Source organism: Somniosus microcephalus, chromosome 2 (assembly GCF_052327205.1).
Source record: "Somniosus microcephalus isolate GS21.2 chromosome 2, FLI_Smic_1.0, whole genome shotgun sequence".
In the NCBI taxonomy this organism is placed as follows: domain Eukaryota; kingdom Metazoa; phylum Chordata; class Chondrichthyes; order Squaliformes; family Somniosidae; genus Somniosus; species Somniosus microcephalus.
The window spans coordinates 332,312,101-332,384,189 of NC_140988.1; the positions used below are offsets into that span (position 1 = coordinate 332,312,101).

General features: G+C 46.0%; 1 protein-coding gene across 1 annotated transcript; it reads left to right on the top strand.

Moving 5' to 3' along the window:
* The first annotated feature begins 2,791 nt into the window (after positions 1-2,791).
* Positions 2,792-60,017, top strand: LOC147123596 (uncharacterized). The gene is made up of 6 exons (XM_085966555.1): positions 2,792-2,900; positions 11,609-12,562; positions 13,566-13,690; positions 19,679-19,888; positions 46,255-47,238; positions 59,655-60,017. The coding sequence occupies exons 1-6, from the start codon at positions 2,882-2,884 to the stop codon at positions 60,015-60,017; spliced, it is 2,655 nt and encodes an 884-aa protein (XP_085822681.1). The 5' UTR covers positions 2,792-2,881.
* Positions 60,018-72,089: the final 12,072 nt, after the last annotated feature.

The window sequence follows — 72,089 nt, forward strand, 5'->3', positions numbered from 1 at the left end:
AAATACACCACATCCACTGGTTCTCCCTTATCTATTTTACCAGTTACCTCCTCAAAAAATTCCAATAGATTAGTCAAGCACGATTTACCTTTTGTAAATCCATGTTGACTTTGTCCAATCCTGTCGCTGCTTTCCAAGTGCTCTGCTATTACATCTTTTATAATGGACTCTAGCATTTTCCCCACTACTGATGTCAGGCTTACCGGTCTGTAATTCCCCACTTTTTCTCTACCACCTTTTTTGAATAGTGGGGTAACATTAGCTACCCTCCAATCCATGGGTACTGATCCAGAGTCTATTGAGTTCTGGAAGATGACCAGCAATGCATCTACTATTTCTAGGGCCACTTCCTTAAGTACCCTAGGATGTAGATTATCAGGCCCTGGGGATTTATCGGCCTTCAGTCCCATCAATTTCCCTAACACCATTCCCTACAAATACTGATTTCTTTCAGTTCCACCCTTTCATCAGACCCTATGTTCCCCAGCATCTCTGGGAGGTTATTTGTGTCCTCCTTTGTGAAGACAGAACCAAAATATGTATTTAGTTGTTCTTCCATTTCTTTGTTCCCCATTATAAATTCCCCTGATTCTGACTGCAAGGGACCTACGCTTGACTTCACCAATCTTTTTCTCTTCACATATCTATAAAAGCTTTTACAGTCAGTTTTTATGTTCCCTGCTAGCTTACTCTCATATTCTATTTTCCCCTTCTTAATTACTCCCTTTGTCCTCCTTTGTTGAATCCTAAACTGCTCCCAATCCTCAGGACTATTGCTTTTTCTGGCCAATTTATATGTCCTCTCCTTGGATCTTATGCTATCCCTAATTTCCCTTGTTAGCCACGGTTGAGTCACCTTTTTTGTTTTATTTTTATGCCAAACTGGGATGAACAAATTCTGTAGTTCATCCATTCGGTCTTTGAATGTTTGCCATTGCCTATCCACTGTCAACCCTTTGAGTGACATTCCCCAATCAATCCTACCCAACTCGCTCCTCAGACCATCGTAGTTTCCTTTATTTAAATTTAGGACCCTAGTCTCCGAGTCAACTACTTCATTCTCCATCTTAATGAAGAATTCGATCATATTATGATCGCTCCGACCCAAGGGGCCTTGTACAAGAAGATTGCTAATTAATCCTTTCTCGTTACATAATATCTAGTCTAAGATGGCCTGATCTCTGGTTGGTTCCTCGACCTGGGGCTGTGATGATTGACTTTCAACAACCACAACCATCTTCCTTTCTAGGTACGACTCCAGTCAGTGGAGAGTTTTCCCCCTGATTCCCATTGACTTCAGTTTTACTAGGGCTCCTTGATGCCACGCTCGGTGGAATGCTGCCTTGATGTCAAGGGCAGTCACTCTCACCTCACCTCTGGAATTCAGCTTATATATAAATAAAAAAACGATAGATAACAGGAACTCAATGTTACTTCAAAATAGGATCAGAAGACATAAATTGTGATGAAAAGAAAATGTAAAACAATTTGTAATTGTCTTTTCTCACACTATAGTGTTTGGGTTAATCTTCCAGGCTGGGCAACGGAGATGAAAACAGCCAAAGTGAGGGAAGCAGAAACAGAGAATGCTGGAAACACCCAGCAGAATCTGTGAAGAAAAGCGACAGGTTGAGGTTTCAGGTGTGTGGACCCTTTGTCTAGACTCACTCACCTCGACCGTTCTCTGTACAGATGCTACCTGGTGGGGAGTGTTTCCAGCATTTTCTATTTCCAGCACCCGCAGGGGATTTTTCGCTTTTTTGCTCAAACATAATATGGCGGAACCAAATAAAGCGAAGAACCCTCCTTCCTCAACTGGAAATTAAAACTTCCTTCCGTCAGCCGTCCCTATTTCAATCATCCCCCCAATCCCATAGTAACACTGCCGCCCGCCCAGCTCCACTCACCGATAGACTTCCATCCCTCTCGCGATATCCGCACCGACCCGCGGCCGCAATACAGCCTTGTGCGCATGCTCAGGCACTGTGCGCTTTTGGCGATAGAGGACCTTCAGCAGCGTAATGCATTCTGGGTCAGATTAGCCGCCATTGCCAACATAGCATGGCGCTGTGGCAAATGCTGCAGGAAGATAAAAGAAAAAAATAAAGACTTGCATTTATATTGCGCTTTTCACGACCACCGGACGTCCCAAAGCGCTTTACAACCAATGAAGTACTTTTTTGGCGTGTAGTCACTGTTGTAATGTAGGAAACGCGGCAGCCAATTTGCGCACAGCAAGCTCCCACAAACAGCAACGTGATAATGACCAGATAATCTGAGTTAGTGATGTTGGTTGAGAGATAAATATTGGTCAGAACACCGGGGAGAACTCCCCTGCTCCTCTTCGAAATAGTGCCATGGGATCTTTTACGTCCACCTGAGAGGGCAGACGGGGCCTCGGTTTAAAGATTGTGCACATAGACAAAACTAATTTAGATTTTGTTAAAATGTCAGACCGCGTCACACACAGAGTTTTCCATTGTGAATGCTCCCGACGCTCTGCGCTGACTAGTTTATACACTACTTGTCTTGTCAATCAAACTACCAATCAGCGCGCGCGTTGTCACACTCGCTGCGACTGGGAAATTAAATAAAATTTTAATTTTATTATATTAATTTTCTCACCTAAGATAAAAATCAGTTCGCTAGAATGTATTATATATATTAAATAATCAACTACAAAGCAGTATTGAAATGGCTGTATACGTTACCCAGAGTTCAATGCTCAGTAGAAAGTTCTCTATGTTGCCGTGTGACAGAGAGCAAGAAGTGCGCATATGCGGAAGTAGTTAGGATGCGCTGGAGGGGTGTGGTGCATTGTGAATAGATACTGCAGTAGGGAACAGGGTCAAACTAAAGGAAATACTTAAAATTTCTGGAGATGCTGCAAGCAACGGCAGGTAACCTTCTCATTTAGTACGGGTATTCTAAATTACAAAAGGCAGGATTGACGATTTCTAGGAAATTATTTTTATCCGACAAGGTATTGTTTGTCCCCTTCTGCTTGAACCTGCAGAATGTAGTTTTCACTGTGGTTATATCATCATCATTGATTTGAAAGGTATTTGTTCCTATGCCCTTTGCTGCTTTTCCTTCAGGTTTTTCTCAGCAATCTAAGACATTTTGCTTGGCACTTGCTGTGTTCGTCAGGATGATGGTGGCAATACATTCACATTTTATGGTAAATTCTGCTGCTCGTCATACTACTTGTGACAAGTGCATGGTATCTGAAAATCTGCACTTTTAAACTGTTCAGTAACAAACGGGACTATCCTACTTTGGGGGTGGAGGGCTGTGGGGCTGAAGGTGATGGTAGGAGTCTCTTTAGGGTTGAGTTAGTTCAACTCTGTGGTGGGCTCCATAGTCTGATACCTGAGCCAAGCGAGTCCACAGTATTTCACAATTGATGATTGGCCAGCCAGCTTGGAAGGGTAGACATGGCATTGGGGGCTGGAATTTTTCTACTCCGCTCCAGACAACTCTGCAAACCAATGAACTAATTGGACAAGGTCGTAAGCAATAGAAAGCTGTGTGGTTTCAGTTATTATACCCAGCAGTATTCCTACGCACACCTGCTGGTCTCTTAGCCTTGGTTCTGCCAACTGCACCAAAGTTCTCTGAACGTAAGTGGGAATGTGTCCAATAGGAAGAGCATATGCGCTCCATATCCAGCAAAAAAAAAACCTCTACTCGGGTACATTTATTGGTAGTTTTGTTTAGAGTCTACTATGCATGCCTTATACAGACACCTTGATGGGCCTTCAATAACCACAAAACTAGAAGTTATAGACTTAAACAAGTTGGCTTTTAATCACTAAGATCAGAGCTAACATCTCAACACGCCGACTGGTTCACAGGAATGAGTCATACAGATCCTGGGATCTTTATGTAAGAGAAGTCAGGGGCGGAGCCAAGAGCCAAGACCTGGAACCTCCCAGGTTAGTCGGGAAAGAGGAAGTGAAACTATACACAGTGGGGGAGGGTAATATACATGAGTGCAAAACGAATACAGGATCGAGACAAACAGATTTCATTACACACTTCTTTTAAAGTCCAATATTCTTGCATCACCCTTGGTTCTAACCATATTATAATGACTGGATCCAAAGAGCTCACCTACTTCTATCTTATGTGCTACCTTGGCTTCACCCAACATCTATAGATGCATAGGTTAGAGTCATAACGGCACAGAAGGAGGCCATTCGGCCCACTGAATCTGTGCCAGCTCTCTACAGCAATCCAGTCAGTCCCATTCCCCTGCTCTATTCCTGTAGCCCTGCAAGTTTATTTTCCTCAAGTGCCTATCCAGTCTTCCCTTGAAAACATTGAATGTCTCCGCTTCCACCACTTCCATCGGCAGCAAATTCCAGGTCATCACCACTCGCTGCGTAAAGAAAGTTTTTCCCCCCTGTATCTCTTGCCCAAAACCTTAAATCTGTGTCCTAGTCCTTGTACCATCAATTAGTGGGAACAGCCTTTCCCTGTCTAGCCTATCCAAACCAGTCATAATCTTGTACACCTCTATCAAATCACCCCTCAACCTCCTTTGCTCTAATGAAAACAAATCCAGCTTCTCCAACCTGTCCGTGTAGCTAAGATCCCCCCAATCCCCGGTGTAGCTAAAATCCCCCACCCCCGGGGGATCTACTGGGTAGTGATCAGGAGGCGGAGCCCTGGCAAAGTGTTTCCCTTTGCTAACCTGGGGACACTAAGATCAATGATAGCACTCCAACTGAGATCAACTTTCAGCACTGATAAAGTTTGATGCTGTAAATACTCTGGTCTGCATGATTCAATACCAGTTGCTGTATTTAACCATTAAGCCATCAGTGGTGCCTACTGTACATCCTTCAATATTTAATATTTACCATTCATGCCCAGTTGCTCACTGATTGCAGGTCTCTTTTAGTGATATGCTTCCTAAAATCTCAGTAATTCCTGACAGTGAATTTTTCTTATGGCAAAGAAGGTCCCATATTAAGAATGTTTGATGCTATTTTGTAATAAGTATATTTCCTTTATATAAGCAGTTAAAGTGCTATTTAAAGGAGTCAGCTGGCTTAACCTTTGAAAACCTCAATTATATTTTATAATGAAGTGCCAATGTACTGTTATTTCTGTAAAATATACTTTTAAATAATAGGTGCACAAGTAACTCTTGAATTTAAGGTATTGTTAACCCTGCTCCCAGATCAGTTTGATTGACATTTCTCCTATTTGTACACTGACTAGAAGCCTTCAGTCCCTCAGAACATAAGACGTAAGAGCAGGAGTCGGTCATTTGGCCTCTCGAGCCTGCTCTGCCATTCAATAAGATCATGGCTGATCTGATCTTGGCCTCAACTCCACTTCCCTGCCCACTCCCCATAACCCTTGACTCCCTTACCATTCAAAAATTCTGTCTATCTCCACCTTAAATATATTCAATGACCCAGCCTCCACAGCTCTCTGGGGGGAAAGAATTCCAAAGATTCACGACCCTCTGAAAGAAGAAATTCCTCCTCATTTCCATTTTAAATGGCTGCCCCCTTATTCTGAAATGATTCCCCCACGAGGGAAAACATCCTTTCTGCATCTACCCTGTCAAGCCCCTTCAGAATCTTATATGTTTCAATAAGATCCCCTTCATTCTTCTAAACTCCAGTGAGTATAGGACCAACCTTTCTTCATAAGACAACCCTTTCATCTCCGGAATCAACCTCGTGAACCTTCTCTGAACAGCCTCCAATGCAAGTATATCCTTCCTTAAATAAGGAGACCAAAACTGTACGCAGTACTCGGGTATGGTCTCACCAACGCCCTGTACAGTTGTAACAGGACTTCCCTACTTTTATACTCCATTCCCTTTGCAATAAAGGCCAACATTCCATTTGCCTTCCTAATTACTTGCTGTACCTGCATGCTAACTTTTTGTGATTTTTGTACAAGAACCCCCAGATCCCTCTGAACCTCAGCATTTTGTAATCTCTCCCATTTAAATAATTTGCTTTTTTATTTTTCCTACCAAAGTGGATAACCTCTCAATTTCCCACATTATACTCCCTCTAGCAGATTCCTGCCCACTCACTTAGCCTATCTATATCCCTTTGGAGATTCTTTGCGTCCTCTACACAATTTGCTTTCCCACCTATCTTTGTATCATCAGCAAATTTGGCTACATTACACTCGGTTCCTGCATCCAAGTCATTAATATAGATTGTAAATAGTTGAGGCCCCAGCACTGATCCCTGCGGCACCCAACTAGTTACAGTTTGACAACCTGAAAATGACCCATTTATCCCGACTCTCTGTTTTCTGTTAGTTAGCCAATCCTCTATCCGTGCTAATATATAACCCCCAACCCTGTGAGCTCTTATCTTGTGTAGTAACCTTTTATGTGGCACCTTATCGAGTGCCTTCTGGAAATCCAAATACACGACATCTACTGGTTCCCCTTTATCCACCCTGCTCGTTACATCCTCAAAGAACTCCAGCAAATTTGTCAAACATGATTTCTCTTTTATAAAACCATGCTGATTCTGACTATATTATGATTTTCAAAATGTCCTGCTACTGCTTCCTTAATGATGGACTCCAGCATTTTCCCAATGACAGATTTTAGGCTAACTGGTCGATAGTTGCCTGGTTTCTGTCTCCTTCCTTTCTTAAATAGGGGCATTACATTTGCGGTTTTCGAATCCGCTGGGACATAGAAACGTAGAAACAGGAGTAGGCCATTCGGCCCCTCGAGCCTGCTCTGCCATTCAACGAGATCATGGCTGATCATCCAAACTCAGTACCCTGTCCCTGCCCTCTCCCCATATCCCTTGATCCCTTTAGCCTCAAGAAATATATCTAACTCCTTCTTGAATATATTTAATGAATTGGCCTCAACTGCCTTCTGTGGTAGAGAATTCCACAGGTTCACCACTCTCTGGGTGAAGAAATTCCTCCTCATCTCTGTCCTAAATGGCTTACCCCTTATCCTTAGACTGTGACCCCTGGTTCTGGACTCCCCCGCCATCGGGAACATCCTTCCTGCATCTAGTCTGTCTAGTCCTGTTAGAATTTTATAAGTTTCAATGAGATCCCCTCTCATTCTTCTAAACTCTAGTGAATATAAGCCTAATTGACCCAATCTCTCCTCATTCGTCATTCCTGCCATCCCAAGTATCAGTCTGGTGAATCTTCGCTGCACTCCCTCCATGGCAAGAACATCTTTCCTCAGATAAGGCGATCAAAACTGCACAGAATACTCAAGGTGTGGTCTCACCAAGGCCCTGTACAACTGCAGCAAGACATCCTTGTTCCTGTACTCGAACCCTCTTGCTACGAAGGCCAACATACCATTTGCCTTCTTAACCGCCTGCAGCACCTGCATGCTTACTTTCAGCGACTGGCGCACAAGGACTCCCAGGTCTCATTGCACTTCCCCTTCTCCCAATCTATTGCCGTTCAGATAATAATCTGCCTTCCTGTTTTTGCCACCAAAGTGGATAACTTTGCATTTATCCACATTATACTGCATCTGCCATGCATCTGCCCAATCACCCAACCTGTCCAAATCATACTGGAGTTTCTCGGCATCCTCCTCACAGCACACACGCCCACCCAGCTTTGTGTCGTCTGCAAACTTGGAGATATTACATCTAGTTCCCTCGTCTAGATCATTAATATATATTGTGAATAGCTGGGGTCCTAGGACCGATCCCTGTGGTACCCCACTAGTCACTACCTGCCACTTGGAAAAAGACCCGTTTATTCCAACTCTTTGCTTCCTGTCTGCCAACCAGTTCTCTATCCAAGTCAGTACCTTACCCCCAATCCCATGTGCCTTAACTTTACACGCTAATCTCTTATGCGGGACCTTATCAGAAGCCTTCTGAAAGTCCAAATACACCACATCCACTGGTTCTCCCTTGTCTATTCTACCAGTTACATCCTCAAAAAACTCCAGTAGATTAGTCAAGCACGATTTACCTTTTGTAAATCCATGTTGACTTTGTCTGATCCTGTCACTGTTTTCCAAGTGCTCTGCTTCCAAGACCTCGCCAGAATCCAGGGAATTTTGGTAGATTACAACCAATGCATCCGCTATCTCTGCAGCCACCTCTTAAGACTCTAGGATGCAAGCCATTGGGTCCAGGGGACTTGTCCACCTTTAGTCCCATTAGTTTGCCTAGTACTTTCTCTCTAGTGATGGTGATTGTTTTAAGCCCCCCCACCCCAATTGCCCCTTGATTATCCATTATTGGGATGCTTTTAGTGTCTTCTACCGGGAAGACCGATACAAAATATTTGTTCAAAGTCTCTGCCGTTTCCCTGTTTCCCATTATTCATTCCCCAGACTCTTCCTCTAGGGGACCAATGTTTACTTTAGCTATTCTCTTCCTTTTTATATACTCTTACTGTCTGTTTTTATATTTCTTGCAAACTTACTCTCATAAGCTATCTTCTCTATCATTTTTTTAGTCATCCTTTGCTGGTTTTTAAAAATTTCCCAATCCTCTGGCCTTTCACTATTCTTTGCAAAATGGTATGCTTTTGTTTTCAATTTGATACCATCCTTTACTTCCTTAGTTAGCCACAGATGGTTCATCCTTCTCTTAGAGTCTTTCTTTCTCTCTGGAATATATCTTTGCTGAGAGTTATGAAATATCTTCTTAAATGTTTGCCATTGCTTTTCTATAGTCTTACCCTGTAATATAATTTCCCAGTCCGCTTTAACCAAGCCTGCCTTCATACCTTTATTTAAGTTCAGGACACTAGTTTGAGACCTAGCTTTCTCACCCTCGGACTGAATTTAAAATTCTACCATGCTATGATCACTCTTCCCAAGAGAATCCTTCACTTCGAGATCATTAATTAATCCAGCCTCGTTACACATTACCAGATTTAAAATAGTCTTTTCCCTGGTTGGTTCCACAACATATTGTTCCAAAAAAGCATCCCTTATACACTCTATGAACTCTTCCTCAAGTCTACCTTTGCCAATTTGCTTTGTCCAATCAATATGAAGATTAAAATCTCCCATCATTATAGCCGTATCTTTCTTACAAGCCTCTATTATTTCTTGATTTATACTCTGTCTTACTGTTTGGGGACCTGTAGACCACTCCCACCAGTGACTTCTTACCCTTATTATTTCTTATCTCCACCCAAATTGATTCTACATCTTGATCTTCTAGGCCAATATCATTTCTCATTAGTGCACTGATCTCATCCCTTATTAAGAGCTACACCACCTCCTTTTCCTTTCTGCCTATCCTTACAAAATGTCAAATACCCCTGAATATTCAGTTCCCAGCCTTGGTCACCTTGCAATCATGTCTCTGTAATGGCTATCAGATCATACCCATTTATTTCTATTTGTGCTATCTACTCATCTCTCTTGTTACGAATGCTGTGTGCATTCAGATGTAGAGCTTTTAATTTTGTCTTTTTACCATTTTTCCCTACTCTGACCCCTCTTTCTGATGCACTCTTATGTGTATACACTCTGTCCCTTCCTGTCACACTGGTTATCATTACCCCTATCGCTACCCTGCACTTTTGCCTTCTCATTTTTCTTTGCCTTTTTAAATTTCCACTCAACGTATCCCTCCTCCCCACTAGTTTAAAGCCCTAGAGAGATGTCTGCCCACTGACTAGTGTCTCCATCCCCTCCCTCGAGGAAATCTCTACATATACCCTTCCTGTGTGAGGTATAAATACACTGGCTGAGGCTACTCATTCCCTTCCCCAAGACACATTTCATCCAGTTAATTGACAGAGGACACGAGTTGCCACAGTCAGTGAAGATGATGATTGTAAATGTTCCCTTCGTAGCAACTGGCCAACCATCAGTATGAGTACATACACAGCTTAGACAAGCTCCTCCTCTCTTTCTTTCCCCCCCCCCCCCCCCCCCCCCTTCTCCCAACCCCCGGAAGAACTTTGTTCAATTGAGTACAAGAAGATATGCAGTGGTGGGAAGCTGTACAAGTGCAAAAACTTCAACAACCTATTCAGTTTTGTGGTATACTGGTCTGTGCGCTGCAGCTGGTGAAATGCATGACCTGTGACAAGGCCTTCGGCCAGTCCTCTACACTCGTGCCTCTATACCAAGGAGGAATCATTCCAGTAACCATCTGTAGAAAAGCTTTCACCCAATCCAGCACTCGAGTGTCACTCACCCACTTATCAATCACTAATGTATTCATGTGGGGCAAGAAACAGTGTGGTGTGCATTGTCTGCAGGAGGAGTTCACGCACTTCTTAAATTTATTAGCTCATCAGAAGGCACAGTATCCCTTCCTGAAGAGGGGTCAATTAAAGCTGTTCCAGCACACTCTGTATACTAGAGGATTTTTAAAATCAGTGTTACAAATATATTTGGCAAGATAAAGGAACTAACCCTAAAAAATCCTTTGAACCAGTTGACATGTGTCTTAGGTTTTTGAAGGAGACAAGGGAGGAAATTTGTGGGCCACTGGGAATCACCACTTCAGGATCAGAAACCGTGTTTGTGTATATAGAACTCCTCTACTTTTCTTTGAATAGTGGCCACAGGATCTTTTACCTCCACTGATTGAATGAATAAGTAAAATTGTGTTTTTATTGCAAAATATTGAGTGTTAGGAGCACTTTCAGGTTCAAATTTTGTTAGTAAGTCCATATTTTCATGCAAATTGTAAATAAGTAGCCTTGATTATTATGTTTGTCTACCTGGGTACACATTTTTATGTCTTACTTTTATTAAAAAAAAAAAAAAATGGAAGTCCAGGATTGATAGGAAGATGGTAGGGAAGCGTTTGCAGCTTGATAGACTTGTAGATGTGTTGAGAAGGAGATGTGATGTTGTTTTGAGAGGACAGTGTAAGGGTGTGAGAGTTCATCAGCTGGAGGAACCTGGAGGGGGGAGAAATTCTGCGAATGGTGAGTTGGGAGCATGGAAGTGGTGAGAATGGGATGCTGGGGCTTGTGAGCATGATGGTACTGGGCTGTGGGAGCATTGGGCAAGAGGATGCTGCTGGGTGTGCTAGTACTATAAAGGGGAATCCGAGGGCGTGAGATGCCATTAATAAAAGTGGTATAGCCACGTTCAGAGGTACATGTCACGCATTGGCTATAAACACTTTACTATCTTTATATAAGTGACGCAAATACTTTAGAGAACTAAAAAATGGCTCCTGTGTCATGGCTGGGAACACAATATTAGGGGTTTTCCTTGGGGAGGGGAAGGGCACAGTGCTCAGGCCAGGAGCAGTGAGAGGCAGTAAGAAAAGGGAAATGCGGCAGCCAGTTTGCGCACAGCACAGTCCCACAAGCGACAATGTGATAATGACCAGATTATCTGTTTTAGTGGTTGGTGTTGGTTGAGCGATATATATTGTCCAGGACACCCCTGCTCTTTTTCAAAATAGTGCCATGGGATTTCTAACCCCTCATCCGAAAGACGGCACCTCTGACAGTGCAGCACTGCCTCAATACTGCACTGAAGTGTTGGCTTGAACCCTCAACCTCTGACTCAGAGGTGAGAGTGCTACCCACTGAGCCATGGCTGACACGACTTCAGGAGGGAAGGGGAGAAAATTGGATTTTAAAAAAACATTGAAAAATGAAATTGAAGTGACTTTATCTGTTGCAGGAGCACTCGACAGCTCAGTGGAGGAGACGCGGCAAGTGGAGGCTGAACTTTCATCGAGGGAGCCAGAGCAAGGTGGGTCAAAACCGTGCAACTGGCAGCATTTTCAAGACAAGCAAAAGCTCTTCATCTGCTCTGAATGTGGCAAGAGCTTCGACAAGTACTCGCACCTGAAACTGCATCGACTGGCCCACACTGGGGAGAAGCCCTTCAAGTGCTCTGAATGCCAAAAGGAGTTCAATCACCCTGCCAAGCTGCGAAACCATGAGGTCACGCACACGGGTGAGAAACCGTTCAAGTGCCTCGACTGTGGCAAGAGTTTCAATGACTCCTCCAACCTGTCGCGCCACAAGCGCATCCACAAAGGAGACAAACCCTTCAAATGTGATGTGTGCGGGAAGGAGTTCATTTACTCTCATCACCTGGTGACGCACCAACGCACACACACAGGCGAGAAGCCATACCAGTGTCCAATTTGCAGGAAGAATTTCAGCCAGTCGTCCACCATGCTGGTCCACCAACGCACCCATGCGGAGGACAGACCCTACCGGTGTTTGGTCTGCGGGAAGGGCTTTAAACTCTCTCATTTGCTGGTGAGACACCAGCGCACGCATACAGGAGAGCGGCCGTTCCAGTGCGTCGAGTGTGGGAAGGACTTTAAACAGTACTCCTCGCTGGCAAAGCACAAGCTCCTCCACACCGGAGAGACACCCTACAAATGCACGGTCTGCGGCAAGGCATTCCGGCTGTCGCACAACCTGGTGACCCACGAGCGCATCCACACGGGGGAGAAGCCATACAAATGCACTGTGTGCGGGAAGGATTTCAACCAGCATTCGTCCCTGGTAAAGCACCAACGTGCGCACACTGGCGAGAGACCCTATCCATGCCTTAACTGTGGGAAGGGCTTCAAAAGTTCATCCAATCTGATAAGTCATCAGCGCACACACAACAGATAAACATTTCACAGGGAAGAGAGATCGGGTCTACTGTCTCCCCTCAGCAGAGTGTCTGTATTGGACGAGTTTTCGAATGCACTGTGCTGGGCTCTCTCCGATAAGACAATGAGTAGCTGAGCCATACACACCCAGAAGGTTCAAACTGCTGGGATGTTGCATCCCTGGTCTGTGCTGAGTTGATGAAGGGGTAAATTCTGTGGCTTTTGTTGGAAATGTGTGTATGGACATTGGTTGGGGACTTGACTGAGCTCAGCTATGATGTCCACGCAGCCCGATAGCCCACTGGCACTCACTGTCTGGGCATATACAAGAAGGATGGCCCCTTGGGAGGGAACCTGGAGCCCATGGAATCATGGGTCAGTGTCATCAGGAGACGAGGAATGTAAGTTAGTGAAGAGAAAGGATGAGCACCACATCCACAGCGCAGATTTGATTACCTGTATTTGTGAAGGGGAGGAGCAGTGAATGCAGCCTTGCCAACACCGCCCACACCCTAAGAACAAATAATAAAACACACACGTGAAGTAACCCCTTCAAATGGAGAACAGCGGACACAATTTTATTTTCTTCTACACTAGTGGATGAAACATGATGTGAAACTGCGATATCCCTCGCGGGAGATGTTCCATTCTGTGCTGCGAGCTGGCTGGGCAGCTGCGTGCTGCCTTGTTTGTTTTCAAGTTTCTCCATATACTGACCCCCAACGTACCTTTGTAACGCCCTCTTGCCAAAGGTCCTGGCATACATTCTCACTCCATGAACTCTCCCCGTCCCGCCCCAACTGCTTTGCTTCCTCTGCTCCACTGTTGTCAGCTGTTCATTCATCTACTACAATCCTGACCTCTGGAATCCTCTACTCGTTCCCTCCACCTCAACATACCCTTTCCCTGCTTTCAAAAACCTCGTATTAAACCATGCCTTTGGTTCCCCGGCTTACCCTTTCCATTTTCTTTCGTCTTTCCTCATGCTTAGTGCCTATTGCATTTTTTCTTATTGTAAAGTGCTCTGTGATGTCTTCCACATGCATAGGAAGTGTTTTATAATGCAAGATGTTATTACTTCCTTGCACTGTGCCACCTTCAGGAAATGTGATCAGACAGAGACCAGGGCTGTAAACCACTGCAGAGTAAGTAAATGTAATTAAACCCAGACAGCTTCAATTTAAATAATCTCTGCTTTTAAATAGTATTTCCTTGTGGGCTCTTAAAAGTAAAAGCTACTAAACTTGTTTCTTTTTACAGTAATTTTTTTTAATTTTCTGCTACAAAGTAGTACAAACCATACGCTCCAAGGTTGGAAGTTTTCCTCTTGGATTTTGTCTCCTTTCCCCTTCCTGGCCTCTGCGCTGATCACACCATCCCGTGTGAAGAGGACATGTTGTAAATTTAGTCCTATAACGTTGCTGTGAAACTGGTCACGAGATTATTTCAGAAGCAGGGTAGCATTCGTGGCACTTCCAGTGACCTCAAGGCCTCTGGGTGAAGGAGGAGAAAATATGAGAGAGAGGACTCTTGATTCTGATCATTTAGTGACCACCACCCCCCCCACCCACCTGTAAAATGGATCTCTCTGGGCATTGGATGAGAACAAGATTGGGCTCCATTGTGACACTCCACAGGGTTTAAATAGCCTGCTGAATCTTACTCTATAGATTTGCATATGAAGAATCATCATTTTGGTTGCATTTTTAAGGCATTGCCAGCAACCATGGAACTTTAGAAAGTTGCAGCACAGAAACGGGCCAATTCCTCGCCACATGAGCCACCTAATCTAATCCCAATCTACTGCTCATTCCCCACACCCTTTAACATTACTCTTTTACAAGCTACTATCCAATTCCTTTTTAAAAGAATTTATGGACACTGCTTCAGTAACAATTTATTGGAGCAGGAGTAGGCCATTCAGCCCCTCGAGCCTCTGTACCTATCTCTGTTCCATATCCCTTGATACCCTTACCCAACAAAAATCTATTGATCGGTTTTGAAAATTTCAATTGACCCAACAGCCACAGACTTTTGGGGGAGTGAGTTCCAGATTTCCACTACTCTTTGTGTGAAAAAGTGCTTCCTGATTTCACTCCTACACGGCCTAATAAGATTATGCCCTCTTGTTCTGGATTTCCCCACTGGATGAAATACTTTCTCTGTATCTACCTTATCGAATCCCTTTATCATTTTAAATACCTCAATTACATCACCCTTCACTATCTAAACTTGAGGTAATACTGTGATGAAATATTCCATTCATCACTGCCTGTGACTGTGGTCGGTTTCAGGTTTCTCCTCACCATTGTATTGTATATCACTGCCTGTGACTGTGGTTGGTTTCAGGTTTCTCCTCACCATTGTATTGTATATTGGAATGTATGGAATGCATTGTGTGTAGGGCTCCGCCCATACCTGGCCCCTATGTAAGCAAGCAGTCTGGCCTCATATCCAGTACTGCAGACCTCCAGATGGAAGATACCTCTCTCCACTGCGTGTTATCTTCTAAGTTAATAAAAGCCTTGTTTTGTTTCGCTAACATCGAGTCTCGGAATTATTGAGGCACATCAATTTTATTAACTTATTTTTCAACACAATGGATCAACTCCTGAAACCCGAACGTTTGGATTTGGATCAGCATGCTCCGGACGCATCAGCACGCTTCGGACACTGGTTTATGTGTATGGAATTCTTCCTGGACAATTCCGCAGCCGTCAAAGACGCTACGGACGCTGCGAGGATGAAACTCGGAATTCTGCGGAATTGGGTAAGCCACCGGGTTTACCCCCTCATCCAAGACGCCGACACGTACCTGGCCGCCTGCGACATCTTAAAGGCGCGTTACCAGCAGCCTACGAATGAGGTGTATGCTAGGCATCTGCTTGCCACTCGCGCACAGCGACCTGGGGAATCGGTGGAGGAGTTCCTAGGCACCCTGAAAATGCTTGGCAAAGACTGCAAGTGCCGAGAAGTAAAAGCCGCTGTGTACACCGACGAGCTTGTTCGCGATGCCTTTATCACAGGCCTCAGCTCCACTTACATCCGGCAAAGACTGCTGGAAAAAACGGGATTGGACCTGAAACAGGCTGCGGACACCGCGCGATCCCTGGATGTGGCCCAGAGAAACTCGGACGCCTACTCTTCAGCCCGCGCCGTCCACGCCGCCACGTGTGCACCAAGGGCGCCGCCATCTTGGAAGGCATCTTCCCCGCCCGGCAGCCCGACACCGTCGGGGCCCCGCTCTCCCCCCAGAAGCCCTACGACAGCCGTGACGCGTCGGGGACCCAACTGCTACTTCTGCGGGCAGCCGAAGCACACCAGAAACCTGTGCCCGGCGAAAGGCACCACCTGCTTTAAGTGCGGTAAGAAGGGGCACTTCGGGAAGGTGTGCAGAGGGAACCCCGCCGGAAAACCAACCGCCGGAAAACCCGCCGCGTGCGCGCCGTGGGAGCGGCCATCTTGGACGCCATCTTGCCCGACCTCGTGGGGTCCGCCATCTTATGAGCAGACAGCGTGGACGCCATCTTGTCTCGATCAGGGCCCTACAGTGGCATCGGTCACAGTGGACCAGACCAGGCCGCACCCGCTATCCAAATCAATGGTGGACATCGAGGTAAACGGGTGCAGGGTTAAATGTTTAGTTGACAGTGGAAGCACGGAGAGTTTTATCCACCCTGAACTGGCACAACAACTCTCCCTAAAGGTGGTCCCTACTCAGGGTACCATCTCTATGGCTGATAAAACCCAAACATCGACCATTCTGGGTTACTGCACGGTACAATTGTCCGTTAACGGAACTGTTTATGATAATTTTAAAGTATTAATCATGAAGAATCTATGTGCGAGCGTGATCTTGGGCCTGGATTTCCAGTGCAACCACCAAAGCATCACGCTCAAGTACGGTGGGTCCCAGCCGCCCCTCACAGTGTGCGGTCTGGCTACCCTGAAGGTAAAGCCGCCTTCGCAATTCGCGAACCTTACCCCTAACTGCCGGCCAATAGCGACCAAAAGCAGGAGGTACAGCTGGGCGGACAGGCGGTTTATCGCGACCGAGGTAGACAGGCTCCTGAAAGAGCGCATTATTGAACGCAGCAACAGCCCGTGGCGCGCCCAAGTGGTAGTGGTAAGGGGTAGCGAGAAGAAACGGATGGTGATCGACTATAGCCAAACGATCAACAGGTACACCCAACTAGACGCCTACCCGCTACCCTGCATATCAGAAATGGTGAACCAAATCGCCCAATACCGGGTGTTCTCCACCATCGACCTTAAGTCAGCGTACCACCAACTCCCTATCAGACCAGAGGACCGCCCGTACACCGCCTTCGAGGCGAACGGACGCCTCTACCAATTCCTCAGAGTCCCCTTTGGGGTGACGAATGGGGTCTCGGTCTTCCAGAGGGAGATGGACCGCATGGTCGATGACCACCACTTGCAGGCAACCTTCCCCTACCTCGACAACGTCACCATCTGCGGTCACAACCAGCAGGATCACGACTCGAACCTCGAGAGGTTCCTGGAAACCGCACAAAAACTCAACCTCACCTACAACGAGGACAAGTGCGTTTTCAACACCACGCGCCTCTGCATACTAGGCAGCGTGGTGGAGAATGGGGAAATCGGACCAGACCCCGACCGATTGCGCCCCCTACGGGAGCTGCCCCTGCCCAACACTCCCAAAGCCCTGAAAAGGTGCCTGGGGTTATTTTCTTATTATTCCCAATGGGTCCCCAACTACTCCGACAAAGCCCGCCCCCTCTTGAAAGCATCCTCTTTTCCGCTCTCTGCTGAGGCCCACGCCGCCTTCAAAAGCATTAAGCAGGATATTGAGCAGGCCACGCTACAGGCAGTGGACGAGAACACTCCATTTCAAGTGGAAAGTGATGCGTCTGACTTCGCCTTGGCGGCCACCCTCAACCAGGCGGGGCGGCCCGTAGCTTTCTTCTCGAGGACCCTCCAAGGGCCCGAGATCAGACACTCCTCCGTGGAAAAGGAGGCCCAAGCCATCGTGGAGGCAGTGCGCCACTGGCGCCACTACCTAGCCGGCAAACGCTTCACCCTACTTACCGACCAGCGGTCGGTAGCGTTTATGTTCAATAATAAACAGAGGGGGAAGATTAAAAATGATAAGATTCTTAGGTGGCGGATCGAGCTCTCCACCTTCGAGTATGACATCATTTACCGGCCAGGGGCCCTTAACGAATCCCCTGACGCCCTCTCACGAGGGATGTGTGCCAGCGCCACCGGGGATCGGCTACAGACCCTCCACAACAACCTCTGCCACCCAGGGGTCACGCGGCTGTTCCACTTCATAAAGTCCCGTAACTTACCCTACTCGATTGAGGAAGTTCGGTCTCTGACCAGGAACTGCCGCACTTGCGCTGAGTGCAAGCCTCGGTTCTACCGCCCAGATAGAGCCCACTTAATCAAAGCTACACGGCCCTTCGAGCGGCTCAGCTTAGATTTCAAGGGCCCCCTCCCGTCCGTCGACCGCAATGTTTACTTCCTGAACATTGTGGACGAATACTCCCGGTTCCCATTCGCCTTCCCCTGCCCAGACATGACCAGCGCCACGGTCATTAAATGCCTCAACAGCCTGTTCTGCCTGTTCGGTATGCCGAGCTACATCCATACGGATAGGGGGGCGTCCTTCATGAGTGAAGAGCTACGCCAGTACATGCTGTCCAGGGGGATCGCCACGAGCCGTACCACCAGCTACAACCCCCGGGGTAACGGCCAAGTGGAGCGAGAGAACGGGACAGTATGGAAAGCAGTCACTCTAGCTCTAAGGACCAAGGGCCTCCCTATCTCCCGCTGGCAGGAAGTCCTCTCGGATGTGCTCCATTCGATACGGTCGCTATTGTGTACTGCCACTAATGCCACGCCTCATGAACGAATGTTTGTCTTTCCCCGGAAATCCACCTCGGGCGTATCCATGCCGTCATGGCTCTCCACCCCAGGTCCGGTATTCGTGCGAAGGCATGTGAGGGGCCACAAGACGGACCCTCTCGTGGAGCCAGCGTACCTACTCCATGCCAACCCCCAATACGCATATGTCCGGCACGCCGACGGAAGGGAGGACACCGTGTCCATAAAAGACGTCGCCCCAGCCAGTAACGACAACAACCACGGCGATAGCAGCGACAACGATCGCAGCAACTCTTACCCCACCCACTACTCTCTCATCACCCCCGGAAGAACATCGACCAACGGCACCCCCACCAACTACCCCTTCAACAACCCTGGCGGCACCCCCGGCAGAGACCCAGGAGGCCCCCGGGGGCACCCAGCCGACACCCGCGATACCACATCAGCCACGTCGGTCGCAGAGGACTACCAAACCCCCGGACAGACTAAATCTATAGAAGGGGTGAATGTGATGAAATATTCCATTCATCACTGCCTGTGACTGTGGTCGGTTTCAGGTTTCTCCTCACCATTGTATTGTATATCACTGCCTGTGACTGTGGTTGGTTTCAGGTTTCTCCTCACCATTGTATTGTATATTGGAATGTATGGAATGCATTCTGTGTAGGGCTCCGCCCATACCTGGCCCCTATGTAAGCAAGCAGTCTGGCCTCCTATCCAGTACTGCAGGCCTCCAGATGGAAGATACCTCTCTCCACTGCGTGTCATCTTCTAAGTTAATAAAAGCCTTGTTTTGTTTCGCTAACATCGAGTCTCGGAATTATTGAGGCACATCAAATACAAGCCAAGTTTATGCTACCTGTCCTCATATTTTAACCCTTTAAGTCATGGTATAATTCTGGTGAATTTGCACTGTAGCCCTTCCAAGGCCAATATATCTTTCCAGCATCTGCAGTATTTTGCTTTTGTGTATCTTTCCTGAGGTTTGGTGCACAAAACTGAATGCTCCCGAAGGGATCTGACAAGGTTCTGTACAACTGAAGCATCACTTCCTTACTTTTGAATTCATGTGGAGTTACCCACTGAGTAAACTCTGGAGTCAACATGCAGACTTGGCACATTAAAAACTACAACTCCCACAGGCTAATGTAACTGCATGGTTATTGTGGACAGTTATAACTTGACACCGGTGCAAATATGGTTGCAATATTCCTGCTCACTCAGCTCCAGTGTGTTTCCAGTTCAATTCTCCACTGTTACAGAACAGAATCATAAGCGAAACATTAGATGGATCTATTGGAAACAGGACAGGACAAAACGTGGGCATTTTCAGCTCAGTTGACCCTGCAAAATCCTCCTCTAACAGTTGTGGGCCGGTGTCCAAGTTGGAAGTATTGTCCCAGAGAACAGTCAACCAACAGTCAGACAGAGTCGTAACAGACACTATCCTAGACAACTTCATCATTTTTTGGGTATGTGCTGTCCCATTAGCAGTATTAACCCACCAGAGGTGGGTGTAAAGTGGCATACACTTGGGTGGGCATAGCCCTGGAAATCCTCAACATTGCATTCTAAACCCCATGAAGTATGGCTTTAAGGCAAACAAGGCCCAAGACACCTACTGATTAACATCTACTGCACCAACTGATTAATTATTACTCCTCCATGTTGAACACCACTTGGAGGAAATACTGAGAGAAACATGGGCACAACGGGGGGAAGGGGCTTCAATGGCCCCTATCAGGATGCTTCGTAGTACCACTACTGAACAAGCAGGCTATCTCCAGAAGAAGATAGCTGCATCAAGTGGTGAGTGAACCAACATAATGAGTGAATCCAAAACTGGGCATCCATGAGATTCTGTGGACCATCAGCAGCAACACATTTTTTATTTCTTCTCGGGGTGTGAGTGGCACTGGCAAGGCCGGCATTTTATTGTTCATCCATAGTGGTTCTGAGAAGGAGGTGGTGGGCCTTCCTGAACTGCTGCAGTCTGTATTCTTTGTAGTAGTCTGATAGAACAGAGTGGCTTGCTAGAAGGTAGTTAAGAGTCAACCACATTGATGTGGGACTGGAGTCTTGTATAGGCCAGACTGGGTAAGAACGTCAGTTTTCCTTCCCTGAAGAACATTAGTGTACCAGCTGGTTTTTCACAACAATCCAACAGCTTCATGGGTACTTTTGATGATACCAGCTTTTATTTCCTTTTTTTTAAATAAATTTAAATTCTCAAACTGCCATGGTGGGATTTGAATTCATGTTCTCTGGATTATTAGCCCAGCCCACTCAATTACATCCCTCCATCGTCCTCATCCAGCCAGGAGACCAACCCTGGTTCAGTAGGGAGTATAGACGGGTGTTTCACCAAGTATACCTTAGAATGAGACTAACCTCGTGAAACTACTACACAGGGCTACCTGCATACTAAACAACAAAAGCAGCAGGCTATTGGCCGAACAAAGTGATCTCACACAAACAGATCAGAGCAAAGCTCTGGAGCCCAGTCAAGAATGGGAAGTGAAGGCTTCATGCACATCCCCAACCTCAACAGAGTTCAGCAAATGAGAGAGAGAGAGGAAGCTGAAGCATTTGCAAGCAAGGACAATCCCTCTTGGCCTCCTTCTGAGGTCCCCAACATCACAGATGCCAGTCTTCACCCAATTTGATTCACTCCACGTAACATTAAGTAACAGCTGGAAATAGCAAAGCTATGGGTACTGACAGTATCCCAATTGTAATGCTGAAGACCTGCGCACCAGAACTAGCTAAGCTGTTCCAGTGCAGCTATGACATAGGCATTTTTTTTTATTCATTGGATATGGGCGTCACTGTAATCGACCAGCATTTATTGCCCATCCCTAGTTGCTCTCAAGAAGGTGGTGCTGAGCTGCCTTCTTGAATTGCTGCAGTTTTTCGCAGCAGACAATTGAGTGGCTTGCTAAGCCATTTCCGAGGGCAGGTAAGAGTCAACCACATTGCTGTGGGTCTGGAGTCACATGCAGGCCAAACTGGGTCAGGATGGTTGATTTCCTTCCCTAAATGACATTAGTGAACCAGATGGGTTTTTACGACAATCCGGTAGTTTCATGGTCACTATTACTAACACTAGCTTTTTAAATCCAGATATATTTAATTAACTGAATTTAATGGGATTTGAACTCCTGCCTCTGGATTACTAGTCCAGGCCTCTGGATTACTAGTCCAGTAACATAACCACTACGCCCCTGTACTGGAAAATTGCAGTTACGTCCTATTCATAAAAAGCCAGACAAATCTAACCTGCCCAATTCATAGAATGATACAGCACAGAAGGAGGCCATTTGAAGCTCGACACCATCCAGGACAAAGCAGCCTGCTTGATTGGCACCCCCTCTACCACCTTAAACATTTACTCCCTCCACTACCGGCGTATCATGGCTGCCATGTGTACCATCTACAAGATGCACTGCAGCAACTCCCAAACCCGAGACCTCTTCCACCTAGAAGGTCAAGGGCAGCAGGTGCATGGGAACACCACCACCTCCAAGTTCCCCTCCAAGTCACACACCATCCTGACTTCGAAGTATATCGCTGATACTTCATAGTCGCTGGGTCAAAATCCTGGAACTCCCTACCTAACCGCACTGTCGGAGTACCATCACCACACGGACTGCAGCGGTTCAAGAAGGCGGCTCACCACCACCTCAAGGGCAACTAGGGATGGGCAATAAATGCTGGCATTGTCAGCGATGCCCTGATCCCATAAAATGAATTTTAAAAAATTTAAAAAGTATTTATCCCAATTCCCTATTGAAAGTTATTATTGAATCTGCTTCCAGCACCCTTTCAGGGAGTGCATTCCAGATCATCGTACCTCACTGCGTAACGTTTTTTTTTTCCTCCTGTCACCTCTGGTTCTTTTGCCAATTACCTTACATCTATGTCCTCTGGTTACTGACCCTTCTGCCACTGGAAACAGTTTCTCCTTATTTACTCTATCAAAATCCTTCATGATTTTGAACACCTCTATCAAATCTCCCCTTAACCTTCTCTGCTCTAAGGAGAACAACCAATGTTTCTCTGGTCTCTCCATGTAACTTTCATCCCTGGTACCATTCTATAAATCTCCTCTGCAACCTCTCGAAGGCCTTGACATCCTTCCTAAAGTGTGGTGCCAAGAATTAGACACAATACTCCATCTGGGGCTGAACCAGTGTTCTATAAACGTTTAGCATAACTTTAAAATTGTACAATTTGGTTTATATTGCCTCTTCTCATTCTTGCTACCAAAATGAATCACTACATATCCCTGCATTAAATTTCATCTGCCATGTGGTTGCCCATTGCACCAGTCTGTCTATGTCCTCCTGATTACCATCATTACCCTCTGTCAATTATCAGCCTCCTCTCAATCATCAGCCAAGTAATAAAACAATTATCAAAAGTGCCATCAAGCAACACCTACTCCTCAAAACCTTGCTTGTTGATTCTCAGTTCAGGTGTTGGCAAAACCACTCAGCGCCAGACTTCATCACAGCTTTAATCCAGGCATGGACAAGAACGGAATGCCAGAAGAGAGATGAGAGTCGCTGCTCTCGACATTACGGCAGCATTGTACTGGTCACCACAGCAGAATAAGGTTATTGAAAGGATACAGAAGAGAGCAACTAGAATGATTGAGGGGATGAAGGGATTGGATTATGAGGCATGATTATGCAAATTGGACCTTGTTCACACTGGAAAAGGTTGAAGGGTGATATGGTTGCTGTTTTTAGGATTCTAAAGAGACTAGATAATGTACACCTTGGCACTATTTCACCTTGTCCAGACAGGAGAACCAGAGGACACAGCCTGTGGTTGAAGGGGGTTAAATTCAAAACTAATCTGCAGAAACGATATTTCAGTGAGCGAGTCGTCAATCTATTGGACAGGCTCCCAGAGGAGACGGTCGAAGCAGTTAGTATTGATGGATTCAAATTCAAATTAGATTTTTATTTCAGAAAATAACATTTTAGGATACATTATATGAGTAATTTAAGACATGACATATGGTAATTATAGCATGCTTGGGAGGAACAGGTGATTTTGGACCTATGGTTCCCAAAGCTCTTCTCTACTGGGTCTTTCCTCAGCTCATGTCTGGGTCTGTTGTAGATGAATTGCTAGAGATTGATTGCTATGAACATAACGTAAGAAATAGGAGCAGGCCACTCGGTCCCTCAAGCCTGCTCCGCCATTCAACAAGACCATGGCTGATCTGATCTTGGCCTCGATTCCACCTTTCCACCCACTCCCCATAACCCTTGATTCCCCTGTAGCGCAAACATCTTGTCTATCGCCGCCTTAAATATATTCAATGACTCCGCCTCCACAGCCCTCCGGGGGAGAGAATTCCAAAGATTTACGATCCTCAGAGAAGAAATTACTCCTCATCTCCGTTTTAAATAGGCGACCCCATATTCTGAAACTATGCCCCCTAGTTCTAGATTCCCCCATGAAGGGAAACATCCTCTCTGCATCTACCTTGTTGTGCCCCCTCAGTATCATATGTTTCAATAAGATCACCTCTCATTCTTCTAAATTCCAATGAGTATAGGCCCAACCTGTTCAACCTTTCTTCATAAGTCAACCCCCTCAACTCTGGAATTAACTGTGTGAATCGGCTCTGAACTGCCTCCAATGCAAGTATATTCCTCCTTAAACAAGGAGACCAAAACTGTACGCAGTACTCAAGGTGTGGTCTCACCAGCGCCCTGTACAGTTGTAGCAGGACTTCCCTACTTTTATACTCCAACCCCTTTGCAATAAAGTCCAACATTCCATTTACCTTTTTGATTACTTGCTGAGCCTACATGCTAACTTTTTGTGTTTCATGCACAAGGACCCCCAAGTCCTTCTGAACTGTAGCATTTTGTAATCTCTCTCTATTTAAATAGTCATTTGCTTTTTTAATTTTTCCTGCCAAAGTGGATAACCTCGCACTTTCCCACATTATACTCCATCTGCCAAATGTTTGCCCACTCACTTAGCCTGTCTATAGCCCTTTGCAGATTCTTTGAGTCCTCTGCACAACTTGCTTTCCCACCCATCTTTGTATCATCTGCAAACTTGGCTACATTACACTTGGTCCCTTCATCCAAGTCATTAATGTAGATTGTAAATAGTTGAGGCCCCAGCACCGATCCTTGTGGCACCCTACTAGTTACCATTTGCCAACCGGAAAATGACCCATTTATCCCGATTCTCTGCTTCCCTACTTTTATACTCCATCCCCCTTGCAATATGGGCCAACATTCCATTTGCCTTCCTAATTACTTGCTGTGCCTGCATGCTAACTTTTTGTGTTTCATGTACGAGTACCCCCAGATTCCTCTGTACCGCAGCATTCTATAGTCTCTCTCCATTTAAATAATAATTTGCTTTCTTATTCTTCCTACCAAAGTGGATAACCTCACATTTTCCCACATTATACTCCATCTACCAAATTTTTGCATATTCACTTAACCTATCTATGTCCCTTTGCAGACACTTTGTGTCCTCCTCACAACTTGCTAACCCACCTATCTTTGTGTCATCAGCAAATTTGGCTACAGTACACTCGGTCCCTTCATCCAAGCCATTAATATAGATATAGATTGTAAATAGTTGAGGCCCCAGCACTGATCTCTATGGCACCCCACTAGTTACAGTTTGCCAACCTGAAAATGACCCTTTGTTTTCTGTTAGTTAGCCAATCCTCTATCCATGATAATATATTACCCCCAACACTGTGAGCTCTGATCTTGTGCAGTAACCTTTTATGTGGCACCTTATCGAATGCCTTCTGGAAATCCAAATACACTACATCTACTGGTACCACATAGAAGGCTGGTTACAAAATTGAGGCTCATGGACTAGGTGGGTCAGTGGCAACTTGGATAAGGAATTGGCTTAAGGACAGAAAACAGCGAGTTGTGGTAAATGGCTGTTTTTCAGACTGGAGGATGGTAGACAGTGGTGTTCCGCAAGGGTCAGTGCTGGGGCCACTGCTTTTTTTGATATATATAAATGACCTGGATATTGGAATACAGAGTAGAATTTCTAAATTTGCCGATGACACCAAACTTGGGGCAAACAGTGAGGATGATACCAATCAACTGCAATAGGACATAGAAAGGCTAGCAGAATGGGCAGACAATTGGCAGATGGAACATAATACAGAGAAGTGTGAGGTGATGCATTTTGGCAGAAGGAACAGGGAGAGGCAATGTACACTTAATTGTACAGTTTTAAAGAGTGTGCAGGGACAGAGGGACCTGGGAGTTAATGTGCATAGGTCCCTGAAGGTGGCGGGACATATTGAGAGAGTGGATAGCCAAGCATATGGGATCTTGGGCTTCATAAATAGAGGTATCGAGTACAAAAGTAGAGAGGTTATGCTGAAGCTTTATAAAGCGCTGGTTAGGCCACAACTGGAGTATTGTGTCCAGTTCTGGTCAACACACTTTAGGAAGGATGTGAAGGCACTTGAGAGGGTGCAGAGGAGATTTACCAGAATGGTTCTGGGGATGGGGGAATCTTAGCTATAAGGACAGGTTGGAGAAGCTGGATTTGTTTTCACTGGAGCAAAGGAGGTTGAGAGATGATTTGATAGAGGTGTACAAGATTATGACGGGTTTGGATAGGCTAGATGGGGAAAGGTTGTTCCCACTAGTTAATGGTACAAGGACTAGGGGCACAGATTTAAGGTTTGGGGCAAGAGATACAGGGGGGATGTGAGTAAAAACGTTTTTACGCAACGAGTGGTGAGGACCTGGAACTCGCTGCCAATGGAAGTGGTGGAAGCGGAGACACTCAATGTTTTCAAGGGGAGACTGGATAGGCACAGAGTCGGCGTGGACTCGATGGGCCGATTGGCCTCCTTCTGTGCCGTTATGACTATGACTCCCCTTTATCCACCCTGCTCCTTACATCCTCAAAGAACTCTAGTAAATTTGTCAGACACTATGATTAGTCAACAACTCCATTATCATTGTATCATGCTACTACCAAGATGGTAGAAGACGAACTAGATGGAGTTTGGTCTTTTTTGTCCAGCAATTCCCATGTTCCTATTTAACGATGTATGCTACCAATGAGCCCCAGCAAAACCGAGGATCATGGGAGCTGAGGAGAAAACTCGCCAGTGGCTGAATTCACACCTGACACACAGGAAGGTGGTTGTTGGAGGCCAATCATCGCAGTGTCAGGACAACGCTGCAAGAGTTCCTTAGGGCAGTGTTCTTGGTCCAATTGTCTACAGCTGCTTTATTAATGACTTTTCCTCTATCATCAGCTCAAGAGAGAGGCTGTTTGCTGAAAAGTCCACCTTGTTCAGGTCCATTATCTTCTGATAATGAAGCATCCCATGTCAGCCTACAGCATGGACTTGGACATCATCCAGGATAGAGCTGATCAATTCAATTCAATTCAATTTTATTTGCCGTATGTACTAGTACAATGGAATGCTTACTCCCCGTAGGGACACGCCAGCTAAGATAAGTAGTAGGTAATGACAATCTCCAACAATAAAATCCTGGCTACCTCCCCATCAACAGCAGCATCATCACCAAATCCTCCACCATCAACATTCCTGAGCACCACTGACCAGAAGCTTAACTGGATCAGTCATATCAACATCATGACTACAAGAGCAGGGCAGAGACTGGGAACTCTCTGCTGAGTGGTTCACCTCCTGACACCTCAAAGCCTCTCCACCATATTCAAGACTCAAATCAGGAATGTAATGCAATACTCAACTGGGTGGATATAGCTGAAACAACACTTAAAACTCGATACCACCCAAGACCGAGGAGTCCTCCTGATCAGTGCTCTCACCACTGGATTTAATATCCTTCTCCACCACTAGCACAATGTACTATCTACAGGATGCACTGCAGCAACTCTGAGCCATGCAATCACAACCATTGGGAAAGACCAAAGCAGCAAGATCATGGGAACAACATCACTTCAAGTCCCCCTCTAAGTCACAAACCATCCTGTGTGGACATATATGACCGTTCCTTTGTCATTACTAAGACAAAATGTTGAAATTCCCCACCTAATACCATCGTGGCTGTACCATCAGCACAAGGACTGCAGCGATTCAAGGAGAAGGCTCTTCACTACCCTCTGGGCAACTAGAGATGGGCAATCAATGCAGCCTGGCCAGTGCCACCTACATCCCAAGAATATATTTTTAAAAATCATGAGAACTAATGAAAACACAGCAATACACCAGTAAATCAGTCTACATGCAAAATCACTTTATTAATTTAATATTTAAATACAGCAGTACTTTAAAGTGAAACAACTTGCACTTACAAAATTACAGACCTTTAACCACCTAAATATTCAAATGTAACAGGCTGTTAAAGAAAATCAACCAAAAATGTGTCAGTGTGTTATAAAAATAAATAAATAGAGACATCTTTCAATAAAACAGGCACAGTTCAATGAACCAGTCTGTACGTACAATAGAACTTTAAAATAAATTAGCCTCAGGATACAATAATGTAACTTATTAACACAATATAATAGACTAGAGATGTCCAAGGTTTTATGTTTATGGTATGCTTAGGGCCCAATCATGGAACTTACTCACTTCTCCCAAACACCATCTGGGTTTGTTAGCTTCAGCAACATACTGACTGAGAAAACAGTCTAGAATGCACTGCAGAAGAGCTCCCCTTTTTCACATATGAATATACAAAGAACATAGGAACAGGAGCGGGCCATTTAGCCCCTCGCACCTGTTCCACAAGAGAAATGGCAGAAAAGAATGTGAAGCCCACACCACTCAATCAGCAGTGCCATCTTGCACACTGTTCACTCACCATGCTATCCCCCCGGATAAGCAAACAAAAAAAATACCTGTGGCCAACTCAGGAAATTCCTCTCTGACTTCCTACGGCAAGCAAGCAAGGAGAGAGTAGTTATCCTGACTCAGCACAATCACAGCTAACTTCGTAACTGGAAATATACACTTCTGTCAAGACTTGTCAAGTTCCTTTTAAAGGACTGTACTTAACACAGTCCCGATTTTAACCAGGCAGGTAACAGTTGGACGCAGCGTGCCCGCCGTCCTCCCATTGCAGCTGCTGTGCGGCCAAGCCATTTTAAGGGCTCATTCACATGCCGGGAAGGTGCCGAACACCTCGAGTCTCTTCGCCGGGAGCAAGCGGTAGCGCAGCGCAAGGAGCGCATATCAACCCAAGCACCCCACCCACCCGCCCCTTCAACCACCGTCTGCCCCACCTGTGATAGAGACTGTAGGTCCTGCATTGGACTCATCAGTCACCTGCAAACTCATTTTTAATGTGGAAGCAAGTCATCCTCGGTTCCGAGGGACTGCCTAAGAAGAAGAAGAAGCAGCTGCTGTGAGGCCCAAGCCATTTTAAGGCCTCATTCACATGCCACCAGTGAGCCACAGGCACCTTGTTGCAGCGAGCCAGTTGTGGGAGTGCGAGAAATTGGCCAGTTCCCATGTTGAGGCGGCCGACAGTCGAAGCCTCCCGGGGAGCGATCCTCGGGAGGCTTTGCACGGGCTGGGAGATTTTGTGGGCCCAGTAGAAGCACTCCTGCTTCTCATGGCCCCAACAAACAAAAAATTAAACGTTCCCTGCGCAGCCTCCAGCAATCCCTTTAAGGATCACTTGTTAGGTCGCTCAATGCCTGATACAAATGGGTAGAGCGCATGTTGCATGCTCCATCCATTTGTACCTCAAAATTTCAAATCAGGATGCTATGTTTGTCATAGGACCCCAATTTGCATATTATAAGTGGCATCCCACCTGAAACCTGACCCTACCCAAGATGATCATGGCTAGGGCACCAGTGTAAATGGGGCAGTAAGTGAACTGACGCCATTTTTGGACCACCAGCCCTCATGGCTTGAGAGTTAGTTTCAGATGTCAGTAACTCCGTGAAAAGTACTACATCCTGGCATCTTACCTAGCTCTTTTCAAATAACCTATCTAACTAGACTGTATCCAATCTCTTTAACATTTTAAAAGCTTCAATCAGAGCCCCACCAAGCCTGTGTGCATACACCTAACCCTACTCTCACCACAAACATTTCCCCTATCCTCGTCTCTTTTGGGAGAACTGAAATCTCCTACAATTAATATACAATTTGTTTACAAACTTCATCATCTATTTCCTTTCCACTGTTAGGGAATCTAATAAATTCCCACTAGTGCGACTGATTCTTTGCTCAATCCAAAGGGATTCTCTTCAGACCAGTTCTTTATTTAATTCCTTAGGTTTTAGTACTATGATACTATATCTAATTAATACCACTACCCCTCTTCCCTTCCTTCCCAATCCTGACTGTTTCATAACCTTTAATATTTAGTTATCGATTTTGATGCAGCTGCGGCCATATCTTGATTATTGCTAATATGTCATGACTTTCTGTTTTAATTAATGACTCTAGTTCTTTCTTATACACTGTGCATTAATGTAATACCATGTGGCTTAATCACTTTATCAAATGCCTTTTGAAAGCTGGCATACAGTACATTCTCTTTATTTATATGCTTGGTGATTTCTTTCCAAAAAATCATTTTATCAAACGTGAGGTTCCCTTTACAAATCCATGCGGCCTATCCCTGAGTAGCCCATACCTTTTGTTCGTGTTCACTAATTTCGTCCTCTTTGGGGACTCTAGAATTCTATTCACAAAATCAAATAGTGGTACGTAATAAAGAAAATGTTGCTAAGGCTACAATTAAAATTCATTCTAGCCAAATCTGGATATGCCAACCTAGAAATTGTCAAAAGCTGAAAAGCTTCAGAAAAGCTGACAGTACCAATAAGCCTGGTAACTTAAAAATAGCTTGACTGTGTACCAGTAGCATGCTAAAATAAGTAGTTTAATTGAAAGTGGGAAGTGAGCTTCAGCGATAGGTGTACCCATTGCTTATGTTGCAAAGAAAAAGTACATAAAAGTATGCATTGGAGTGCTGCTTTAGAAATTTCTGAAAGGAAATGTGAACGGTGAAAGCAGAATGTATTCACTTTCATGGGCTCTGGGGACATGCTTTCCCATGCAGAAAATTTTGATTTTTGACACAATGCATTTTCCAACGTTTTGGAGTCTGCTGTACTTTCAACTTCAAGCCAATAATATTCTGATTTTCAGAATTTTTTTTAATATGAAAATAATTATCCAGATTTTAATATGATCTTATTATATTCCAGTTACTTCCATTGAAAACATAACCCAAATATCTGACTTTATATTCTGTTAGCATTTTAAATCCAATGCCTGTATCTCTGCATTTTTCCTTACCTGTCAGTCTTTCTTCATACTTTCTCTTAGCCTTTTTAATATTGTTTGTTTCTCCTATATAATTTCTATATTCGGCTTGATTTTCTGTTGTATTATTACCTTCGATTTGTTACGTCTCTTTCTAAGTCTCATTTTAAATTTTCATTCTTCCACTTATCCAAGGAACTTTTGCAGCATTATCTTTACTTTTTGTGGGAATATGTCTAGTTTTTAATGATCCGTGTGAACGTTTCCCAGGAGTGATTAATATAGGACATGATTTTTATTTTATTTGATGCGTTTCAACGTTTCACAAATTTAAAATTGCAGTTAGCATTTTCTAATTTTCAAAAACAAAATGAATTTATGAAAGGAATCGCAAAACAGCTTGGTAATTACTGGGGGGAAATAGTGAGCAATTTTTCAAGCATTTCACTCTCGGGACGCCTCGAGAATGGCGAGTAGCTGTACCCAGAGTGACCCGCGTTTCAGAAAGCCCTATATCTCCCGAAGCGTTAACCGCCCTCATCAAAGGTGCTTCGAGTGTATCGTGGGCGGAGATCTCGAAAGAGCAGAATTTGGTATAAGCGACGCTTTACTGCAGCCCGCTCGGTAAGTGAGATTGAGGTTGAGGGCGTTAAAAGTGTGTGTATAGTTTTAATTTCTAGCTTTGGAGGAGGGTTCCTCCCTCAGGGGGCTGACTGGCTCCGCTGTAAATGGGTTGGGTGGTGGTGAGGCCCAACCAGCTCCTCACATCATTCAGATCCTCGTCCTCCTCTCCAGATTGTCCTCATAATGTACAGTTGTCTGGTCTGTACATTGTTCTGAATTGTGGTAAATTCATCATGTGTTTGTACACTGGAGTCTCCTCTCTGTCCCTTCAGGGAGGAGCCAACCTAAAATGACGATGACAACAAGCATTTACTGTGGCAAGTAGTCACTGGAAGTGCAGTGGGGTTTACAGGCTCGTTCTAGCGTACGTTACAGGCAAGCTTAATAATATTTATAATGCAGGGAAAGGAAGAACAAACTTGCATTTATGTAGAAATAACAACAGAAAATGCTGGAAAAACTCAGCAGGTCAGGCAACATCCGTGGAGAGAAATTTGAGTTGACGTTTCGGGTCGAAACCCTTCTTCAAAACTGGAAAGAAAAGAAAATAGATCGAAGGCAAGACTGCGATCGAACAAAAGAAGTAAAAGAGACAATAAAAGGTATTCGAAGCCAGACGAGATGGTAATAGGCCCGTGGAGACAAAAGGCAGCTGAGATTAGGTGTGAAGTGTACTGGCAGGTAAGAGACAGCTGCCAGGTGAGAGAGAGAAACAAAAGGAAAGGGGGGGGGGAAAGGAGGACCCAAAATGTTGTGTATGTACCTTTAAGAGAGAACTGCTTTTATACTGTAGTACCGGCAGTGACCACACCTGTATATAAAGCCATAGCAGGCTTCTGTACTTTCAGTTCCAGCATACCCTCTGTTCAGTAAACACCTGTTATTACCTGCAGTCCGTGTGTTATTGATACGCGGACACTACAGTGGCGACGAGCAGGTTCGAACTCACCTGCACTACTGCATCACCTCACGGGGATCCATCCCTGAAAAGAAGCTTCTTGGAGGTCGAAGCCAGAGCAACGGGCGTCGACCGTGGGCAACTGCCCAGTGATCCATCGGAGTTCAGTGAATCGCAGGGGAAGCTGTGGAGAGCTGGGCTCGGCTCCCCAGTCAAGGTGTTCCAGCAAATCGTGCTGGTAGCAGGTAGTGCGCTGACCCTTCCGGACTGTGGCGGGCTTGAGCTCGATCGAGCGGCTCTGCAAGGGGGCCGTGCAGCGTCGTCGGGAAGGAAAAGAGAGAGAGAGGGTGGAGCACACAGGGCGCGGTCGGTGCTCAAGAGTCGGGCAGCGTTAGAGAAAATAAAAGAGGGGAAGGAAAAGAGACGCGCAGTGGACAGCGTCAAAGAAGAATAAAACTAAGGAATTTGACGAACAAAAGAGGGACGCACCGAAGCCGCGGGGCGCCGCCATTACTATTTAGAACGCTAGGAGCAGCATTGGCAGCAAGGGGAAGAAGGAAAAGCGCGGGAGGCGCCATTTTAATCCATTGGGGAAGAAGGAAAAGCGCGGGAGGTGCCATTTTAAACCACCCAAGATGCCGAAGAGTGGCAGTATCACTGCTTTCGACAACGAAATAGAAGACTGGACCACGTATGTGGAAAGAATTGAAGTGTACTGCAAGGCAAATGGGGTGGCCGATGAAAAGAAGGCGTCGGTATTATTAAATTTGATGGGCGCGAGAACGTACGGCCTATTGCGGAATTTAATTACCCCAGCTAAACCAATGGAGAAAAGCTTTGAAGAGATTGTCAATATCTTACAGGAACATCTAAACCCTACACCGCTGCTGATAGCAGAAAGATTCAAGTTCCATAAAAGAAACCAGCACAAAGATGAGAGTAATGCTGACTATCTTACGGAACTACGCAAGTTATCAAAGCACTGCCAGTTCGGAGCAGGACTGGCAGATACCTTAAGGGATAAGTTTGTCTGCGGGCTCCAGAGTGAAGGAACCCAGAAACGACTACTTTTGGAAAAGGACCTTACGCTAGAAAAGGCTTTCAGCGTGGCAGTATCCTACGAAGCAGCAGCACGGGGAGCTGCGGAAATACAACAGAAACCGCAAGAATATAGCACCAACAAAATGGCATATGGAGCAGAAAAGTGCTATCGCTGCGGCAGAACAACCCATGATCAGAAGGACTGCTGGTTTAAGGACAAAGTATGCAGGCAATGTGGAAAAGTGGGACACATAGCACGAGTCTGCAGGTCGGGAAAGAAAACCAACACTAAAAGAACTACTAAGGAAAAGTACAAGAAAGTAAAAAAAATGACAGACAGTAGTTCAGAAGATCAGGAGAGTGATAATGACTCCGGGAGCAGGAGACTAAGTTGTCTAAAGTTACACAACATGATCGCAAAGGAGGATCACCGAACCATTTGGGTCACCCTCATGATAGCAGGGTCCCAAGTAAAGATGGAATTGGACACAGGATCAGCCCTAACTGTCATGAATCGATGAGACTATGAGCGGCTATTCTCACACATACCCTTGAAGGACACGTCCAATGTATTGAAGACATATACGGGGCAAAAAGTCTACCCCAGAGGAAAAATAAGGGTGCTCGTTAAATACAACGGCAAGGAAACACAGAAACTGTATCTATATACTACAAGATGGAGGACCACCATTATTGGGACGTGAATGGATCCGAAAAATACAATTGGATTGGCATTCCATTCAGGCGCTAACTGTGGCTGACAAAAAGGATGACGACGTCACACCTGGACGACTGTCAAAAATTCTAACTGACACAAGAGTGGTGTTCCAGCAAGGACTTGGGACTCTAAAAGGAGTAACGGCAACGATAAAAATTGAAGATAACGCAAACCCAAAAATTTTTACGGCCAGACCAGTACCGTACGCGATCCGCCCAGCCGTCGAAGCAGAGCTGGAGAGTCTGGAGCATTCGGGTGTGCTGTCCAAGGTGGACTGGAGCGAGTGGGCCACACCCATCGTTCCTGTAATGAAGAAATCATTGAGCAGCACGCCTGGGGAGCCGAAGAAGGTTCGCATCTGTGGGTACTTTAAGGTAACTGTGAACCCAGTCCTGCACACAGTACAATATCCACTTCCGCGGATAGAAGATATTTTCACCTCACTATCTGGAGGGAAACGCTTTACGAAGATTGATCTGGCCCAAACGTATCTACAAATGGAGGTAGAAGAAGCATCTAGAAAATACCTCACGATAAACACTCACAAAGGTCTTTACCAGTACAACCGACTGGTATTCGGGGTAGCATCAGCTCCGGCTATTTGGCAGACGGCGATGGAACAAGTCCTGCAAGGGATCCTGGGGACCCAGTGTTATTTGGACGACATCCTGGTTACGGGCGAAAATGACAGTGAACACCTTGCCAACCTGGAGCAGGTGCTCACTAGATTACAAGAATATGGGCTACGAGCCAACCGCCCCAAATGCGAGTTTTTCAGGAAACAAATCTCGTATTGTGGCCACATGATTGATGAAGAGGGGTTACATAAGTCCCCAGACAAGATTGAGGCAGTAGTCAAGGCTCCAGCACCAGAAAATGTGTCGCAACTGAGGTCGTTCCTCGGGTTGGTGAACTACTACCATAAGTTCTTGCCAAATTTATCTACAATTCTGCACCCACTGAACGCCCTGCTGCAAACTGGAGTAGCATGGAAATGGAGTGATGAGTGTAAGCGTGCCTTTCAGAAATGTAAATGCCTAATCACTTCAAAAGAAGTATTGGCCCACTACAATTCAACACTACCGATTCGGTTGGCATGTGATGCGTCTCCCTACGGCATTGGAGCGGTGCTGTCACACAAATTCCTTGACAGTTCAGAGAGGCCAATAGCCTTTGCGTCGCGCTCGTTAACCTCAGCCGAGCGTAACTATGCCCAGATTGACAGGGAGGCCCTCAGCCTGGTGTGGGGGGTGAAGAAGTTCAATCACTATCTGCACGGGCAGAAATTCACCCTACTGACTGATCACCAGCCTCTTGTCTCCATTTTTAACCCAAAGAAGGGCGTTCCGGTGATGACGGCGCAACGGCTGCAAAGATGGTCCCTTTTTCTAGGGGCACATCAATACAACATAGAGTACAAGGGTATGAAACAGCATGGAAACGCTGATGGGCTGTCGCGCCTGCCGTTGCCTACGGTGGAGGAAGCACCTGCAGTGGACCCTGTTGAGATATTCCATTCGACCATAGTCGAATGTCTACCTGTTACAAACTCAAGTATAGAGAAGGAAACCCGAAATGACCCGACACTCTCTCGGGTCTATGATTTGATGGTGAAGGGATGGCCAGCACATGGCGACTCACTGTTGCCAGCATTCTCGCCAAGGAGAGAACAGCTGTCAGTGTGCTGGGGGACACGGGATGTGTGGATCCCGAGTGGTAATTCCACCCAAGTTGAGAGATAGGGTGCTCAATGAGCTTCATGAGGGTCATCTGGGAGGGGTAAAAATGAAGAGCCTAGCCAGGGCGTTTGTGTGGTGGCCGGGAATCGATAAAGAAATCGAGGATATGACCAAGAGATGCACAGGATGCCAGAAGGTCCAAAACGCTCCACCACAGGCCCTGCTACACCCATGGGAGTGGCCCTCATCTCCATGGCAACGGGTACACATTGATTTTGCTGGTCCATTTATGGACTCAATGTTTTTAATCGCCGTGGATGCACATTCGAAATGGCCAGAGGTCATCAAAATGTCCTCCACCACCACGGAGAAAACTATTGCAGTCCTACGGACCATCTTCGCCAGGAATGGCTTGCCAGAACAGATTTGCTCCAACAGTGGACCACAGTTTGTGTCCGAGGACTTCCGGAGGTTTTTGAGGAATAATGGGGTAAAACATTACACATCTGCCCCATATCATCCAGCCACAAATGGATTGGCTGAGAGGTTGGTTTAGACCTTTAAAAAGGAAATAAAGGCGATGTATAACGACAACATACCACTACAACACAAGGTGGATAATTTCTTGTTTGCTTACCGGAATGCGACACATGCAGTCACCAACCAAGCTCCAGCCATAATGTTCTTGAACCGAAGGTTAAGATGTCGCCAGGATTTGCTCAAACCAAACATAAGACGAGATGTTGAGGATAAGCAATTCCAGCACATCAATGAGAAGCCAACCAGGAGCTTCAAGATAGGGCAACCAGTCTTGGCCCGCGACTACCGAACAGAAAAATGGCAGCCAGGAACGATATGCACACAGCAGGGACCACTAATGTACACAGTGGACATTGGAGAGAGCATCGTGAGACGCCATGCTGACCAGATTCTAGAGTCACCGGAACAAGTCAAACCCATACCACGAGCATGCGCACCTGGTGATGAACCCGAAGTACAGATTGCGTCTACCTCAGAATCAGTGGTATTGGAAGCTGACGAACCAACCAATGACAATGAGCCAGAATCGACTCCGCCGCAAGAACAGGATACTTGAGAAAGGCGCTATCCAGACAGGATCAGGAAGCCTCCTCAAAGACTGAATTTATAAATGATTACTTCAGCTGATGTATATAGTACAGAGAAAATTGTAATTGTAATTAGTTATTGTTTAATTGTTAAATGAATGTTATGTACTGTTTATCTAAAAGGGGAGGAATTGTTGTGTATGTACCTTTAAGAGAGAACTGCTTTTATACTGTAGTACCGGCAGTGACCACACCTGTATATAAAGCCGTAGCAGGCTTCTGTACTTTCAGTTGCAGCATACCCTCTGTTCAGTAAACACCTGTTATTACTGGTCTCCTGCAGTCCGTGTGTTATTGATACGCGGACACTACACAAAACAAAGGAGTGGAAAAAATTATAAGTAAAAAAGTAATAGAGGCCGAGGTTATGATCTGAAATTGTTGAACTCGATATTGAGTCCGGAAGGCTGCAAAGTGCCTAATCGGAAGATGAGTTGCTGTTCCTCGAGTTTACGTTGAGCTTCCGTGGAACAATACAAGAGGCCAAGGACGGTGAGGTCTGAGTGGGAATGGAGCGGTGAATTAAAATGACAGGCGACCGGAAGCTCGGGGTCACCCTTACGGACTGAACGGAGGTGTTCCGCAAAGCGGTCACCCAATCTGCGTTTGGGCTCCCCAATGTAGAGGAGACCACATCGTGAGCAGCGAATACAGTATACTAGATTGCAAGAAGCACAAGTAAATCGCTGTATGTAGTGCCTGCACATCTGCCAATGCACTTTATTATGGTTATTATGGTTATGTTTATGTTAATGAATTACAAGCCAAATGTATGTTGAATGTTTAAATGTCTTAATCTAAATGTACACTCTCGGGAGCCGCAAGCCTACATTTCGTTGTACTGCACTTGTGCACTAACAATGACAATAAAGTTGATTATGATTATGATTATGATTAAAGGATATCCCAAAGTGTTTCACAATTGACTAATTAATTACTTTCGAAGTGTTGTTTTGTAGGCAATATGCATAAAACGGGACCCACAAATGAAATAAATCAGTTAATCTGTTTTGATTGAGAAATTAATGTTAGCCAGGACACCAGGTGAATTCCCTGTTCCTTTTTAATAGAGAATGGAATATTTTGCATCCACCTAAACAGACAGTTCAATGACTTGTCTGAAAGACAGCATTCTGAAAATACAGCACACCCTTGGTACTGCACTGAAGTGCTAGCCTACCTTATGAGCTTAAGTCCTGGAGTGGGGCTTGAATCTGCAACCTACTGACGCAGAGAATGAGAGTGCTACTACTGAACCAAGCTGACACTTAAAAAAAAAAAACCTTCAACACACAAAAAAAAAACCTTCAACACACAAAAGACTGACATGATGTGTGTGTTCAAGCACAATATTTTTAGGGGAGTCTGGGAGCATGATGATTACCAGGAAAAAATGTGGACACATTTTTTGATTTTTGCGACTTTATTTGGTGCATTTTCCAGTATTCTGGAGTCTACTATAATTCTGATTTTCAAACTAAAATAACTTATCCTGGAAGGGCTACAGATATTTTTTCAACTTGGTTCAGTAGTAGCAGTGTAGCACTCTAACCTCTTGAGCAGGAAGGTAGTAGTTTCAAACCCCTTCCCAGCACTTGAGCTCCTAATCTAAGCTGACACATCAGTGCAGCACTGAGGAAGTGTTGCATTGTCATAGCTTCTGTTTCTTTTAATGAGATGTGACACACTAATCTGGCTGCTGCATTTACCTACATAAGAGTGACTAGACATCAAAAGTAATTAATTAATTGTGTAATACTTTGGGATGTGCTAAGGATCTGAAATGGAACTGCAAGTTTTTTTAAGGTATTTAAAATATGAAAAAAAGGTAATTTCAATACAGCTTTACAGGGTCCAGTTTCTCCCATTGGGAATTTGATTCCAGATACACAATGTTGATCATTGTCCATTCTTAATTTGTTGCTAACTTCACATTCACTAATGTGACTGAAGTTGGTTGAATTGAAGCAGGAAGCCGAGAGGCATTCTCAGATTTCACACAGAATCACAGAAACCCCACAGTGCAGATAGAGGCCATTTCGGCCCATCGAGCCTGCACCGACACATATCCCACCCGATCCCCGTAACCCCTACACCAACACATATCCCACCCTATCCCTGTAACCCCACGTATTTAATCCCCCTAACACTAAGGGTCAATTTATCCTAGCCAATCAACCTAACCCGCACATCTTTGGACTGTGGGAGGAAACCAGAGCACCCGGAGAAAACCCACACAAACACGGGGAGAATGTGCAAACTCCACACAGACAGTCACCCGAGGCCGGATTCAAACCCGGGTCTCTGGCGCTGTGAGGCAACAGTGCTAACCACTATGCCACCGTGCTGAAGTAAGTGATACAAAGGGAATTTCCTTCATCACCTCCTCATGACTACAGCATTTTCTTTTCTTTATGCTGTCTCTGGAGTTTAGATATTATTTTTTTAATCTTCTCTGTGCATTTCATTAAGCCAGTGTGTATTTATCCCTCGAGCCAGACAGGCTGCAATGAAGCAGTGTTCTTATTATGATAATGAATTAATTGCAACCTTGTTTACCAGCTTGCTTTCTTCTGAAATAAGTCACATAAGATGATTGTTCAGTACATGGGGGAAAAAGCTCAACAAACATTTAATTCTGATTCTGGATAGGAGACAAGCCGGGGTGAGATTCTATGCCATCAGGCACTCAGTATTTTAAATCCTTCAGCTGATTGATAACTTTATTTAGTTATGAAAGATATCTATTTGAGTTCCTTTGTTCCCAGTATCAACAGATATGGGAAGGATATATCACCCAGTCTTGCAGTAGATCCTTAATTCTTCTGGGCCATTGACATAGAGGCATACATTTGGACATTTTTTAAAATTTCTTTATGGGATGTGGGTGTCGCTGGCAAGGCCAGTATTTATTGCCCATCCCTAATTGCCCTTGAGAAGGTGGTGGTGAGCCACCTTCTTGAACTGCTGCAGTCCGTTTGGTGAAGGTACTCCCACAGTGCTGTTAGGTAGGAAGTTCCAGGATTTTGACCCAGCGACAATGAAGGAACGGCGATATACTTCCAAGTCTGGATGGTGTGTGACTTGGAGGTGGTGGTGTTCCCATGCGCCTGCTGCCTTTGTCCTTCTAGGTGGAAGAGGTTGCAGGTTTGGAAGGTGCTCCCAAAGAAGCCTTGGTGAGTTGCTGCAGTGCATCTTGTAGATGGCAGGGGGATGGGCACCAGGATGTAGCATTAGACAGGAGAAACAAAGTGCACAAAGGATGGGGAGAGACAGATAGCACTAGAGTAAGAAATAGTAAGGTATTAGGTGGGGTCAGACAAAGAGAATACAAGAAGGTCTAAGATAGGTTTACAGTGCATGTGTGTAAATGCATGAAGCGTGCTAAATAAGGTTGGTGACCTGCAGGCGTAAATAGCCACATGGGAATATGATGTTGTGGCGATAACGAAGACCTGGCTCAAAAAAGGGCAGGATTGGGTTTGAAATATTCCTGGATATAAGATGTTCAGGAAAGATAGGGTAGTAAAGAAAGGAGGTGGGGTGGCACTATTGGTTGAGTAGAATGCTACAGTGCTGGAGAGAGAGGATGTCCTGGAGGGGTCAAGGACAGAATCTATTTGGTTAAAGTTAAGAAATAATAGAGGTGCCATTACACTACTAGGTGTATTCTATAGGCCACCAACTAGTGGGAAAGATATAGAGGAGCACATTTGCAAGGAAATTACAGAGAGGTGCAAGAACTATAGAGTAGTGATAATGGGAGACTTCAATTATCCTACTATAGACTGAGATAGTAATAGTGTAAAGGGCAGAGATGGGGAAGAATTTCTGAAATGTGTTCAGGAGAACTTTCTTGATCAGTACGTTTCTGGCCCCACGAGGAAGGAGGCATTGTTGGATCTGGTTCTGGGGAATGAGGTGGGTCAAGTGGAGCAAGTGTCAGTAGGGGAAGATTTAGGGAACAGTGATCATAGTATCATAAGGTTTAGATTAGCTATGGAAAAGGACAGGGAGCAATCTAGAGTAAAAATTCTTAATTGGAAGTCAAATTTCAGTGGGTTCAGAACAGGCCTGGCCTGGGTAAATTGGAATCAAAGATTCTTGTGCTGATTCCTCCTGAAGAATTTGAATCGTTCCGCTATCAGCAACGGTGTTGGGTTTAAGTGCTCCTGTAAGGTATCAACAATCTCCTTAAAATTCTTGTCCATCAGTTTGGCTGGAGTGATCAAGTTTCGTAACAGCCCGTATGTCCTTGCGCCCATCAGATTTAGAAGTACCGATGCCTTTTTATCATCCGCTACTTCATTCGCCTTGCAATATACCTCCACTCTTTCCACATATGTGGTCCAATCTTCTATATCACTATCGAAAACTGTAATATTGCCAGTCTTCGGCATCTTGAAAATCTAAAATGGCGCTTCCCGCGCTTTTCCTCCATCCCCGATGGATCAAAATGGCGCCTCCTGCGCTTTTCTTTCTTCCCCGCCGAGTTAAGATGGCGCCTCCTGCGCTTTCCCGCCGCTGCCGCTGCTGCCAACGCTGTTCTCCGCGGTTCCCGTTGCGACCTGCAGCTTTTCGCGGTATTTCTATATTTTTTTTATATATCGCTTCGTTTCTCCGTTACTTGGAGAACCGTTCCCGTCATGGAGCGGACCCTCTGGGACTTTCCCCTCCCTCTGCTCGGTCTGAACGCCGACCTGCTTTGCAGCACCGGCCGCGCCCTGAGTGCTCCACACTCTCTCTCTCCTTGCTTCTGCTTCCCGATTCGCTGCCCGGCCCCGTTGCAGAGCCACCCGATCGAGCTCTAGCCCGTCGCAGCCCAGGAAGGATCAGTGCACTACCTGCCACCAGCCCGTTTAGCTGGTGAAACCACAGCTTCCCTTTCTTTTTTCTTGCCTCTGGCTTCGACCTTCGTCTGAGGAATCGATCTCCTTGAGGTGCTGCCGAATTGCAGGTAAGTTCATTTCTAACTCGTCGCCACTGTTAGATCCGTGTGTTAATGGAGACACGGAATGCAGGAGTTGATTTAACAAGTGTTTACTGAACAAAGTCTGGAGGTGAACTAACTACACAAGACGCTATGCAGGCTTATATACCCGAGTGGTTACTACAGTATACAGGGGCTTCAAAAACATCGTTCCTCTTAAAGGTACATACACTACAATGTCTACTTTTAATTCAGTTTTTTAGCACTAAATTCCCACTTTACTACATTACTGATGTTGCTTGATTCCAATGATTGGATAATTCCAATCTTCTTAAAAAATGACATTGAATTATCAGGAGTGGACTGTAAATATTAGTTTCCACTGAACTTAACCATTTCTGAAATCATGTGACCTGTTTCATAGGAACAGGAGTAGGCCATTCAGCCCCTTGAGCCTGTTCCACCACACAGTGAGAGTATGGCTGATCTTTATCCTAACTCCATCCACCCGCCTTAGCTCCATATCCCTTAATACCCGTGGCTAGCAAAAATCTATCGATCTCTGATTGAAAATGATTAATTAAGCTAGCATCTACTGCTTATTGTGGGAGAGAGTTCTACTACTCTTTGAGTGAAGAGGTGTTTCCTAACTTCTTTCCTGAATGGCCTGGATCTGACTTTAAGGTTATTTCCCCTTATCCTAGACTTCCCCGCCAGCAGAAAAAGTTTCTCTCTACCCTATCAATTCCTTTAAAATCCTATAAACCTCAATTAAATCACCCCTTAACCTTCTATATTCCAGGGAATACAAGCCTAGTTTATATAATCTCTCCTCATAATCTAACCCTTGGAGCCCTGGTAACATTCTGGTGAGTCTGTGCTGCACTCCTTCCAAGGCCAATATATCCTTTCTAAGGTACAGTGGCAAGATGTGCTTTAACCAGGGCTTTGTATAGCTGTAGCAAAACTTCCCTTTTATATTCTAGTCCTCTAATTATTAAGGCTAACATTCAATTAGCCTTTTTGATTATTTTTTGTACCTGACTACTGCATTTTAGTGATCTGTATACATGGACCCCTAAATCTCTTTGGACCTCCACTGTTCCGAGCTTTTCATAATTTAAAAAGAACTCGGATCGATCCTTTTTTGGTCCAAAATGGATGACCTCACACTTACCTGCGTTGAAATCCATCTGCCACAGTTTTGCCCACTCACTTAATCTATCAATGTTTCTTTGTAATTTTATGCTTCCGTCTACATTACTTACCATGCCACCAAACTTTGTGTCATCAGCAAACTTGGATATACGGCTCTCTATCGCATTACCAAAGTCATTAATAAATATAGTGAATCATTGAGGCCCCAGCACAGATCCTTGTGGGACACCACTAGTCACTTCCTTCCAGTGTGAGTACAGACCCATTATCCCATCTCTGTTTTCTTCCGCCGAACCAATCTCCTAGCCAGGTCAATAATTTGCCTTAAATCCCATGAGCTTTAATTTTAGCTAACAGTCTCTTATTTTCATCAGATTCCAGTCTGTAACTTTCTTGCTGTTATATTCTTTTTACTTTTGTTCAAGTAGTACTGTTAGCCTTTATATTTAATATTTTATCCAAGCATTTGTTTTCCATTCCTCTTTCATGCAAGAGTGGATTTCCACCTATTTCCATCACGTTGATTTATTTTTCTACGCTTCCCTCTGTCTGGCATTCTGAATTTTGTCCCATTCTTTCTATAAGAAGCTGTCTCAACCATATTTACATGTAGCTGCTGCCCCTTCTCCCCCATTAGTTCCACAAACATTAGCACATCATTAGAGATGTCATAGAAACAGTCTCCAAAGCCCCAATTGCTAGGGAGATAGAGCTCTGAGGTGCCAGTGACATGGATACAAGTGTTGCTGCTCTCTGCGGACACTAGCTTGAGGGAGAAAAGGAGACGGAGCACAACACAGACTACGGCGCTTGGGCAACCTTTCCACTACAATAGCAGCACATATATTCGGATATATTCGGATGCAAGTGAACCTGCAACATTCATTGAATGTCATATCCAAAAACAAAATACTGCGGATGCTGGAAATCTGAAATAAAAACAGAAAATGCTGGAAATACTCAGCAGGTCAGGCAGCATCTGTGGAGAGAGAAACAGAGTTCATGTTTTAGGTCGATGACCCTTTGTCAGAACCTCTGGTTGGGTGGGGAGGAGAAATTGTGAGGAGGATGCAAAGAGGCTTCAAGGGGATATAGACAGGCTAAGTGAGTGGGCAAGAACATGGCAAATGGAATATAATGTGGAGAAATGTGAAGTTATCCACTTTAGTAGAAAAAATAGAAAAGCAGTGTATTTTTTAAATGGTGAGAGATTGGGAAATGTTGGTGTTCAGAGGGACCTGGGTGTCCTTCTACACGAATCACTGAAAGCTGTCATGCAGGTACAGCAAGCAATTAGGAAAGCAAATGGTATGTTGGCCTTTATTACAAGAGGATTTGAGTATAAGAGTAAAGACGTTTTACTGCAATTATATAGGGCCCTGGTGAGACCACACCTGGAGTATTGTGTACAGTTTTGGTCTCCTTACCTAAGGAAGGATATACTTGCCATAGAGGGAGTGCAATGAAGGTTCACCAGACTGATTCTTGGGATGGGGGGATTGTCCTATGAGGAGAGATTGAGTAGACTGGACCTATATTCTCTAAGGTTTAGAAGAATGAGAAGTGATCTCATTGAAACATACAAAATTCTTACAGGACTTGACAGGGTAGATGCAGAGAGGTTGTTTCCCCTGGGTGGGGAGTCTAGAACCAGGGGTCACAGTCTCAGAATAAGGGGTCGGCCATTTAGGACTGAGATGAGGAGAAATTTCTTCACTCAGAGGGTGGTGAATCTTTGGAATTCTTTACCCCAGAGGGCTGTGGAGGCTCAGTCATTGGGTATATTCAAGACAGAGATCGATAGATTTTTGGATATTAAGGGAATCAAGGGATATGGGGATAGTTCAGGAAAGTGGAGATGGGATAGAAGATCAGCCATGATATTGAATGGTGGAGCAGTCTTGAGGGGTCGAAAGGCCGACTCCTGCTCCTATTTCTTTCTGTTCTTATGTTTGGGTAAATCACTCTGCAGTTTCCATTTTTCTATCCAAATTTGTATCTGCTGAGCTATTCCTATATTTACTTTTTCATTCTAAATCTTCAATACTATTCACATTCATATATCCCTTAAATGTTTCTATCTGTTCCCATTGCGAATATAAAATATTATGAAGTGCCTTGATAAAAGCTCTAAGTGGCTTACTAGTGGCTGTTCTTACCCAGATTTCCCTGCACAGATGAAAGCACTCTATCATATGGACAGTGCATGGCCCTGTGCAGGTGCTGTGCATGGCCCTGTGGAGGAGGAGCGCATACCTGATACACTCACAGCTACAACAGCTGTGGTCCAACTGCCCACAGCAGCACTAGAGCTATGTTTCCTGGGGAAAGTGAGCACAAAATGACTGGAAACGTTTTAGTGAAAAGTGCCTGGGTCAGGAGAGAAAGAGAGAGAGACTACATGCAGGGCTGTGCTTCACGTCAAGAAGAAACATTCCAGGCAGAGGAGAGTCATCTTTTAAAGATATGTTCTCTGCTTTTGCTTCCTTTATAGTGTCTTCAATATAAGGTTCAGAGGGTGCACAGGGTGCTCCAATATCAGTGGTGGGACTCTGAAATTATCTGCTGGGATTGCCAAAACCAGTTGTGTTACTAATGATAAAAAAAAAATCATCAAATTCTCTAACTAATGAGTCACAGAAATGATGAAAAAAAATTGACTGTTTAATTTTAGTGTCTGCTTTACCCCGGCGTAGTTATAAACCAGATCGGCTTCAACCTCACTCTGCTAGGAGGCAGCACAAGACCAGGGGGGCACATATGCCATTTTCTCTTTCTCCCTCTGATTCTTCTATGCCATGTAAGGAGGTGTCAGTGATGGCTCAGTAGTGACGCACTCACATCTGAGTCAGAAGGTTGTGAGTTCAAGTCCTGCTCCAGAGACTTGGGCACATAATCGAGGCTGACACTTCAATGCAGTACCAAGGGAGTGTCAGAGGTGACATATATTTTGGATGAGATGTTAAATTGCTCTCTCAGGTGGACGTAAAGGGATACCATGGAACTATTCAAAGAAGAGCAGGCAAGTTTTCCGCGGGGCCTGATTAATATTTATCCCTCAACAAAGCATCACTAAAACAGATTATCTGGTTATTTATCTCATTGCTATTAGTGGGATCTTGCTGTGTGCAAAGTGGCTGTCATGTTTCCTTACATTACAAAAGTGACTACACTTCAAAAGTATTTCATTGCCTGTGAAGTTCTTTGGGCCATCCTGAGATCATGAAAAGTGCTATATCAATGCAAGCTCTTTTCCTTCTTACTGCCTGTCATGGAGACACAGCAATGGTTGGGAAGTTTTTTGGGAAGGGGGCGATTGTGGATGTATAGTATCCGAACAAAACGCTCATTAAGTGTGAGAGAGCTCCACTGTAACAGAAACTAATTTCATTTATCTGTCCTAGGAGAAATCGGTGGTCCCAATGGAGGATGTCTGCCATCCGGAGACTGCACCTCAGTCAATGGAAATGATCCAAGGCAAGATTACTGCAAGCAAATCCAAAGATTTAGAAAATCAGCAGCATTCCCAAGATGGGAAAAAGCGCTTCGTCTGTTCTGAGTGTGGCAAGAGCTTTCACAAATACTCTTGCCTCAAACTGCACCTGAGGATCCATACAGGGGAGAAGCCCTTCAGGTGCCCTGTCTGTGGGAAGGACTTCACTCATCCATCCAGTCTCCGTAGGCACGAATGCACGCACACAGGTGAGAGGCCGTTCAAGTGCCCTGACTGTGGTAAAGGCTTCAGTCGTTTGTCCCATTTGGTGATGCACCAGTGCACGCACACAGGTGAGAGGCCATTTCAGTGCCCAACCTGCGGGCAGGAGTTTAGCCAGTCATCCAATCTGGTGCTGCACCAGTACACGCACACGGGGGAGAAGCCGTTCAAATGCTCTGTCTGCCGGAAGGACTTCAACCACCAGTCCAGCCTGCACAAGCACGAGCGCACGCACACTGGAGAGAAGCCGTTCAAATGCCCCGACTGCGGTAAAGAGTTCAGCCGTTTGTCCAATCTGGTGACTCACCACCGCACACACACGGGGGAGAAGCCGTTTCAGTGTTTGACTTGCGGGAAGGAATTCAGCCAGTCAGTCAACCTGATGATGCACCAGCGCACCCACACAGGAGAGAAGCCTTTCAAATGCCCTGTCTGCTGGAAGGATTTCATTCACCGATCCAGCCTTCGCAAGCATGAGAGGATACACGTGGGAGAGAAGGCATTTCAGTTCCCAGTCTGCGACCAGGAGTTCAGCCTGTCATCACACTCCGTGCAGCAGGTGGAGAAGCAGCCATCTCAGCTCGTAATGTCCAGGCAGGGTTTGAACCAGGAATCCTTGCTGGGAAAACGTAAGCTTGCCCTTGTGGGAGAGAAGAGCAGCAAAGACGATGAGGTAAATCAGGACGTAGTGATAAGGTGACATCAAGCTTGGCTTTTAAAAGCCAGTGCTTTGTGGGATGAAGGAAAGATTGATGGAAGGTATAGAATTCCACAGTTATGAGGTCCTAGTAAAGAAAATTATAGAAGGAGCTGTTGTAATGGGTGTTGATTTCAATACTGTAAAGATGAAGGGATGAGGAGGTGTGTGTAGCTTGAAGTATTTGCAGCTTGGGAGGGAGAGAGAAAAGTTCAGAATAGCAATCACCGTGGTAATATGAACAAAATAGAGTGAGACATGAAGAATGAAACTAGTTGAACCTTGGCCAGCATAGTGACTACTTGAGACTGTCAATTTTCCTCATCAGCATTTCTGGATCAAATGCTCTTCTGAGCTGGAATTTCTTGGTGTGAGTAGGGCCTGTGCGATAAATCTTGATATTCACTGCTTGAAGTGCAGATGAATCAAATTTGGAGCTTTTATGCAGAGGAGGTGTGGCAAATGGGACAATTCTTTAGGTCAGTCAATAGAAAAGTGGATGGTTTAGGAGTAAATGCACCAGTGGGATGAACCATACAGACCAGGCACCTTCTATCTTCGGTCTGTGCTGAGGTGATATCTCCGGCCCCACTGGGCTTGAGAATGGAAAAATCACAATGTGTTCTGCTGCGTAGGAAAAAAGTTGTGCAATCCTTCAAGATTAAAATATATGAAATGCAACAAGTGAACATGGACTGGAAAATGTACTAACTCCACGAAGTCATGGTCATCCACAAAACAGACAAATTCTGTTTGAAGCTTGAGTGTTCTGTATAATGCATAAAGATTATATACAAAAATATACGAGGGCCTGGAATTTACCATCCGCGGTGAAGCGACAGTGCTCGCCGCTGACCTCAAAGAAAGCTGCCCATAAAGATCTAGCAATCTCTGTGGCGTCGATTTCAGCTCTCCCAACCTTTGTTTGAATCTGGTGCCAAATCAAGCGAATCTCCAGTGTCCATCAACATTAATGTCATCAAGCAGCCAATCACATTGAAGAATTCTCAGACAGCAAACCAGGAAGTAAAATGCACAGATTCTAATTTAATTTTAATAAATTTTACAGAGAGCGAAATAAAGGTTGGGACATACACATAGGATTAATATACTGGCCACGCTAGACGTGCTCCTATCTAGTTATCCAGCAAGTTAAACATTCTATTCAAAATAATTCTTCCTGAAGCGGTTTGCTGTTTTGAAGCTTTTACTTGAACAAATTTGTGAAACTGTAAACAAAGACAAAGTATGTTTTGTACATAAACTGAGTACTACACATTTGATATTACACAAGATATAAACATATTTACAACAGTAGAATAGACTAATTGTATAACCAACTAACATTTGTAACTAACTTCTGTAACTATTAAATATTAACCTTTTATAAACATAGTATTATCAAAATATTACTCTGACAACATTGCTATTATGCTAAGAACTAAAGATACTCACAGATATTGCGTTTGGCCTAACATATGAAGTCAGATTACACTGGATTGAAAATCCCTCATGGAATTCTCCATTACTCAAGTCAGGTTCTTCCTGGTAAAACTGCTTCCTGGGGTCAACAGGAAGAAAGGTAGGAAGGTCAAATGACCTCTCACGGGAAGAAAGGAACAAAGGTCAAATGACCTCACAGGAAGAAAGGAACAAAGGTCAAATGACCTCACACAGGAAGAAAGGTCAGATGACCTTTCCAGCATACAAACTGTTAACACAATAACCGCCACCAGAGGGTGCTATCTGCACACATAAAATGTTCAGAATGTCACATAATGTCCATCGGTCCAGAACAATTAACATAGAAGCTGAAATATAGAATCATAGAATGGTTACAGCACAGAAGGAGGCCATTCAGCCCTTCGAGCCTGTGCCGGCTCTCTGCAACAGCACTTCAGCTAGTCCCACACCCCTGCCCTTTCCCCGTAGCCCTGCAAAAATGTTTCCCTCAGATACTTAACCAATTCCCTTTTGAAAGCCACGATTGAATCTGCCTCCACCACCCTTTCAGGCAGTGCATTCCAGATCCTAACCACTTGCTGTGTAAAAAAAAAAAATCCTCATGTTGCCTTTGGTTCTTTTGCCAATCACCTTGAATCTGTGTCCTCTGGTTCTCGACCCTTCTGCCAATGGGAACAGTTTCTCTCTATCTACTCCGTCTAGACCCCTCATGATTTTGAATACCGCTATCAAATCTCCTCTCAACCTTCTCTACTTCTAAGGAGAACAACCCCAGCTTCTCTTGTCTATCCATGTAACTGACGGCCCTCATGCCTGGAATCATTCTTGTAAATCTGTTCTGCACCCGCTATAAGGCCTTCACATCCTTCCTAAAGTGCAGTGCACAGAATTAGACACAATACTCTAGTTGAGGCCAAACCAGTGTTTTATAAAGGTTCATCATAACTTCCTTGCTTTTGTATTCTGTGCCTCTATTTATGAATCCTGTATGCTTTTTAAACCACTTTCTCAACCTGCCCTGCCACCTTCAACGATTTGTGCACGTAAACCCCCAGGTCTCTCTGTTCATGCACCCCCTTTAGGATTGTACCCTTTAGTTCATATTGCCTCTCCTCATTCTTCCTACCAAAATGTATCACTTCGCACTTTTCTGCATTAAATTTCATCTACCACAAGTCAGCCCAATTCAACAGCCTGTCCATGTCTTCTTGAAGTCTATCACTATCTTCCTCACTGTTCACTATACTTCCAAGTTTTGTATCATCTGCAAATTTTGAAATTGTGCCTTGTCCAAGTCATTAATATATATCAATAAAAGCAGTGGTCCTGGATCCTAGAACCTGGGGAACACCACTTGTATACCTTCCTCCAGTCTGAAAATTAACCGTTCATCACTGCTCTCTGCTTCCTGTCACTTAGCCAATTTCGTATCTAACACTGTCCCTTTTATTCCATGGACTTCAACTTTGCTGGCGAGCCTATTATGTGGCATTTTATAAGCGCCTTTTGGAAGTCCATATACACCACATCAACCACATTGCCCTCATCAATACACTCTGTTAACTCATCAAAAAAAAATCGATCAAGTTAGTTAAAGACGATTTGCCTTTAACAAATCCGTGCTGGCTTTCCTTAATTAATCCACACATGTCCAAGTGACTGTTAATTTTGTCCCTGATTATCGTTTCTGAAAGCTTCCCCACTACCAAGGTTAAACTGACTGGCCTGTAGTTGCTAGATTTATTCTTACACCCTTTTTTGATCAATTCTCCAGTCCTCTGCCACCACCCCCGTATCCAAGGAGGATTGGAAGATTATGGCGAGTACCTCTGCAATTTCCTCCTTAACCTCCCTCACCATCCTAGGATGCATCCCATCCGGTCCTGGTGACTTATCGACTTTAAGTACAGACAGCCTTTCTAGTACCTCTTCCTTATCAATTTTTATTTCATCCAGTATCTCAACGACCTCCTCTTTCACTATGACTTTGGCAGCATCTTCTTCCTTGGTGAAGACAGATACAAAGTACTCATTTAGTACCTCGGCCATGCCCTCTGCCTCCATGCGTAGGTCTCCTTTTTGTTTTCTAATCGGCCCCACCCTTCCTCTTACTAACCGTTTATTATTTATATGGCTATAGAAGACTTTTGCATTCCCTTTTATGTTAGCTGCCAATCTATTCTCATACTCTTTGCCCCTCTTATTTTCTTTTTCACTTCCCCTTTTTTCTATATTCAGCATAATTCTCAACCTGACATCTGTCATATGTGCTCTTTTTCTGCTTCATCTTACCCTCTATCTCTTTTGTCATCCAGGAAGTTCTGGCTTTAGTTGCCCTACCTTTCCCCCACGTGGGAATGTACCTCGACTGTACCCGAATCATCTCCTCTTTAAAGACAGCCCATTGTTCGATTACAGTTTTGTCTGCCAATCTTTGATTCCAATTTACCCGGGCCAGATCCGTTCTCAACCCACTGAAATTGACCTTCCTCCAATTAAGTATTTTTACTCTAGATTGCTCCCTGTCCTTTTCCATACTTAATCAAAACCTTATGAGACTGTGATTATTGTTCCCTAAATGTTCCCCGACTGACACTTGCACCACTTGACCCACCTCATTGCCGAGAACCAGATCCGGCAATCCCTCCTTCCTTGTTGGGCCGGAAACGTACCAATCAAAAGTTCTCCTGAACACACTTCAGAAATTCTTCCCCCTCTCTGCTCTTTACACTATTATTATCCCAGCCATGAGTAGGATAATTGAGGTCCCCCATTATTACTACTCTATAGTTCTTGCAATTCTCTGTAATTTCCCTGCAAATTTGCTCCTCTACATCTTTCCCACTAGTTGGTGGCCTATAGAATATGCACCTAGTAGTGTAATGGCACCTCTATTATTTCTTAAATCTAACCAAATAGATTCTGTCCTTGACCCCTCCAGGACATCCTCTCTCTCCAGCACTGTAATATTCTCCTTAACCAATACTGCCACCCCATCTCCTTTCTTTCCTTCCCTATCTTTCCTGAACACCTTATATCCAGGAATATTTAAACCGAATCCTGCCCTTTTTTGAGCCAGGTCTCTGTTATCGCCACAGCATCATATTCCCATGTGGCTATTTGTGCCTGCAGCTCATCAACCTTATTCACCACACTTTGTGCATTTACACACATGCACTGTAAACATGTCTTAGACCTTCTTGTATTCTCTCTTAATCTGACCCCACCTAATACCTTACTGTTTCTTACTCTAGTGCTATCTGTCTCTCCCAATCCTTTGTTCACTTTGTTTCTCCTTTCTACTGCTACATCCTGATGGCCATCCCCCTGCCAAATTAGTTTAAACCCTCCCCAACAGCACTAGCAAACCCCCCTTCGAGGACATTGGTTCCGGCCCTGTTGAGGTGCAACCCGTCCGACCAGTACAGGTCCCACCTCCCCCAGAACTGGTCCCAATGTCCCAGGAATCTGAGGCCCTCCCTTCTGCACCATCTCTCCAGCCACGCATTCATCTGCTCTATCCTCCTATTCCTATACTCACGAGCTCCTGACACACTACCTTTGTGGTCCTGCTTTTTGATCTCTTTCCTTGCTCCCTAAAATCTGCCTGCAGGACCTCATCCCTTTTTCTACGTATATCGTTGGTACCGATATGAACCATGACCTCTGGCTGTTCACCCTCCCCCCTCAGAATGTTCTGAAGCCGCTCAGTGACATCTTTCACCCTGGCACCAGGGAGGCAACATACCATCCTGGAGTCACATCTGCGGCCACAGAAACGCCTGTCTGTTCCCCTAACTATCGAATCTCCTATCACTATTGCATTCCCGATCTTCCTCCTTCCCCCCGCCCCCCCCCCCGCAGTACAGCTGAGCCACCTGTGGTGCCGTGGACTTGGCTCTGGCTGTACTCCCCAGAGGAACCATCGCCCTCACCAGTATTCACTGGTTGGAGCGTGAGATGCACTCAGGAGTCCTGCACTACCTGCCTGGTCCTCCTTGTCTGTCTGGTCACCCATTCCCACTCTGCCTGCACACTCTTACGCTGTGGGGAGACCACCTCCTGATACGTGCTATCCACGAAGCTCTTAACCTCACGGATGCACCACAGTGACACCAGCTGCTACTCAAGCTCTGAAACCCGGAGCTCGAGCTCCTCCAGCCGATGACACTTTCTGCACGTGGTTGTCCAGGACACGAGAAGCATCCTGGATTTCCCACATGACACAGGATGTGCATTCCGCAGGACTGAGGTGCCCTGCCATGCCTCTATTTATTCGACTATTAACTAACTTACAGAAATAAAAGTCAGACCTACCTTTATCTCAGGCCGCTTCTCTTGCTCTCTTAATTAAAGTCTTTATTCACACAATTATCTATAGTTATATTAATTCGTTTATCTAGTTAGAGAGAATAAAATGCAAACACTCGCCCACCAGTCACCTACCTGCAGTCCTGTGATGTCACTCCTTGCCTTTGCTGCTCTTTTGGAATTCGGCAGATTTGTACCTGCCGTCTCCGGTGCTGCCGACTCCTTTCAGGTCCGCTATCCTCGGCCTCCCGCGCTCTTTATCCCCTGCCTTCTCCGGTGCTGCCGACTCCTTTCAGGTCCGCTGTCCTCGGCCTCCCGCGCTCTTTATCCCCTGCCTTCTCCGGTGCTGCCGACTTCTTTCAGGTCCGCTATCCTCGGCCTCCCGCGCTCTTTATCCTCTGCCGTCTACGGTGCTGCCGACTCCTTTCAGGTCCGCTGTCCTCGGCCTCCCGCGCTCTTTATCCCCTGCCTTCTCCGGTGCTGCCGACTCCTTTCAGGTCCGCTGTCCTCGGCCTCCCGCGCTCTTTATCCTCTGCCTTCTCCGGTGCTGCCGACTCCTTTCAGGTCCGCTGTCCTCGGCCTCCCGCGCTCTTTATCCTCTGCCTTCTCCGGTGCTGCCGACTCCTTTCAGGTCCGCTGTCCTCGGCCTCCCGCGCTCTTTATCCTCTGCCTTCTCCGGTGCTGCCGACTCCTTTCAGGTCCGCTGTCCTCGGCCTCCCGCGCTCTTTATCCTCTGCCTTCTCCGGTGCTGCCGACTCCTTTCAGGTCCGCTGTCCTCGGCCTCCCGCGCTCTTTATCCTCTGCCTTCTCCGGCGCTGCCGACTCCTTTCAGGTCCGCTGTCCTCGGCCTCCCGCGCTCTTTATCCTCTGCCTTCTCCGGCGCTGCCGACTCCTTTCAGTTCCGCTGTACTCGGCCTCCCGCGCTCTTTATCCTCTGCCTTCTCCGGCGCTGCCGACTCCTTTCAGGTCCGCTGTCCTCGGCCTCCCGCGCTCTTTATCCTCTGCCTTCTCCGGCGCTGCCGACTCCTTTCAGGTCCGCTGTCCTCGGCCTCCCGCGCTCTTTATCCTCTGCCTTCTCCGGTGCTGCCGACTCCTTTCAGGTCCGCTGTCCTCGGCCTCCCGCGCTCTTTATCCTCTGCCTTCTCCAGTGCTGCCGACTGCTTTCAGGTCCGCTGTCCTCGGCCTCCCGCGCTCTTTATCCTCTGCCTTCTCCGGTGCTGCCGACTCCTTTCAGGTCCGCTGTCCTCGGCCTCCCGCGCTCTTTATCCTCTGCCTTCTCCAGTGCTGCCGACTCCTTTCAGGTCCGCTGTCCTCGGCCTCCCGCGCTCTTTATCCTCTGCCTTCTCCAGTGCTGCCGACTCCTTTCAGGTCCGCTGTACTCGGCCTCCCGCGCTCTTTATCCTCTGCCTTCTCCGGTGCTGCCGACTCCTTTCAGTTCCGCTGTACTCGGCCTCCCGCGCTCTTTATCCTCTGCCTTCTCCGGGGCTGCCGACTCCTTTCAGGTCCGCTGTCCTCGGCCTCCCGCGCTCTTTATCCTCTGCCTTCTCCGGCGCTGCCGACTCCTTTCAGGTCCGCTGTCCTCGGCCTCCCGCGCTCTTTATCCTCTGCCTTCTCCGGCGCTGCCGACTCCTTTCAGGTCCGCTGTCCTCGGCCTCCCGCGCTCTTTATCCTCTGCCTTCTCCAGTGCTGCCGACTCCTTTCAGGTCCGCTGTCCTCGGCCTCCCGCGCTCTTTATCCTCTGCCTTCTCCGGCGCTGCCGACTCCTTTCAGGTCCGCTGTCCTCGGCCTCCCGCGCTCTTTATCCTCTGCCTTCTCCGGTGCTGCCGACTCCTTTCAGTTCCGCTGTACTCGGCCTCCCGCGCTCTTTATCCTCTGCCTTCTCCGGCGCTGCCGACTCCTTTCAGTTCCGCTGTACTCGGCCTCCCGCGCTCTTTATCCTCTGCCTTCTCCGGTGCTGCCGACTCCTTTCATGTCCGCTGTACTCGGCCTCCCGCGCTCTTTATCCTCTGCCTTCTCCGGTGCTGCCGACTCCTTTCAGTTCCGCTGTACTCGGCCTCCCGCGCTCTTTATCCTCTGCCTTCTCCGGGGCTGCCGACTCCTTTCAGGTCCGCTGTCCTCGGCCTCCCGCACTCTTTATCCTCTTCCTTCTCCGGGGCTGCCGACTCCTTTCAGGTCCGCTGTCCTCGGCCTCCCGCGCTCTTTATCCTCTGCCTTCTCCGGTGCTGCCGACTCCTTTCAGTTCCGCTGTACTCGGCCTCCCGCGCTCTTTATCCTCTGCCTTCTCCGGGGCTGCCGACTCCTTTCAGGTCCGCTGTCCTCGGCCTCCCGCACTCTTTATCCTCTGCCTTCTCCGGGGCTGCCGACTCCTTTCAGGTCCGCTGTCCTCGGCCTCCCGCGCTCTTTATCCTCTGCCTTCTCCGGGTCTGCCGACTCCTTTCAGGTGCCATAAACTTTTTAAAAAATTATTATTTTAAAAACATGTGATTCTTAATCATATTAGTGGAAACATTTAACATTCCACAAATATAAAATTAGCTTTTCAGGGTCAGAACTGTTGTTCAGCTGTCAAAACCGAGTTACACCTCTTTCAACAAGGCTTAACTTCTTTGGGGGCGGGGTATTTTACAGCGATATTCCAGCGTAATAGGGGAAGTTTTCGTCCTTCAGTCTGATTTCAATTGAATTGGCTATGGGGAGTTCCACAGCACAACCTGTGGCGGGGCAGGGAATGATTGACTGCAACTTCAGGATTTCCGCGTTTATCTGCGCATCCTGAAGTTGCTGTCAGTTTCAGAGGGGTAATGACAGCGAACGCTGACAGTTTCATTATCATTACCGCCACAAAATCTGGGCCATTATCACCTGTGCTATAGCACATCTTATTTCCTAGCTTTCCTCCCAATCCAGTGACCGTTTACTTGTAGTGATAGCCGTGTTACACAGAATGACCCATGAGCTCAAAATGCTGCAACCTATTGGAGGCAGAGTACATTCCCAGTGACTCTGGAATGGAGCATTTTCAGTAACCAACGGCAGTCTGAGTAAGAGTGGCCAACATTACTTTTGGCGGTAATGGAGAAAAAAAATGGTTAACGGCGTTAGTGCAGAAATTGCCCTGATGTATTGCAGAATAAGGCCAAAACTGGGGAGAATGTCGAGGAACCAACTCGGGAACAGGCTATATTGGACTGGGTACTGTGCAATGAGAAGGGACTAATCAGTAATCTTGTTGTACGGGGACCCTTGGGTCAGAGCGATCATAACATGATCGATTTCTCACTCGAAATGGAGAGCGAAGAAATTGACTCAGAGACTAAGGTCCTGAATTTAAACAAGGGGAATTATGATGCCATGAGACGGGAACTGAGTAGGTCTGATTGGACAACGTTCCTGGGAGGACTGGAGGTAGATAAACAATGGCAAACATTTAAAGATAGAATGACAAAATTGCAAAAATTGTTTATACCAATCTGGCATAAAAGGAAATCTAAAAAGGTGACTCAACCGTGGATAACAGGGGAAATTAGAGACAGCATAAAATCCAAAGATAGGGCGTATAAAATAGCCAAAAAAAGCGCCAGAGCGGAAGATTGGGAACAGTTTAAGATAGAGCAAAGGAGGGCAAAGGGCATAATCAAGAGGGGCAAAATAGCTTACGAAAACAAGCTGGCGGAAAATATAAAAACTAACTCCAAAAGCTTTTATAAGTATATCAAAAGGAAAAGACTGGTGAAAACCAAAGTTGGTCCATTGCAGTCAGATACGGGGGAATATATAATGGGAAATAAGGAAATGGCAGATCAACTAAATGCATACTTTGGGTCAGTCTTTACGAAGGAAGACACAAAAAACCTCCCTGGGATATCGGGAAAAATAGGGACATTGGCAAAGGAGGAACTGACGCAAATCAATATCTCTAAGGATATGGTGTTAAGGAAGCTAAAGGGATTGAAGGTGGACAAATCCCCAGGGCCTGATAACATGCATCCTAGGGTACTGAAGGAGGTGGCCCTAGAGATAGCGGATGCACTAAGGATGATTTTTCAGAATTCATTAGACTCGGGAACAGTGCCGATGGATTGGAGGGTAGCTAACGTTACCCCACTATTCAAAAAGGGGGGTAGGGAAAAAGCAGGTAATTACAGACCTGTAAGCCTTACATCAGTTGTGGGCAAAATGCTGGAGTCCATCATTAAGGATGAAATAGCGGAGCACTTAGCAAATGGGGACAGGATAGGACAGAGTCAACATGGATTTACAAAGGGTAAATCGTGCTTGACTAATCTATTGGAATTTTTTGAGGGAGTAACTGGTAGAATAGATGGGGGAGAGCCAGTAGATGTGGTGTACCTGGACTTCCAAAAGGCCTTCGATAAGGTCCCACATAAAAGATTAGCATGGAAAATTGAGGCTCATGGGATAAAGGGGAAAGTTTTGGCGTGGATAGGGAACTGGCTGTCAGATAGAAAACAGAGAGTTGGAATAAACGGCTCATTTTCTGAATGGCAGGCAGTAACAAGTGGGGTACCACAGGGATCTGTCCTGGGCCCCCAGCTGTTCACAATTTACATTAATGACCTGGATCAGGGAGTCGGATGCAGCATTTCCAAATTTGCAGACGACACTAAACTAGGAGGGGGGGTGGGCTCAGAGGAAGAGACCAGGAAGCTCCAGAGCGATTTGGACAGACTGGGCGATTGGGCGGATAAATGGCAGATGCACTATAATGTGGACAAGTGCGAAGTTATCCACCTTGGGTGCAGGAACGGGAGGGCAAATTATTATTTAAATGGCAATAGATTGGGAGAGGGGGAAGTACAGAGAGACCTGGGTGTTCTTGTACACCAGTCACTGAAGGCGAGCATGCAGGTGCAACAGGCGGTCAAGAAGGCAAACGGTATGCTGGCCTTCATAGCAAAAGGGTTAGAATACAGGAACAGGGATACCTTGCTGCAGCTGTACAGGGCACTGGTGAGACCACACCTCGAGTACTGTGTACAGTTTTGGTCGCCTCATCTGAGGAAGGATGTTCTTGCCATGGAGGGGGTGCAGCGGCGATTCACCAGGCTGATACCAGGAATGGCGGGAATGACCTATGAGGAGAGACTATGTAGTTTAGGGATGTACACACTGGAGTTTAGAAGATTGAGAGGGGACCTCATAGAAGTGTATAAAATTCTGACAGGTCTAGACAGACTGGATGCAGAAGGAATGTTTCCCTTGGCGGGTGAGAACAGAACTAGAGGACATAATTTAAGGATAAGGGCTAAACCATTTAGGACAGAGATGAGGGGGAATTTCTTCACTCAGAGAGTGGTGAACCTGTGGAACTCATTGCCACAGAGGGCAGTGTACGCCAGCTCATTAAATATATTTAAGAGGGAATTAGATATATTTCTACGGGCAAAAGGGGTTAAGGGTTACGGAGAGAAGGCGGGGACGGGATACTGAATTAAAGGATCAGCCATGATCTCATCGAATGGCGGAGCAGGCACGAAGGGCCGAATGGCCTACTCCTGCTCCTATCTTCTATGTATCTATGTATCTCATTTTGAGATTTTTGACTATTTGTCCCAGGAGAGATTTTGGATTCATTTTTATTAAGGTGTGGTATTAAATTTAATTCATCTCACCAAAAGATTAAATCCACACAAAATATCCTGCTTCTGGGAATGCAGATTAGATCCAGTTGAAGCGTATGTACAAGATGGTGTTTCTTGCATACTATAACAGTTCAAAATGGGATTCATTAAGACAATCTATTGACATTGACACGTAATAAGTTGGAAGGGCTTCATTCATGTAAGTTTAGCTTGCAGGGAGCCACACCTAGGCGGGCGGTAGCAGGTTCAGTTAGTGGATCAATTGGCCAGACTGTAAGCTGGAGAAGGCTGAGGCTTTAGCTTCCCATCCAGCTGTGATACAGACTGGAAAAAAAATTGTAGTGGAGACAGTCAGTGAGGCAGAGAACTGTCTTCTTGCTAAGTTTTAAGCCAGTCAGTTTAGTGAATACCGAGTTGTAAAAATGAAGCTAGGCCTGTATTGGGCTAATTATGCTTCATTTGTTATTTTTGGTATTGCAAGGAGTGATGGGAATTAGATGGCATTTCACTGAAAACTGTATTCTCTTCATTCATATATTACTTGTAAAATAAACCAGTTAGTTAGTTAGTTTACAATTGGCCACTCCTTACCAGGGTGCTCGTTGATTGTCCTTCTGGAAGATAGGAGAAACACATGAGCACACATGCGAGATTACAAAACACAGTGCACATAACAAGCAGTTTTGATGTAACGATCCCTGGGTCACACTATTGTATGACTAGATATTGGCAACCTGTTCATAAGCGATGTGGGTGTCTACTTACAGGATCGTCTGACAACACTGAATCCAAGGGAATATCTAGTGTAGACCCAAATTTCTAAAGGGGAGCTTGGGCTTTTCATGGTGTGGGTTCATCACCATAAAAGGGAGAAATTAGTTAAAGAGGAATCTTGCGATGGAAACAAAGAAAAAGGTAATTAAAAATGAGGGAGTTCCGCTATAATGGGTAAAATACAGTCATTGTGATCTATCTGTTTTGGAGGGTATGTCTCAACCAAACTCTGTTTTTCAGTCACGAGCAACGTTCCAAGACAGGATCACTTCAAGCAATTCCAAGAGGTTGGAATATCAGCAGTGTTTCCAAGATGGGCAGAAGCTCTTCGTCTGCTCTGAGTGTGGAAAGAGCTTCAACCAAAACTCTCACCTCCGATTACACCAGGTGGTCCATACAGGAGAGAAGCCTTTCAAATGTCCCATCTGTGGAAAGGACTTCAATCACCCATCCAACCTCCGCAGGCACGAGGGGACACACACAGGAGAGAAACCATTTCAGTGCCCAACTTGTGGGAAGAGTTTTAATGACTCCTGCAGGCTCTGCAGACATGAGGGCATGCACACTGGAGAGAAGCCATTCAAGTGTTACATAGAAACATAGAAGATAGGAGCAGGAGTAGGCCATTCAGCCCTTCGAGCCTGCTCCGCCATTCAATGAGATCATGGCTGATCATCCAAATTCAGTACCCTGTCCCTGCCTTCTCCCCATATCCCTTGATCCCTTTAGCCTTAAGAAATATATCCAACTCTTTCTTGAATATATTTAATGAACTGGCCTCCACTGCCCTCTGTGGCAGAGAATTCCACAGGTTCACCACTCTCTGGGTGAAGAAATTCCTCCTCATTTCAGTCCTAAATGGCTTACCCCTTATCCTTAGACTCTGACCCCTGGTTCTGGACTCCCCCGCCATCAGGAACAGCCTTCCTGCATCTAGTCTGTCCAGGCCTGACAGAATTTTATAGGTTTCGATGAGATCCCCTCTCAATCTTCTAAACTCCAGTGAGTATAAGCCCAATTGACACAATCTCTCCTCGTACGTCATTCCTGCCATCCCAGGTATCAGCCTGGTGAATCTTCACTGCACTCCCTCCATGGCAAGAACGTCCTTCCTCAGGTAAGTATTATGTCCGTGTGTAATTGAGACATGGACTGCAGGAGTTGGTTATAACAGGTCTTTACTGAGTGGAGACAAACTGGAACTAACTATGCAAAGTTACTACACAGGCTTATATACAGGGGTGGTCACTACTGGTACTGCAGTATACAGGGGCTGCAGAATATAGTTCCTTCTTCATAGTACATACACTACAATTCCTCCCCTTTTAGCTAAACAGTACATAACATTCGATTAATAATTAAATAACATATTTACAATTACAGTTGCTAGATACATTAGCTGAAGTTAAGCAATTATAAGTTCAGTCTTTGAGGAGGCTTCCTGATTCTGTCTGGATAACGCCTCTTTGGGGTATCAGGTTCTTCTGGCAAAGTTGATTCGGGATCAACGTCGTTGTTTGGTTCGTCTGCTTCCAATATCACCGTTTCTGAGGTAGATGCAATTGGTACTTCAGTTTCATCACCAGGTGTATCGGATCGTGGTGTGGAATTGACGTTTTCCAGTGACTCTAGAATCTGGTCAGCATGGCGTCTTACAATGCTCTCTCCAACATCCACGGTATACATTAGGGGTCCTTGCCGTGTACAGATCATTCCTGGCTGCCATTTCTCTGTGCGGTAGTCCCGGGCCAAAACTGGTTGACCTATCTTAAAACTCCTGGTCGGCCTTTCATTCATATTCTGAAACTGCCTGTTCTCCATATCTCTTCTGATGTTTGGCTTAACCAAATCCAAGCAGCATCGTAGTCTTCGATTGAAGAACATCATGGCTGGAGTTTGGTTGGTAACCGCATGTGTCGCATTCCGGTAGGCAAACAAGAAGTTATCCACCTTGTGTTGTAGGGGTATGTCTTCATTACACATTGCCTTGATAGCCTTCTTGAATGTTTGAACGAACCTCTCAGCCAATCCATTGGTGGCTGGATGATATGGGGCGGATGTGTAATGCTTAACACCATTGTTCTTTAAGAACCTCCGGAACTCTTCGGACACAAACTGTGGTCCATTGTCGGAGCAAATCTGTTCAGGCAGCCCATTTCTGGCGAATATGGTTCGTAAGACTGTGATAGTTTTTTCTGTGGTGGTTGAGGACATTTTTATTACCTCTGGCCACTTTGAATGTGCATCCACCGCAATTAAAAACATCGAGTCCATAAATGGACCAGCAAAATCAATGTGCACCCTTTGCCATGGAGATGAGGGCCACTCCCATGGATGTAGAGGGGCTTGTGGTGGGGCGTTTTGGACCTTCTGGCATCCTGTACAGCTCTTGGTCATCTCTTCGATTTCTCTATCGATTCCCGGCCACCACACAAACGCTCTGGCTAAGTTCTTCATTTTTACCCCTCCCAGATGACCCTCATGAAGCTCATTGAGCACTCTATCCTTCAATTTGGGTGGAATTACTACTCTGGATCCACACATCAAGGTTCCTCTGCACACTGACAGCTGTTCTCTTCTCGGCGAGAATGCTGGCAACAGTGGTTCGCCATGTGCTGGCCATCCCTTCACCGTTAAATCATAGACCCAGGAGAGTGTCGGGTCATTTCGTGTTTCCTTTTCTATGTTTGCATTCGTCACAGGTAGACATTCGACTATGGTCGAGTGGAATATCTCCACTGGATCCACTGCAGGTGCTTCTTCCACTGTTGGCAACGGTAGGCGCGACAGTCCATCAGCATTCCCATGCTGTTCAGTTCCTTTGTACTCGATGTCATATTGGTGTGCCCCTAGGAAAAGGGACCACCTCTGTAGCCGTTGTGCTGTCATTATCGGGACGCCCTTCTGAGGGTTGAAAATGGAGACAAGAGGTTGATGATCAGTTAGTAGAGTAAATTTCTGACCGTGCAGGTAATGATTGAACTTCTTCACCCCCCACACCAGGCTGAGGGCCTCTCTGTCAATCTGGGCGTAGTTACGCTCGGCTGAAGTTAACGAGCGTGACGCAAAAGCTATCGGCCTCTCTGAACCATCAAGGAATTTATGTGACAGTACCGCTCCAATGCCGTAGGGAGACGCATCACATGCCAGTCTTATCGGTAGTGATGGGTTGTAGTGAGCCAATACTTCTCTTGAAGTGATTAGGTCTTTACTCTTCTGAAAGGCCCGCTTACATTCATCGCTCCATTTCCATGTTACTCCAGTTTGCAGTAGGGTGTTCAGTGGGTGCAGAATTGTGGACAAATTCGGCAAAAACTTATGGTAGTATTTCACCAATCCGAGGAATGACCTCAGTTGCGACACATTTTCAGGCGCTGGAGCCTTAACTACCGCTTCAATTTTGTCAGGGGACTTATGTAACCCCTCTTCATCAATCACGTGGCCACAATACAATATCTGTTTCTTTAAAAACTCGCACTTGGGGCGATTGGCCTGTAGCCCATGTTCTCTTAGCCTAGTGAGCACCTGCTCTAGGTTGTCAAGCTGTTCACTGTCATCTTCACCTGTCACTAGGATGTCGTCCAAGTAACACTGAGTCCCCGGAATCCCTTGCAGGACTTGTTCCATCGCTCTTTGCCATATCGCCGGAGCTGATGCTACTCCGAATACCAGTCGACTATACTGGTAAAGACCTTTGTGAGTGTTTATCGTGAGATACTTCCTAGAGGATTCTTCAACCTCCATCTGCAAATATGCTTGTGCTAGGTCAATTTTTGTAAAACGCTTCCCTCCAGATAGGCGAAAATATCTTCTATCCTCGGGAGAGGATATTGTACTGTGTGAAGGACTGGGTTCACCGTCACCTTGAAGTCCCCACAGATGCGAACCTTCCTTGGCTCCTCAGACTTATTGTTTAACGTTTTCTTCATGACAGGAACGATGGGTGTCGCCCACTCGCTCCAGTCTACCTTAGATAACACGCCTGCATTCTCCAGATTCTCCAGCTCTGTCTCGACGGCTGGGCGAATTGCATATGGTACCGGTCTTGCTTTGAAAAACTTGGGAATTGCATTCTCTTTTTTTATCGCGGCAGTTACGCCTTTAAGAGTTCCCAGTTCTTGTTGAAACACCTCTTCGGCGTTAGCTAAGATTTTTGACAATCGTCCAGGTGTGACGTCGTCATCCTTTTTACCAGCCACCGTCAGTGCCTGAATGGAGTGCCAGTCTAAACTTATCTTTCTGATCCATTCACGTCCTAATAACAGTGGTCCACCATCTTGCAGTATGTACAAATACAATTTCTGTATTTCCTTGCCATTGTATTCGACAGGCACCCTTATTTTCCCTCTGGGGTATACTTTTTGCCCCGTATACGTCTTCAAGACAATGGATGTCTCAAGGGTATGTGTGAGAATAGCCACTCGTAGTCTCGTCGATTCATGACAGTCAGGGCTGATTCTGTATCCAATTCCATTTTGACTTGGGACCCTGCTATCGTGAGGGTGACCGAAATGGTTCGGTGATCCTCTTTTGCGATTACGTTGTGAAGTTTGAGACAGCTTAGTCTCTTGTTCCCGGATTCACTATCGCTCATCTGGTCTTCGGAACTACTGTCCGTCATCTTTTGTACTTTCCTGTATTGTTCCTTAGTAGCCTTTTTGTTGTCATTAGTCTTCTTCCCAGACCTGCAAACTCGTGCAATGTGTCCCATCTTTCTGCATTGCCTGCATATTTTGTCCTTGGACCAGCAGTCCTTCTGGTCATGGGTTGTTCTGCCGCAGCGATAACATTTTTCAAATCCCCGTGTCATTTTGTGGGTGCCGTATTCCTGTGGCTTTTGCTGTATTTCCGCAGCTCCCCTTGCTGCTGCTTCGTACGATACTGCCACGCTGAAAGCCTTATCTAGCGTCAGCTCTTTCTCTGAGAGTAACCTCTTCTGTGTTCCTTCACTCAGGAGTCCACAGACAAATTTGTCCCGTAGGGTATCTGCCAGTCCTGCTCCGAACTGGCAGTGCTTTGATAGCTTGCGTAGTTCCATAAGGTAATTAGCATTGCTCTCATCTTTATGCTAATTTCTCCTGTGGAATTTAAATCTTTCTGCTATCAGCAGCGGTGTAGGATTTAGGTGTTCCTGTAGGATATCAACAATTTCGTTAAAACTCTTCGCCATCGGTTTGGCTGGAGTAATCAGGTTCCGCAATAGGCCGTACATTCTTGCGCCCATTAAGTTTAGTAGTACCGATGCCTTTTTCTCATCGGCTACTTCGTTTGCCTCGCAATATACTTCGACTCTTTCCACATACGTGGTCCAGTCTTCTATTGCCTTATCGAAGGCAGTGATATTGCCAGTCTTCGGCATCTTGGAAATCGAAGATGGCACCTCCCACGCTTTGCCTTCTTCCCCGATTTAACAAAATGGCGTCTCCCGCGCTTTCCGTCTTCTCCGCTGCTGCTAGCGCTGTTGCTGGCGTTTTATGCCTTAATAGCGACGCCCTATGCTCTTCGCGCACTTCCCCCCGCGCTGCTGCTAACGCCGCTCTCCGTGGTTCCCGTGGCAAACTGCAGCTCCTCGCGGCTTTCTGCGCTTCTAATTTCTTTTATTTCCCCGTCGTCGGAGCAACCCTGCAGGACACTTTCCTCCCTCTTCTTGGGTCTGTACGCTGCCTGGCTTCGTAGCACCGGCCGCGCCCAGTGTGCTCCACCCTCTCTCTCTCCCTCTTCTTCCCGACAACGCTGCTCGGCCCCATTGACAAGCCACCCGATCGAGCTCTAGCCCGCCGCAGCCCAGGAAGGATCAGTGTACTACCTGCCACCAGCCACCAGCCCGATTAGCTGGAACACCATCGACAGGATAACCAAGCCCCGCTCTCGACCGCCTCTCCTGCAAATCTTTCACTCCGATGAATCAGAGGCAGTTGGCCACGGTCGACGGCCGTTTCTTCTGATTGTTTTTTTTTCTTTCTTCCTTCTGGCCTCGACCTCTGACAACTTCGCTTCAAGGATGGATCCCCATGAGGTGGTGCAGACTGTAGGTAAGTTCGGATCTGCTCGTCGCCAGTATTATGTCCGTGTGTAATTGAGACTCCGACTGCAGGAGTTGGTTATAACAGGTCTTTACTGAGTGGAGACAAACTGGAACTAACTATGCAAAGTTACTACACAGGCTTATATACAGGGGTGGTCACTACTGGTACTGCAGTATACAGGGGCTGCAGAATATAGTTCCTTCTGCCAAGTACATACACTACAGTAAGGTGACCAAAACTGCACACAATACTCAAGGTGCGGTCTCACCAAGGCCCGGTACAACTGCAGCAAGACATCCTTGTTCTTGTACTCGAACCCTCTTGCTACGAAGGCCAACATACCATTTGCCTTCTTAACCGCCTGCTGCACCTGCATGCTTACCTTCAGCGACTGGTGCACAAGGACACCCAGGTCTCTTTGCACTTCCCCTTCTCCCAATCTATTGCCATTCAAATAATAATCTGCCTTCCTGTTTTTGCCACCAAAGTGGATAACCTCACATTTATCCACATTATAGTGCATTTGCCATGTTTCTGCCCAATCACCCAACCTGTCCAAATCGTACTGGAGTTTCACGACATCCTCCTCACAGCATACCCTCCCACCCAGCTTTGTGTCGTCTGCAAATTTGGAGATATTACATCCAATTCCCTCGTCCAGATCATTAATATATATTGTGAACAGCTGGGGTCCTAGGACCGATCCTTGCGGTACCCCACTAGTCACTGCCTGCCACTCGGAAAATGACCCGTTTATTCCAACTCTTTGCTTTCTGTCCGCCAACCAGTTCTCTATCCAAGTCAATACCTTGCCCCCAATCCCATGTGCCTTAATTTTGCACGCTAACCTCTTATACGGGACCTTATCGAAAGCCTTCTGAAAGTCCAAATACACCACATCCACTGGTTCTCCCATATCTATTTTACCAGTTACATCCTCAAAAAATTCCAGTAGATTAGTCAAGCATGATTTACCTTTTGTAAATCCATGTTGACTTTGTCTGATCCTGTCACTGCTTTCCAAGTGCTCTGCTATTACATCTTTTATAATGGACTCTAGCATTTTCCCCACTACCGATGTCAGGCTTACCAGTCTATAATTCCCCGCTTTTTCTCTGCCACCTTTTTTGAATAGTGGGGTAACATTAGCTACCCTCCAATCCATGGGTACTGTTCCAGAGTCTATCGAGTTCTGGAAGATGACCAGCAATGCATCTACTATTTCTAGGGCCACTTCCTTAAGTACCCTGGGGTGTAGATTATCAGGCCCTGGGGATTTATCAGCCTTCAGTCCCATCAATTTTCCTAACACCATTTCCCTACAAATACTGATTTCTTTCAGTTCCACCCTTTCATCAGACCCTATGTTCCGCGGTATTTCTGGGAGGTTATTTATGTCCTCCTTTGTGAAGACAGAACCAAAATATGTATTTAGTTGTTCTGCCATTTCTTTGCTCCCCATTATAAATTCCCCCGATTCTGACTGCAAGGGACCTATGCTTGACTTCACCAATCTTTTTCTCTTCACATATCTATAAAAGCTTTTACAGTCAGTTTTTATGTTCCCTGCAAGCTTACTCTCATATTCAATTTTCCCTTTCTTAATTAATCCCTTTGTCCTCCTTTGTTGAATCCTAAACGGCTCCCAATCCTCAGGATTATTGCTTTTTCTGGCCAATTTGTATGTCCTCTCCTTGGATCTTATGCTATCCCTAATTTCCCTTGTTAGCCACGGTTGAGTCACCTTTTTTGTTTTATTTTTATGCCAAACTGGGATGAACAACTTCTGTAGTTCATCCATTCGGTCTTTGAATGTTTGCCATTGCCTATCCACCGTCAACCCTTTGAGTGCCATTCCCCAATCAATCCTACCCAACTCGCTCCTCAGACCATCGTAGTTTCCTTTATTTAAATTGAGGACCCTAGTTTCTGAGTCAACTACTTCATTCTCCATCTTAATGAAGAATTCGATCATTTATGATCGCTCCGACCCAAGGGGCCTCGTACAACAAGATTGCTAATTAATCCTTTCTCATTACATAATACCCAGTCTAAGATGGCCTGATCTCTGGTTGGTTCCTCGACACATTGGTCCAGGAAACCATCCCGTAAACCAGGAATTCCTCCTCCACAGTATTGTTACTAATTTGGTTAGCCCAATCTATATGTAGATTAAAGTCACCCATGATGACTGCTGTGCCCTTATTGCACGCTTCTTTAATTTCCCTTTTAATGCCATCCCGAACCTCCGCCTTACTGTTTGGAGGTCTATATACCACTCCCACTAATGTTTTTTTCCCCTTAGTATTTCTCAATTCTACCCATAGAGATTCCACCTCATCAGAGCTAATATCCTTCATTACAATTGTGTTAATCCCTTCTTTAACCAGTAATGCTACCCCTCCTCCCTTTCCTTTTTGCCTATCTTTCCTGAATATCGAATACCAGTCTTGGCCGTCCTTGAGCCACGTTTCCGTAATCCCAACCAAATCATATTAGTTTACCTCTATTTGCGCAGCCAATTCACCCACCTTATTACAAATGCTCCTCGCATTAAGACACAAAGCCTTCAGGCTTGTTTTTTTAACGCTCTTAGACCTATTAGAATTATTATTTACTGTGGCCATGTTTGATTTAAACCGTTGATTTCTCTGACTGCCACTTTTGTTTTTCTCCTTCCTATCTTTTGCTTTGATCCTTGTTTCCCTTTCCTCTGTCTCCCTGCTCAGGTTCCCAACCCCCTTCCATTTTAGTTTAAGCCCTCCCCCACAGCACTAGCAAACACTCCCCCTAGGACATCGGTTCCAGCCCTGCCCAGGTGCAGACCGTCCAGTTTGAACTGGTCCCACCTCCCCCAGAACCGGTTCCAATGTCCCAGGAACTTGAATCCCTCCCCCTGGCACCATTCCTCTAGCCACGTATTCATCTGAAGTATCCTTCTACTTCTACTCTGACTAGCACGTGGCACTGGTAGCAATCCTGAGATTACTACCTTTGAGGTCCTGTTTTTTAATTTACCTCCTAACTCCCTATATTCCGCTTTTAGGACCTCATCCCGCTTTTTACCTATATCGTTGGTGCCTATATGCACCACGACAACTGGCTGTTCACCCTCCCCTTCCAAGATGTTCTGCAGCCGCTCGGAGACATCCTTGACCCTTGCACCAGGGAGGCAACACACCATCCTGGAGTCTCATTTGCAGCCGCAGAAATGCCTATCTATTCCCCTTACAATTGAATCCCCTATTACTATAGCTCTACCACTCTTTTTCCTCCCATTCTGTGCAGCAGAGCCACCCCTGGTGCCAGGAAGTTGGCTGCTGCTGCCTTCCTCTGATAAGCCATCCCCCCCAACAGTACTCAAAGTGGTATATCTGTTGGAGAGGGGGGTGGCCACAGGGGACCCCTGCACTACCTGCCTGCGCCTAGTACTCTGCCTGTTGGTCACCCGTTCCCTTTCTTCCTGTCCAAACTCTACCTGCGGTGTGTCCAACTCCGTAAACGTGCTATTCACGATGTCCCGAGCATCGTAAACGCTCCAGTATGCATCCAATCGCAGCTCCAGCACCGCAATGCGGTCTGTCAGTAGCTGCAGCTGGGTGCACTTCCTGCACATGTAGTTGTCAGGGACACAGGAAGTGTCCGAGTTCCCACATCTCGCAGGAGGAGCAGATCACAGGGCCGGGCTGTCCTGCCATGACTTACCCTTTAATTAATTGAGTTTAAATTAAATCAATCAATCCCACTAATTACACTACAGTTAAATAGTTTACCAACAGTCCCCGCTACACCAGAGAGACCTTAGAAACTATAAAACAGAGTTAAAGTTTTAAAAAAGAGAGAAATACTCACTTACCTGCTTCCTGCTGACGTCACACTTGGATTACTTTTTACCTCTCTCCCGGAACCTGGATTGGTATGCCTCTGGTGCTCCCTCGCAGGTCCGCTGCCTCTCCGGTCTCGGGGCTCTGGGCCTCGCTGCCTCGGGCTGCTCCTTTTATCCTCCGCCGCCTCTGGTGCTCCCTCGCAGGTCCGCTGCCTCTCCGGTCTCGGGGCTCTGGGCCTCGCTGCCTCGGGCTGCTCCTTTTATCCTCCGCCACCTCTGGTGATCCCTCGCAGGTCCGCTGCCTCTCCAGTCTCGGAGTTGAATTGAAGTTTAGGCTGAGGATCGTAGCCAGTTCTTTGGGACATAGGAATGAATCCGTGGCGAGGTTGGGAGTGCAGGTGAGAACGCGGACTGCAACATTCTGGATGATTTCTAGTTTGGAGAGGTGATCGAGTGTCAATCTGATAATGATGTGGGTTAAGGTTTTGGTGTTAAAGGAAGAGAGGTAGGGGTGGAAGTGGACAATATTTTGGAAGTGGTAGAAAGGAGCCTTGGCAATTAATTGGTCTTGGGGAGGAAGCCGAGCTCTGCGTCTACAGAATTCCCAGGTTTAGCCAGTGAAGTTGATGGAGTTCTTCACCGTGTGTCAATTACAAGAGAAATGCAGGGAACAGCACCAACCACTGTACACGGACGCCTTTGACCTCACAAAGGCCTTCGACACTGTCAACCGTGAGGGATTATGGAGTGTTCACTTCAAATTCGGCTGCCCTCAAAAGTTTGTCACCATCCTCCGCCTGCTTCACGACAACATGCAAGCCGTGATCCTGACCAATGGTTCCACCACAGACCCAATTCACGTACAGACCGGGGTCAAGCAAGGCTGTGTCATCGCACCAACGCTCTTCTCGATCTTGCTGCAATGCTCCATCTCACCCTCAGCTCCCCACTGGAGTGGAGATAATTTGCAGAACAAACGGGAAACTGTTCAACCTCCGTCGCCTCCAGTTCAGATCCAAGGTCATCCCACCCTCTATCGTTGAATTACAGCATGCAGACGACGCTTGCGTCTGCGCTCACTCGGAGTTCAAACTCCAAACCATCGTCAACACCTTCACCAAAGCGTACGAGAGCATGGGCCTTACACTAAACATCCATAAGACAAAGGTCCTCTACCAATCTGCCCCCGTAACACAGTACTGTCCTCTGATTATCAAAATTCATGACAAGGCCTTGGACAACGTGGACCACTTTCCATACCTTGGGAGCCTACTGGGGCAGACGTCGACGACGAAGTCCAATACCGCCTTCACTGTGCCAGTGCAGCCTTCGGTCGCCTGAGGAAGAGAGTGTTTGAAGACCAGGAGCTCAAACCCGGCACTAAGCTCATGGTCTACAGAGCAGCAGTGATACCCACCCTCCTGTATGCCTCAGAGACATGGACCATGTACAGCAGGCACCTCAAAGCACTGGAGAGGTACCACCAACGCTGCCTCCGCAAGATCCTGCCAATCCATTGGCAGGATAGGCGCACCAACATTAGTGTTCTCGCTCAGGCCAGCATCGAAGCTTTGACCACGCTCAATCAGCTCCGATGGATGGGTCACATTGTCCGCATGCCCGATACGAGACTCCCAAAACAAGCGCTCTACTTGGAGCTCCGAAACACCAAGAGAGCTCCAGGTGGGCAGAGGAAACACTTCAAGGACACCCTCAAAGCCTCCTTGAAAAAGTGCAACATCCCCACCGACACTTGGGAATCCCTGGCCCAAGACCGCACAAAGTGGAGGAGAAGCACCTGGGAAGGCGCCAAACACCTCGAGTCTCTTCGCCAGGAGCAAGCGGAAGCCAAGCGCAGGGAGCGCACGTCAACCCAAGCACTCCACCCACCCGCCCCTTCAACCACCGTCTGCCCCACCTGTGACAGAGACTGTAGGTCCCGCATTGGACTCATCAGTCACCTGAGAACTAATTTTTAATGTGGAAGCAAGTCATCCTCGGTTCCGAGGGACTGCCTAAGAGTTGAGGAGCCTGCAAGGTGCAGGTGCTTTTTATTTTATTTTATTTTTGGGGTTACGGTTTCACTGGGGAGAAACCATTTCAGTGTCTGACCTGCAGCAAAGAGTTCAGCCAGTCTTTTCTCAAACTGTGCTCTTCTGTAGTATAGTGATGGTTTTTGTGAATCCAGGTTTGCCTCCACACTGCACTGTCACTGCATTACAAAACTAATATACTGTATAAAATGTGTTGCGATGTCTTGAGATCATGATAAAGCACTACAAATGGCAAATATATGTGCAAGTGTTTATTTTTTTCCAACGATTCACAAAAGGGGCGAAACAGCTCTGCAGTATTTTGAATCAGCCCAATTCCACAGGTTAATATGTCAGTGTCTGGTTGGAATCAGGTACCACAAAGACTGTATCCTCCATCTTTCAGTTACACAATACTAGTGCCTCTCGTGAACTCACTATCATCCTAAATGGTCAACTTCTTAACATGATGCTAACCTTATTTACTTGGTCATCTTGACCGGTCACTAGCCTACAAAAACCATCCGCTGAAAACTGCTCAAAGTCAAAACCTGAAATAACCTAGTCGCCCAACTTACCGGCTCTGCCTGAGGAGTAAATGCCTCCACTTTATGCTCCTTTGCTCTTGCACTTTGCGATTCAGTTGCACAATATTGGGCTCCTGTTTGAGCTTGCTCAATGCACATTAAGCTGATGAATACTCAACTGCATGCTGCTATGTGCCTTGTGCAGTGCACATTGCACCCTACTCCCCTCCCTCTGCAACATACCTCCTCCACATCTTCATCGA

Excerpts from the sequence above, each read along its gene's own strand:
- LOC147123596 (XM_085966555.1), top strand. Across the intron at positions 12,563-13,565 it reads TCAGCGCACACACAACAGAT|TGCTCTGTGATGTCTTCCAC; the intron begins AAACATTTCACA and ends CTTATTGTAAAG. Across the intron at positions 19,889-46,254 it reads ACAACTTCATCATTTTTTGG|GAGAAATCGGTGGTCCCAAT; the intron begins GTATGTGCTGTC and ends TATCTGTCCTAG.